The sequence below is a fragment of the Lissotriton helveticus genome, chromosome 4_1 (genome assembly GCF_964261635.1).
Source record: "Lissotriton helveticus chromosome 4_1, aLisHel1.1, whole genome shotgun sequence".
NCBI classification, from domain to species: domain Eukaryota; kingdom Metazoa; phylum Chordata; class Amphibia; order Caudata; family Salamandridae; genus Lissotriton; species Lissotriton helveticus.
This window is the reverse complement of record NC_136063.1, coordinates 2,081,797,382-2,081,869,470: the sequence shown is the minus strand read 5'-3', so window position 1 is coordinate 2,081,869,470 and position 72,089 is coordinate 2,081,797,382.

Genomic DNA, 72,089 nt, shown 5'->3' with positions numbered 1-72,089 from the left:
AAATCTATTGAGTATTTTAAAGCATCCACCTCCCCTAGTCAGTCAACCTCATCCAAGCAGCCAAACATATTTGATGTGGGAACACCTTGCCACCTGGTTCTCTGGATAGGTCCACCATTCCCAAAACCTCTGTGCCTAGGCCTTTGGATTGTCGTCCAAGACCCTCCCAAACCAAGCTGCTGTCGAGGAGGATAGAAAAAAGTAAGAGGTCTAACAATAACTGAGTGGTTGTCTTCACGAGTGGCCCACGAACAAAGATGCTGTGCTGTATGGGGGTCTGCAAATGACACAACCACACAGTCACCAGTAATGGTTTTGTGGGTGGGCCCAACCCATGGTACTCTTCGCACCATTAAAACCTGACTTCTTTGGTGACTGGGTAGTTGTTTGTTCGTGTTTAGCCAATGAATGACCTTATTTTTAAGAGACCAGTGGTCCTCTTTTATTTGTGGGTCGAGAGTAGGCACACCAGCCAATACAATGACATATTGATTAGCCTCCGGTGGTAGGTCGATATAACCACCACGAAAGTTCGGTCGGCTAGATTCTAAGAATGGCAAATTCTTATTAGTCAATTGGTTTGGCTGTTGTACAACAGTTTGAGGCCTGGGTTTAGGGCGTGCTACATTCTGATGTAAACTAGTTTGAACGCTAGCGTTAGGTAGTACTGTATTCTTTACAGGGCATGCTTGATGTCTGGGTTGGGTTGGTGGAGGGTCCTGGGGAGGGAGACAAGTGCTAGGAATGGAATTAATAGCATTGTCCCCAACTTTTGTGCGTGGTTTTGGTACGGGTTTGGGTCTTAAAGGCGGGGGGGTTGGGGGATCTGACTCTAATGGCTGAAAAGTTAAACCCTCGCCCAGTGAAAGCCTAGCTTCCATTTGCTTAAGACTAAAGCTAGCCAGTGTGACTAAAGTCTTATCCATTTCTAGCAGATGGTTTTCCATTCTGGAAAGTCTAAGCTCCAGGGGGGTAAGTAATTTTTTGAGTGTGTCCCATACAGTTTGTAAGAAATCCTCATCCCCCCTCCTATCCCCCTCTACCACACTCAGTCTACCCTCAATTGACCCTTCCTTATTCGTGTCAGGGAGAGTTACCACCGGGGGATCAAGCACAACACCACTTGGAACAGGGCAGATATCACTGCCCGGTAAAGCTGTGTGGGCTTTGTCTTTTACTTCCCCAAACCCAAAAGTGGCCATTGGCCGTTGACGATTAAAAAAAATGAGATCTCGCAATTTTGGCCTTTTTGCGAGCAAGTATAGACTTAGCCAAACGTTTCTTCTGCAGTATGGCTGCCTTTTTAGCATTAGCAGCAATCTTTGGCATAACAATTTTTGCTAGGGTGCTAGTCCCAGCCACAAAAATAGGTGGTGTGGGCCCTTCCAGAGGGGTTGCAATAGATTCCTTAGCTTGCTCAAGAAGAAATGTAGAAGGGGAGTGATGTATATCAGCTACTGCAAGCAAGGAACAGGGACCAGATGTACGCTCGGGGGTTAACGCTAAGGCCAGCTTTCCTAAAGATGATTTCTTGGAAGAAGCTATATTTAAGGACAGTTTACGTGCAGCGTCTAGTTCGAGGGAAACCCTGTGCTGCATTTTGTTGATTTCCGCGTCAATGGCCAAATTGGTCTTCGTAAGGAAGTCATCCAGGGTCCCACTTGGTTTGTTAATGCCCATGGCTGTTTTACTACGACTGCCCCGTGAACACATCATAACAACAGGGAACAAAAGCACAGAGTGATTAACGCAAGTAAAAATAAAGTTGATAAAAATAAAAACCCAGAGGATGTGGCCCAGTCCAGTCCTTTCCGTCCTCGAACGGCCTCAAACGGCCCGCTCTTAGCCCGGTCTTCGCCCCGAGCTGCGTCCCGCGCTGCGGGAGTTTGGAAATGTTATATGGGCGTTACGATAGGCGGGGGGCGGGCCAGCAGTGAGAGCGGACCGGATTCTCTTCCCCGGTCTCGCAGGGACTCCTGGATATCCGAGTCCCCGCATGCTCGCAGCCCCGCCGAGCCTCTCACCCTAAGCCGCCTTGAAGCCCTCACCGTCAGCTGGCGCTTACAACAGCGCGACGCGGCACCCGCGGAGCGGGTGCGGCGAGAGGTGGGTGTGAGGTCTGCTGGGTCCGCTACACACACGCCGCCGGATTCAGAGTGCCTCCGTTGCCAGTAAAATCAAAATCACCTGTCAGAAATCCATTTAAGAATTCCTGGCAATCCTAGAAGAGGTTTTATTGGGAATGAATGTAAATTAATGACCAAAAATGACTTTGTAAATTGTGACCAAAAGGACAGCAAATGGATCTAGAAAAACAAACTATTCTATCTGGTCAGCTATATTTTGAAGTAGTGTTTCCAGATTTTAATGCATATATGGTATATGTAAGTTTTTGGTGAACTGTGGATACCAGTAGAGTCCTAGTGAATGAGCCTCTGACCTGCCACATGGAAATGCTAGCAGCTGATGCAACAGGTTCAACCTGAATCCATCAAGCAAAAATTGATCACGATTGTTAGTTACAACTATGAGATAGGGCTCAGTTGACTGGGCTGTTCTTGACATATTATATATCAATATACTGTGGGTTTCTGTAATACCTCTCTGTTCTCTGTCCATTAATCTATGTCTCATAAAATGCACTCTCACCCATTTGCAATCTGCTTTAACCATTCCCTCCGAGTTGGGGAAAAACTCATCCCTTCCAATATTGTCCATTGATTCCTTGATATATTTAAGCCAAGGGATTTGGAGGACATGATCAAAGAAGAGGAAGTCCTTCAAGAGCACCCTTCGAGCTTGATTTACCCTCTAGTCTAGATGTCATCCTAGCATAAAAGTGGATGAAGGGCTAGAGCATCAGAGAGTTAACTAAACCACTTCCTAGTGCAAATATTACTCCCATATAAAACTTTAGAGACAAACATGGCTGATGCACCAGAGTCAGTGCCCTAATTGGTTTTCTACCCAATCTAGCGGTAAAGCTGTTCCCGCTGCAATGGGTCTTGTGAATTCGTCTTTTTTTCCCTTGTAACAGGCGATTCCAGCTGATGCCTGAATCAAATACGATACCCATTTTTTGCAATGCCCTCACCTTGAATAAAATATGAGTTCCCACATTAAAGCTTTTCGATTTGGTAAAATGGGGGCCGCCAAACATTACAAAGTATTTGTCGACAGTGATTGTTAAGTAAAGTTCATCCATGAATTCTGACAAAAGAGTCCAGAAGGGTTTGCAGGCCCATTGCTGTCTTGGCCATGAAAACGGCACCATCCACATAAAACAGCACTGGAAGGGAGCATTTTCCTATCTGTTAGCAGTCTACGTAGATGTCCCCTAAAACCTGTATCAAGCTTATTTTATATAATGTAAATTAAAAAGGTGCCTTGGCTACATCCTTGTCTAACCCCCTTTCCTTTTATAAAGTGCAGGCATAATTCTTTGAGTATCTAACTGACACAACAGTGTTAGCATGGAGGTACCTAAAAAAATAAACAATATTCAGTTTCATTTCTATTGTCAAACCTATGCACCATAATTTGCCTCCATTTACCCGGTCAAAGGCCGAGATAAGGTCCATAAAAACTATGTGAATAGAACCTAAACGGGCAACTGTGTATTTGCTTGTGACCATGTGTAGGTTCAGGCACTGGTTGATAGTAGATCTGCCAGGTCTGAATCCATACAAATGATTTAATAAAATGTTGTGTTCATCTGCCCAGGAGGTTAGTCTATTTAAAAGAAACCATTCCATGACCTTAACAGCAAAGTCGACCAAGGATATTGGCCTGTAAAATTGGGGGTTATCCTTATCCCCTTTCTTAAAGACTGGAACAAATACAGAGTCAGCACAGGAATGAGAGGGTCCCTCCCTGACTGAGGCATTTAGAGTGTTAGTTAACACTTGGGCCCTTAGCTCATCACTGATCCGAAGATCAGGGGGGATCCTGTCTGGGCCAGAAGCCTTGTTTTTGGTCGATCCCTGGATGCCCTTTCTTACTTTAAGGTCCCTACCAAGATCTGTCTGCTCCCATGATCTGCAGGGGGATTACATTATTTTATAAGCAGTGATATGATGACTTAATGAATTTGCATCAGCTGAAGTGAAGCAGCGCTGATTAATAATACTTTAACATGTAGCCCCTTTTGTTATACAACTAGCATCTAAAAGTTTCTCCCAAGCTGTGCTACTTAGGCCATTCTTGTGCCTGCTGACCTCTCACTTATACATCCTTGGTCAGGTGCTTATACAAGTAGGGTTTCTTGGCTTAGTTTTCAGGGTACTTTTGAGATTTTTAAGTGCCTGAGAGCACCCTCTATCAAACCATTTGGATGTAGGTATGGTCTTTGGTAATGCTGGAAGACCAATATGTTTATGATAACTTATGGGAAATGCTGTTAAAGGCCCCCAACACCGCTCCTTGTCAACGATCACTATTTAGGCAGATAGAAAACTTGTCTCCACATCATGAAATCAAGGTTTGTTTAAAACTCTCGGGCCCTACCTGTGTCCTCCTAAGCCTTCTGTCCTGACTGGTCACGTTCCAGACTAAATTGTCCTCCTGTTTACTCACTCTATCTGGCTGTTACCCACAGAAAGAAAATGAAACTGGATTATGGTCGCTAAAGGGGCTCTTCGGAATTTTTATGTCAGAGATCATAAGGAAGATAAAGGCTGAAACAAAAAACTAAATCTACAATGGAAGCACAGCCCTTCCCATTAAAAGTTGGAATGACGTCAGATAAGCCAGAAAAAAACAAGCTTGTCAAGAGAAAATATAAGAACAAATGAATTCAGAATTGAGTTCAGCAGTAGTATGTTCCATGTGTAGTCCCTCCAGAGACATACATCTATGTATTATATTACTTCCATCTATCTTTTTCTCACATAGATGGACAATTAAATCCCCTCCCCCAATTGTGTTAGGTCCAACATTGTTTGACCCCTCAAGATTTCTCATAAGGGAACACAGGGAATGAGGGTTAGGTATGTTACAAATTGGGGGTTTTGGTAAAAACAAATTCAACAATATTAACTTTAATACTCCTCAGAAAGAAAAAAAGTAATTCGTGTAGGGAAGGGACACCTGTGGAGAGTTCCACAGTTATTCCATTGATTGCTAAAGATACAAACATGATCTGGGGGTAAGTAAAATCAATGATGACTCCTGCATTTAAATTAAACAAATTCTTCCAACCAACGATAACAGGTGCTTTGATGGCATAGATTCAGAACCATTCTTCCTCGAAATCTTTGACAGGGAATTACCCCTTCTCCTGCTTTTAGGTTGGCTGGTATGCTGGTTACACTGATCGAAAGCTAAGTGAGGTTTTATCTGCACCTCCAACTGGCCTATCTTGACTAGCCTCCGGGTAGGGGCATTGGCAGAAATTTCCATGCTTGTGACTACCTGTGCCGCCTCTCTACGGGGCACCAGGATGTCATGTTGAATCTGGTCTTGTATGTTGCCTGTCCTCCACATTACCGCCACTGACTGAACGAGGATACCCAGCCAGCTATCTAGGTTGTCATAAAAACCTTTCACAAGACACTCAGTTTAAACATAGAATGTATCCAGTAGTTCATCAACCTCTTTGATGTTCTCTGACTCCAGTGGTAGGTTTGTGTTACTTTAGGTGCGGACCACTCCTTTTTTGTCTCTTAGGGGCTGGAGGTTGGGTTGAGAGGTTAACTCCTCATGGAACAGGGCTAAGTCAGTGATGGTTGATGAACTATCGCCTGAGTATGTATTGTGTAGAGGTTACAGTGAGACGCCTTGTCATTGTTGTTTGATACACTTGAAAAGTCAACTGGTTGTAGTACAGCCCAGTTAAGATTACCATGTCCCCCATTATGTGCAGGGCTGGTTCCTTCTCAACATTAAGAATCAATGAGGACCTCCACCACTGAAGACAAAAAAAAACAGCATGCTGGACTTACTCTGGCCGGTTTAAGATAATAGGTGGGTCTATTGATGGCAAACACTCAGAAGGGTTAACTGCCTTCTCTTTTCCCGTTATCTCAGTTTTCACAGCAGGGAGAAACTTGAAACATTAGAGGGATGGCTCAGTCAGGTCTCACCGGGGCTCAGATCGGCCCGCTCTTGCCCAGTCTTAGCCGGGGATTGTGCCCAGGGGCATTTATTTATTTATTTTTGCTATTTGTGTGGTATCGTTATTTAGGGCATATCACATTTTATTTCATTCTATTTTAAAAGCGCTGCATTACCTGCCCTGTGTAATTTCGTTTTACTTTACAGCATATTTTATTTATATAGCGCCGGTTTTAGCTGTCCCCTTCTGTGTGTCCGTGCCCCAGTATAACTTTCCCTACCTCCATTTGTTGTGCTCGTGGCCCGTGTCTCCTCCCAGCCTCCCAGCTGCCCCTCCCACGCACTGGCCGAGTCAGAGCGCTCCTCCCCTGGCTCTCTGTGACCAGCTGGACTTACTCCTCGATGGTCGCTCCCTGCCTCACCTCCCCGACCACCTGGAAACACTCCTGCTAATCACTGCCAGACATCGCCTGCAGTTCTAGCGCCTCGACGCCGGACTAGCGCTCATTGCCTGTGTGGTATCGTTATTTAGGGCATATCACATTTTATTTCATTCTATTTTAAAAGCGCTGCATTGCCTGCCCTGTGTAATTTCGTTTTACTTTACAGCATATTTTATTTATATAGCGCCGCATTTACTGGGTTTTAGCTGTCCCCTTCTGTGTGTCCGTGCCCCAGTATCACTTTCCCTACCTCCATTTGTTGTGCTCGTGGCCCGTGTCTCCTCCCAGCCTCCCAGCTGCCCCTCCCATGCTCCGCCCCCTCCACTATCCATTTAAGTCAGATGGTCCTACGCGCAGCGTCCACGCGCTACGGCCGCGCCGAAGGTTCGCCAAAGGTAAGCCCGTCTACGCCCGTCCGCGCCTGGACCGCGCCCAGCGCCAGACCCCCTGGTCCACGCATCGCCCAGCCCTCCCGCATTACTTACGACGCCTCCACCCTCCTAGCCCTTAACCCCGGCCGACTCTCCAACTGCGCCCAAGCCGCTCCTGGACACACTCATGGACCCTTCACATGCTACTCCTGCAAGTTCGACGGCACCAAGAAAAACTCCTCATCCACGATCACACAACAGATATCTGACTCCAACCACCTAAAATGCATCCTGCTCAACACCCGCTCAGTCCACAGACACGCCATCGACCTCTGGAACCTACTAGACACCATTTCTCCCGACGTCGCCTTCCTAACAGAAACATGGATGAACGCCTCATCAGCCCCAGACATCACCATTGCCATTCCGGAGGGATACAAGATCATCCGTAAGGACCGCACCGACCAAACAGGAGGAGTGTTAGAAGCGGCTGTCTCTAGTTGGCAGAGGTATACACTTCTGACAAATAGGGACACACCTTTTCTAGTCAGGGCAAGGAGATCACACACTTAGATAACCCCTGCTCACCCCCTTGGTAGCTTGGCAAAGCAGACAGGCTTATCTCAGAGGCAGTGCGTTAAGCATTTATGACCACATACAGTAATAAAGTGAATACACTACAAATGGACACGACACAGTAGTATTATAAAAATAAGTATTTTTATATAAGGTTTAGCACAAGACCAAATAACGACAAAAATATACCACAGTCTTAATAAATACTCTTGGAAGGAAAAATAATAGTTCAAGCACGGTTTCTTCTTAGCACAAAGTCTTTAGTATCAAAAGCAACTCTTCTTCTCTAAAACACAGTTCTTGGCAACAATGTAACCCACACGGGAGTTACACGACGTCGAGGCAAAGTTAATCCAAAGGTTCGGCGTCGACCGCGAGGAGCGCTACGTCGAGCCCGGAGTCGCACAGACCCCAACAACACAGTACCTTGGAAAAGTGAAGCACTCGATGATCAGCGGCGTCGAGATGTCCGGCGTCGCGTCTTCGGCGTCGATCGGGCCTCGGAGTCGGGGCGATCTGCAGCGGCGTCGACCGAAGTCAGGCGGGAGCAGCGCTCACGGGATGAAGCAGGATACGGCGTCGTCGATGTCGATGTTGCAAGAGTGAGCAGCGCTCACGGCGTCGAGAGGGCTCGAAGTCGATGCGATCAGCGGCGGTGCAGACACGAGGTCACTTGGAGCTGGAGCCGAACTCACTACTCACTGGCGTTGCTGCTGGCGTCGATCGGGCCCGGCGGCCGGCGTCGAGGAAGCGGGACACTGGAGCCGTTACTCACGATGTCGAGCTGGATTCGGCGGCGTCCGTCGGCGTCGAGATTGCTGGATTCTTTCAGAGGTGCTGGATTCACAAATTCCAGCAAATAGCACTTTAAGCAGATGAAGTCCTTTAGCCCTGTGACTTCAACAGGAGACTGGCACTCTTCCAGCCCTTGGAGATTTTCTCAGCAAAGAGTGAGAGTACACACAAAGTTCCTCTCTCCTGGTTCCTTGGCAAAAATAAAGAAGCAATGCAGGATTCCCCCAACAAACAGCACTCTGGCAGAAGGGGTAGGCAGTCCTTAGATCAGCAGGCTTCTTGTCCTTGGTTCAGGTTTCCTTGTCAGAAGTGATCTAAATTCTTGGTTCAGGGGTCCTTCTCTTATACCCCTTTTTGGCTTTGATCCCTTTGTCCATGCAGGGGAATTTCCCCCCATCCTGGGTTTGTTGTGGGTGTTGCCAGGCCAGAGCACCTGGCCTATTCACTGGGCAGGGCAGAGTCCTCAGCCGCTCAGCAGGAGCGGAGCCAGCATTGTCACTGGCAGGGGCAGGGCCATCAGCTGCCCGGCAGGAGGCGGGCCAGGAAAGTCCCAGGCAAGCACAGAGTCATCAGTCGCCTGGCAGGGGGGCGGAGCCAACATTGTATCAGGCAGGGCAGGCTATCAAGAGCTACTCTTCCCCTACTCTCAATGCAAATGCCCCACTCATCCCACACTGACTCATTCAGACTCTCTGGAGCCACCCAGCTCCTGTCACACACACACCAGAACCAGCAGAGACCGGTAGACAGTTAGACAAGAAAATAGCTACTTTCTAAAAGTGCTATTTTCAAACACAGAGTCCAAAAACCATCCACACAAACGGATGCGTTATTAAACCCTGAGTTCAGGGATACCAAACTCGACATTGCACCATGCTCCCCGAGCCCGCTAGGATTATGACATTAATAATCCTGGCAGCCCATTCTAACTGAGGGAGAGCAGGCTACCTTACAATAGTGAAAAACGACTATGGATGTAATTCACTATTAGGACATGCCAACCTTGTCAGGCTTGTCCTACCTTATGCTTACAATGCACCCTGCCCGTGGGCCTACCATAGGGGTGACTAACATGAAGTTAAGGGAAGGTTTAGGGACTGGCAAGTAGGTGTACTTGCGCAGTCCTCGTGACAGTCAGACTGCACGTGGTCTGGCAATGGCAGACCTTCAGACATACTTTTACTAGGCCGCTCTTGTGGGTGGCACAACATGTGCTGCGGGCCCACTAGCAGCATTTGTATTTACAAGCCCTGGCACTCCTGGTGCACTCTACTAGGGACTGATAGTAAACCAAATAAGCCAAATATGGAAGTCAATCAATACAGCAATTTCACATAGGGAGCACTTGCACTGTGGCACTGATCAGCAGTGGCACAGTGCCCAAAGCATATACCAGCAAAAACATCGTAAACAGAGGAGGCAAACAGAAAAAATGGAGGAGAGACTCATGCCAATGATGCCAGGTCTAACAAGGAGGCATCGCTATCGTCCATAAGAACTCCATCCGCATCTCAACCAGCTCAGACGTCAACCTTACCAGCGCCGAACACCTTCACTTCCAGATCCACACCGACCCCAAGACCACACTCAGAGGCACACTCCTCTACCGACCTCCAGGACCCCGTGCACAATTCAGCGACGTTATCACTGACTTTATCACCCCACACGCCCTCCCCTCCGAGGAATACATTCTGCTGGGAGACCTCAACTTTCACCTGGAAAAGAGCAATGACAGCAACGCCACCTCCCTTCTGGACAATCTCGCCAACCTCGGACTTAAACAACTTGTCACTACACCCACCCACATCGCAGGTCATACACTCGACCCTATCTTCACCTCCAGCAAACATGTCTCCTTCAGTCACACCACTACTCTCCATTGGACAGACCACAGCTGCGTACACTTCATCTACAATAAGACCACAACTCACAACCATCCTCAACCTTCTCTGCGAAGAAACTGGAACAAAATCACCATCGACCAGATCTCCTCATCGCTTCTTCTAAACCCCCCTGCCCACTCCTCAAACCCCGACCAAGCAGCCATTAACCTCACCCAATGGCTATCCAACAGCGCCGACATCCTAGCACCGCTGAAAAAACGTCAAATCAAACTAGGCAGCAAAAACGCCTCCTGGTTCAACGATGATCTTAAGAAATCGAAGAAACTCTGTCGCTCCCTCGAGAAGGCCTGGAAAAAAGACCCAAACACCAACACCAGGGACGCCTTCAAAAACGCCACCCGCATACACCACCAACTAATCCGATCTGCCAAGAAAGCCGCATTCAAAGACCGACTAGACAACAACGCCCACAACAGCAAGGAATTATTCAACATCGTCAAAGAATTTACCAACCCCTCAGCCAACTCCAACGACATCACCCCCTCCCAAGCCCTCTGCGACTCCCTAGCTTCGTTCTTCCACAACAAAATCGCAGACATCCACAACAGCTTCGACAACCGACCCGGAGACCAACCCACCCAACCTTCTGCAGGACCTTCACCCCTCTTGAACATCCTTAATGACTGGAACCCAATCTCCACTGAGGACACCATCCGCCTGATGAACTCCATCCACTCAGGATCCCCCACAGACCCCTGCCCGCACCACATCTTCAACAAAGCATACTCCATCATAGCACCACACCTTCGAGACGTCATCAACTGCTCCCTCAACTCCGCCACCTTTCCGGAAAGCTGGAAACACGCAGAACTTAGCGCCCTTCTGAAAAAACCCACAGCGGACCCCACCGAACTCAAAAACTACCGCCCCATCTCGCTCCTACCATTCCCGGCCAAAGTCATCGAGAAAGCCGTCAACAACCAACTCGCCGCCTTCCTCGAAACCAACAAATCCCTCGACTCCTCACAGTCCGGCTTCCGAGCCAAACACAGCACGGAGACCGCCCTCATCGCAGCAACAGACGACATTCGAACTCTTCTGGACAATGGAGACACAGTCGCCCTCATCCTCCTCGACCTCTCCGCAGCCTTCAACACAGTCTGCCATAGCACCCTTCTACAGCGCCTCAGAAACATCGGAATCCAAGGAAAAGCACTGGAATGGATCACCTCGTTCCTCACCGGAAGAACCCAGAAAGTCCGCCTCCCACCATTCAACTCAGAGGCCACTGAAGTCATCTGCGGCGTACCCCAAGGGTCCTCACTCAGTCCCACCCTCTTCAACGTATACATGAGCCCCCTCGCGGCCATCGCACGCCAACACAACCTCAACATCATCTCCTACGCGGATGACACTCAACTGATCCTATCACTCACCAAAGACCCTAACACCGCCAAAACCAACCTACATGAAGGAATGAAAGAAGTAGCCGAGTGGATGAAGCACAGCCGTCTGAAACTGAACTCAGACAAAACAGAAGTCCTTATCTTAGGTACCTCCCCCTCCGCCTGGGATGACTCTTGGTGGCCAGAGGCCCTTGGAAAAGCACCCATCCCGACGGACCATGCACGGAATCTGGGCGTCATCCTGGACTCCTCACTCTCTATGAACAGACAAGTAAACGCCGTTTCATCATCTTGCTTCAACATTCTTCGCATGCTCAAAAAAACATTTCGCTGGATCCCCACCGAAACCAGAAAAACGGTCACCCATGCAATGGTTACAAGCCGCCTGGACTACGGAAACACCCTATACGCCGGTATCACCGCAAAACTCCAGAAAAAACTCCAACGCATCCAGAACGCATCAGCCAGACTCATACTAGACATCCCGCGTAAAGACCACATCTCTAGTCACCTAAAAAAACCTCCACTGGCTCCCCGTCAATAAGAGGATTACTTTCCGACTCCTAACCCACGCACACAAAGCACTTTACGAAATTGGACCCGAATGCCTCAACACACGACTTTCCTTTTACACCCCCTCCCGCCAGCTACGATCCTCCAACCAAGCCCTTGCTACCGTACCTCGCATCAATAAAACCACCATGGGAGGTAGATCCTTCTCCTACCTCGCAGCTAAAACCTGGAACTCACTCCCCACTCACCTTCGTCTCACTCAGAACCATCTAGCATTCAGAAAGCAACTTAAAACTTGGATATTCGACAAGTAACTCCCCACCCTTCTTCAAGCGCCTTGAGACCCTCCGGGTATGTAGCGCGCTATATAAATCTTCTGACTTGACTTGACTTGACTATTTATTAAGCGCGAACGAATACCCGTAGGCGTCTCGGTGCATCCTTGACTGCAGGGGAAAAACGCCAGGGCAGTGCTGTTTTTCTCCCTGTCTTCACTATAATAGGGCCTCTCGGGTTTGCATTCCTGTCCCCCCTAACATCTCTTCTCCTGTGCATCCCGCGCAGTAGGGGAAAAACAGGTTTTTTGTTGCTCCTGACCAGTGCTGATTCTCTTGCCGCATTTACGCAAACGCTGCATCTGGAGCTTGCAGTCCAGCTCATCCCCAGCATCTTCTTTCCTGCGACTCCCTTGTGTGGTGATAATTAACAGCATACCAAGCCTTATTATCTAGATTAGAAAAAAAGAATTGATAATATCCAAATAACCGCCAACTCGTACAATTCCTAGCCCTTTACTGCTGGGAAAGAGTCATCACTTTTCAGTCTTTATCTGTGTCGTCGCTCTCAAATACTACAAATAAGTAATTTCTGTCATTGGCTTTTTGAATATGCTAATGACATTCTAGAAAAACATAAATTCACACAGCGCATATAGGGAAGGCAGGTAAGAAGAGGAGTCATGTAGCCATTGTATTGCTGTGGCAGCTCAGCATGTCTTGTTTCCAATCTCAGAGGATGCCTCCTACAGTCAGATTGAGAACAGCATTTGTCAAAGAAATAGTGTTCAGCGTAAGAGCAGGAATGTGTGCAATGAGGAAGGAGGGAGTGCCAGGCATAAGACATATCAGGTTTCATTTTCACACACAGAATAGGTATTGACTAGGTATCATCAGTCCATCCAACCAGAACAGGCATCACATTCACACACAGAACACAGGCAGAACAGATGCTACATTAGCAACAGCTCAGCAGGATGCCCCTGTTCTCAATGATGTAGCTGCACTTGTGATACTACACACATGGGCATTTCCATTCAGTGGCTGGTATTCAAGGCAGCAGGCATGGTCTTCAGAGAAGAAGAATGTGGAGAAATAGCCACAGTCATCAGGCATTACCACATCAGCACTGCCAGCCCGGGGAGCGCATATGAATCCTAGTGACCCTGTATGTGGTATGTATCAAGGGGGGCAGGCAGATGTTGGACTCGTTGAATTACAATCGAAATACCCCAGACATTTCCAATAGAAAATGTCGAGATGTTGTAGCAATCAAGGACTTATGTGACATTTACAACTAATATGTAGGTGAGGCACACCTCCATGCTCTAAGTGGATCAGAGGACCTTTGTGAGACATCTAACATTGTCTCTAGCTATTCCTAAAAATGTACAGCTCAGTGACACATTCTACATTGGAGCCTCCCCCCTTTCTATCAGTGAGAACTCAATGTCTAATAAACGAATCCCGCTGGAAATAAAAAAAAACATTTATATTTATGTCTTACTATTAGAGCAAGATCATCTCCACCAGGCTATAAACAGTATTCTAACCAATGCATCTGAAATGATTAACTGTGGGAGGAAGATGGCGGCCGTTTAGCTGTGGCTGTAAGCAGCAGAGCAGTGAACCTCTCGTAATTACCCCGACGGCGTTTTCCCCTTTCACCATGGTTCATTGAAACGTAATAACGCGGATTTTGAAAATAACTCTGAAAACCCCTCACGGATGATTTTGCAACTTACCTGCCGAGGCTCGGCATTTCGGCTGATCCAGGAGACGATACTGGTGGCTCTCTCTGTGTGCCTCACAGCCGGAGAACGAGGAGGCGGGGCTTGTGTGAGGCATCGCGGATTCTGCAGAGCGGAGCGGCGTCTGAGTCAGGTCGGCCGAGGCTTGCAAGACACAACAAGGAGCATAGTACAAGGAGGTTTGGGGCAGTGAAGAGACGGGTTGCAATGGCCCCAAAAGTTAATACAGGAAAATCCACCGTGGAGAAGGAGAAGAAAAAGAAGGCAGGAGTGGAGGTGGCAGGTGACACCGACGGCAAACTACAGACTCCCCCGGTAAGGAAGCAGACGGTGGTTAGAACAAGGCAGGCAACAGCTACAGCCTCAGCCCCGATTGCGGATATTTTTACCAAGGCTGGTAGAGAGAAGGGGCAAAAAACTACACCACTAGTAGGGGAGGGAGGTGAGCCTGAATTAGTGTTCGGCGATATTGCTGCCTCAAATCTCCCTGATCCGGTTGATATGACTGATCCCCCTGTGCCTCTGAATACCACAGGTAAAATCATGCTTAAAGGTGCTGATATGGTCGAACTTGAGCCTGAGACCCCAGGCAAATTGGATGGGGAGGCTGTGGAGAACGGGACTATCAGCAATACTACACTGGCCGAGGGTAAGTCAGGGGTCTCTATTGCCGAACCAAATATCTATATTGCTCAAGGGGATCTAATGGACTTGGACAAAGATGTAAACAAAGAGGAAGATCAAGATCAAGATGGATTGAAACCAGGTGTGCTCATAAAGGAGAACGCGGCGACCGAAATCGATAAGGGAAGAGAGAATGAAAAGGTCCCTAGCGAATGTTTCTTCTCAGTTTCGGAGGGAGGTGAGTGGTCAGAGGACGATAATGAAGACCTTGGCTCCAATGCAGCTTCAGACCCTGACGCAGAAAGTGATTTGGAGCCAGGTTCCCCGGTAACAGTAGTTAAACCTCGAAAAAGGCGGGAGCTCCCTCAGAGTGAGCTTAGTTGGGACCACTCTTCAGCAATGCCTCTGCAGGGAAGTCCGGGGGAGGTGCCGCACAGATGTCGCTACTAGAGATCATTCACGGTGAGATGTTGGCCCACAGGGAGGATGCCCGGCAGGACAGTCGGAAGTCCCAAGCTGCTGTAAAGAAAATACAGGGGGCTGTTAGGAAACTGTCTAAGGCCTGTATTAATCTGGGAGACCGGGTAACTAATCTGGATGATAGAGTGGTGTCTACGGAGGCGGAGGCAGCAGCCGCTGTTATTAAGGTCGAAGCCCAAAACGCACAAGTTACAGACATTTAGTGGAAGCTGGAAGACATTGAAAATAGGATGTGACGGAATAACCTCCGAGTTCTTGGGGTACCCGAAGGTGTGGAAGGGTCCGACGCCCGAGCTTACATTACTAAATCATTCGAACAAGCATTTCCGGAGCTCTCAAATTGGGTATGGGCAGCAGAGATCCAGAGAGCGCACCGCACCCCGTTCAAAATCAAAAAGTGCACCAAGGATGGGGACAAACCCAGAGCTATTTTAATCTTTCTGGGCAACTTTCTGCTGAGACAGGCAATTGCGGAGAAGGCTAGACCGGATGCTAAGAGGAACGTGGACGGGATTTCATTCTTCGTCCGCCCGGACTTTTGCCACATAACAGTGGAGAGGCGCTGGAGACTTAGGCAACTGATCAGTCCATTTCAGCAGAAAAAAATGCAGGCCTTTCTGATTAACCCAGCTCAATTGAAAATTATAAATGAGGGGAGAACTATGTACTTTGCCTCTGAGATTAAAGCCAGGGAATATTTGGACTCTTTTGGGAAATAGAATTGTTCATTACTGGATATATTTCGTGATTTTGTAGCACTACGTAAGTATTGGTGAGGGGGCAATTCAATTTGAAGTCTGGGTCATTATAAAAAAAATTTAAAAAATGGCGAGGGATAACAGGATGCTGATTTGGTATATGGTATTAAGGGCTTCACTGCTCTCACTGTGACCATCACACGCACAGACTTGGTCTGAGCGCCTCACTAGCTAGGGTGCAGGGGTGCTGGGAAAGGGTGGGGAGGTGGAGGGCAAGGAGGGGGAAGGGGGTGAAGGGGGTGGAGGGGAAGGGCAGGCGACTAGGGGGGAGTACAAGCAGTTGGGGGAAAAATCAAAAAACGAGAAAATAAGGTGCTCTTAGATAAATATAGTTGACATTAAAGCTCAGCAGGGAAATTCAATACAAAGAAATGTCAAGCATTAAAATTTGTACAGCCAACGTTGGTGGCCTGAATAATGCGAGAAAACTCAAAGGGTGGATCATTTTTCTAAATTTAGTAACATTGACATTTTTTGTTTATAGGAGACCCATCTCCCTTGGGTAAAAAGAAATCTGATGAAATTTAGGGGGTTTGAAATTTTAGCTTGCTCATCTCAAACATTAACAGTTAGAGGTGTGGCCATATTAGCTAAACCCTTTCTAGAGGGAGCGAAGCATCACAAGGCTGATAGCGCAGGGAGATGGGTAATAGTGGAACTCAATTTAGGCCACACACTATGTGTGATATACGGTTCAAATCAGGATGATCTTGAAATCTTTGACTTTTTAGAAGGGGAACTAGCTAACTGGCCTACGTCCATAATAGTTTGTGGGGATTTAAATATTTCAGTAGATTGGAATAAACCAGCTGACTACTCCGGGTGGAAACCTAAAGTGTTCCGAGCTCTTGACTCGCTTATGAAGTCACATGGTCTTAAGGATGTGTGGGCGGTAAAGGAACCCTTAGATCCAGGCTACACCTATTTTTCCAATCCTAATCTGAGATATACCAAATTAGACTACTTTCTGATTTCCTCCACAAAATTGAATAAGGAGCGTATCAAGAAACTCCCAGTCAATTTCCGACCATAATCCACTAGTGTTGTTTTATGATATGCCCAAAATTGAAAGGAAACAAACTAGCTGGTAGTTTGAGAGAAAACTATTGGTAGATACCAGATCGTGGAACATCTCAGAACATGGGCTGTTGAGTTTTATGATGCTAATCGATATAGCACGTCTCAGAATGGCGTGTGGAATGACTTTAAGGCTTCTCTACGGGGAGAGACAATAAGCTGCTCTGCTAGGATTAGGAAAGACGATAAGAGAGAGATTGAGAAGCTTATAGACATGTTAGGGGTAGCTGAAGAACAGCATATTAAAGATATTGGTCAGGGAAGGGATGGACAGGAGAGCTTAAAAAGAATAACTGTTATTAAAGCTGACCTTCGGAAAATCGTTATACAGAAAGAAACCAGTGAGTACCAGGTGACTAAAGCAAAGTGTTATGAAACAGGGGAACAGGCAGGTAGGGCACTGGCTCTGCAGATAAGGCAAGAATTTAATTTCCCTTATTAAGGACGAAGATAAGGAGTATACGGAGCCTAAGGAGAACTTTATTCTCAATGATTATCATTATGCTTTGAGACCTCTTATGGGTGCAGAATCAACTCTGACAGATATCAATCAACATTGATAAAGGCCTTGATGCAGTTGACCAACACATTGTGCTAAAGGGGCTTAAGAATTTGGCAGGAATAGCCCTCGATTAGATTCAATCACACCTCCACAACTGGAGACAGGAGATAAATATAGTCTGTTCTACATCTTCTCCCATATTGTGCAGTGTGGAGTACCAGAGGGATCATGCATCTTCATCCATTCTACTGATGCTTGAAGTACAGCAAATACAAAAGGAATGTTACCACTGCTCGAATGGAGAAGAAACTGAAGGCTTAATCACTGGATATATTGAAATAGGGTCACGCCCTTTTGAATGGCTTACTAGTTTTGGTCCCCTGCTGACTCCCTCACAACAGATCAAAGACATGGAGCTCACATTTGAAATGTTTTCATTTTTCTTTTCACAGTATAACACAAGTGACATCCACATATAGTTAGCATGTGATCCTTTTACATCATATTTATCATAGTATACAGTCCTTATGGTGTGATATAACTGCAATGAGACAGTCCATCGCGACTGGCCTTCACAACCATGTTCACCTGAACTGATTTCACCCCTCTTTGGTTGGACCGGGTATATGGACCATAGCAGGAGGAAACTTTAAGACAGTGCATCTCATTCCTGACATCCTAGACAATAGTGCTTCCTCTGTTTTCTACATACTGTGTCAAGGTTTGCGGTATTGTCTGATGTTGTAGAGCACTTTTTCTGCCTCCATACACATGCCAATGCCTCTCAGCCACAGTAATTTACTTGGCAATTGTGGTCTGTCCACAGCATACCAATGTCCCTCTTCACTAGCATTAATCCTAGATAACTGAAGAGGAAGTGAGCTTGCATGAGCTCAACATAGCACAGTTCTCCCAACTGGATAAATTTGGCATTGATGGGCTGGCCACATTGAGGATTCCTTCCATATCTTCGATGATGGTGGCCCACTACTTGGCAATAACAGGGCATTCCATTGTGGGTTCTGGCTTATTTTGTACAATCAACTTTTATTGTAGTAGGTCCTGTGATGGATTTGCAGCTGGATTAGTCTCAGTTTAGATTTAAGGGCTTCTTCTTTAGATTTGAATCAAGGCCTCCTCCCAGTCCACATCCTCTATGGACAGCATCACGCTTCAAGGTCACCCTAAGGTTCAAATACATTTTATTGAAAAAATAATTTGAAGTGACTTACATATAATGTGCACTATAAATTATACATCTTTACATTTGAAGCTTATTACATACAAAACAAAGGAATCAGACTAATATGGTAAGATTTAGACAGAAAATGCTAAATAAATGAAATACACATGTCAACTAGGTACAAAGTAGAAACTTATGGAACTATTAGGGAATCTAAGGTGGTTTTTGAACCTCCTGTTGAGAGGGTTTCAGTAATGAACCTTGTTTACCACTGGCATCAATAAAAATTGTGACAGGCGACCATAGGTCCGCACATTTGAAGGCCATGTGAGGAGGTTATACTAAAGCAGTGTCTAACCTGTGGTTATGGCAAACAGTGTACCACCAAGCCTTGAAATAATATTTTTATGAATCTTTCCAGTTGACAGTTGTTTGTTGAAAGGCAGCCGCCAATAATAAGTCGATAATCTTGACATTGAAAAGAGTGTCATTCCAAATGGGTGAAAGACTGCCTAAGAAGATGTGAGTAAAAGAAAAAGGAAGCTAACTGTCATAAATTAAGTTAATTTGAGCCCATACTTGTTTCCAAAAACAATGCACCTGTGAGCAAATGAATAAAATGTGAAATAGGTCAGCATTGGGGGAAGAGCATGTACAACATGTATCTGGAACCGATGAGAGCGTTTAGATAGAGTTGCTGGCGTGAGTAACAGCCTATTGTATACAAAAAATAATGTTTGGGTGATGTTTGCTGCTCTAGAGGCCTTGAGTAGTTTGGTCCAAATGTCTTTCCACATTGACAATGGCCAGCATGTATTAAAATCATGTTCCCAGGCTACTTCCATTTTCGTCTTCTGTCTATTATTGTCAGTGCTTTGTGGGTGTTTATAAATAATAGCGGCCTTGGATGCGGTCAATAACAAGGTCTGAAGACTGATGGAGGGTTCCAAATCGTCAGGAGTGTTTAGTGTAGTGGGAAGGTGGGAAAGAGATTTCAGCACATTTGTTTTAAGTAAATTATATTTATTGATAAAGGAAGTAGGTAAATTAAATAATTGCTTGAGCGCATCAAAAGGTATAAATTGTGAATCTGAGAATAATTGAGAGATCCATATTAAGCCTCTTTGTCACTAAGTCTTCCAGTAGTGTGGCTCACTGGTTAGAGGCGGCAGACCCGAGAACAGAGGACGGCCCGGGACCAGGGTTCGATTCCCGGCGCGGCAGGTTTCTGGACCAGGGTCAGCGGACTCGATAATTCTCTCGCCTCGGTGCCCACTCTGATCAGCGTTCACACTCGGCAACTCTGGGCATTAGCTTGCCTCATCTTCACTAACGGCCCCACCAGACCGCCGGGGATGCCTGGTCTCACCCTGGAGATACCCATTAAGGTACCATCTCTCAGGGAAGCCAGGAAGGGTTTCGCAGCGGTCGAAGCGCCTTGGGACCCTACGGGTAAGTAGTGCGCTATATAAATGCCTATACATACATACATACAAAAGGGTTTGTTTTGGGTCAATATATTTTTGTTATGCCAGATTGTTGAGTTTAAGAAGGATTGTTTAGAAACATTAGTAGAGTGTGAAGGTTTCTCAAGTAATTTGGAAGTGTGCTTTATTATGGGAGTTGAAATGGATTGTGGTTTACGGGAAAAAGAAAGGTATTCACAGAATGAGTAGGGAGTTCGAAAGAGGCGGTTCATTGACGTCCAAAGAGGACAGTCGTCTGTAGAGTCAAGCAACCATAAAGAGGCCTGACGCAATAGGAAAGCTTTCTGGTAAGCATGGAAATCTGGAAAAATTACTCCTCCTTCTGAGTTAGGATGAATTAATTTTAGTAAGGACATCGTAGGGTTTTTGTTACCCCACAGAAATGGAGATAAAATGGAAGTGACTTTTTTAAGTAATTTTGTTGTAATTGGAACCGGGATGTTGGAAATGGTATATAAAACTATGGGCGATAGCATCATCTTTATGGTATCCATGCGACCCCACCAAGACTAATAAAGAGGATGCCATTTAGCAGTCAATTCTGAAATCTTTTTAATACACTAATTTATACATAGGGTTACAGTTTCTGAGATTGAAGATGTAAAATATAAACCTAGAAAGTTAATATTATTCGGATTCCATTTAAAGTGGGAGATTTGAAATTCTGAGCTGAAACTATATTTTGTTAAAGACAATATTTCGCATTTGTCATTGTTCAATTTGTATCCAGAAATAGAAGAATACGTTTTCACCTCTGCCAAAAAGGCAGGGATTGATTCTTCTGGTTTGGATACGAAGAGCAGAATGTCATCGGCGTAAGCTGCAAGTTTGATGTGAACATTCGGTGTTTGAAACCCAGAGATATTGGGATTTTGTTGTAATTTGGATAGAAACGGTTCAAGAGCTAATTTAAAAAGAAGAGGCAATAGAGGACAGCCTTGACGCACTCCTATGATTAAGTTAAAAAAGGGGGAAATCAAACCGTTAGCATATATTGCTGCACGAGGATTAGAGTAAAGGGGAGATAATACATTTCTAAAGTTTGGACCAAATCCAAACCATTTTAAAGTATAGAATAAATATGTCCATTCAACCCTATCAAAAGCCTTTTCAGCATCTAGTGCTATTGCCCCCAAAGAATGATCAAGATGGCATGATTTGTATAGAATGTCAAAAAAGAGTTGCGTATCATCGGTAATAACTCGACCCTTGACAAAACCAGATTGTTCTTTCCCTAGCAAATTTGGTAGATAAGAATCTAGTCGTATGGCTAAGGCTTTAGAATTTTTTTTTAATCGATATTAACAAGTGAGATAGGTCTATAATTTTTGCAGTACTTGGCTTGGAATCCTTACCTTCCTTAGGCATAAGAAAAATACGTGCCTCCGAGAAAGAACAGAAGGAAATATTAGAAGAGACAAAAAAACTTATGAGAGAATTAACTTGGGGAGTAAAAGCCTTGTAAATTAGTAAAGAACTCAACAGTAAAGCCATCTGGGCCAGGAGGTATCTGGAGGTATCTGCTGAGGCTTTTGGATATCCGAAAAAATTGCATTAAGGAGTGATCCGAGGGTTGATTTTTCGAGCAATATAAGGATTTATAGAAAAGTGAAAATTCATTTATTTTTCAGCATCTTTAAACTTTAAGATTGATTGTTCGTCAAAGATAGATACAATATATAATTTGTTTTGGCGAATCTTTAAATAGTTGGCTAATATTTTCCATGCTTCATTTTCACCCCGATAGAATTTTGCGCTGGATTTTAATAAGTTGAGCGAAGCGTCTTCCGTTGAATTTTTATTAAATTCCAATTTAGCCTTAATAAGTGCTTTTAAGCAATCCTCCGAATGAGATGAATAGTATGAATGTTCAAGTGCCTTAATATCCTAGAGGAGGTCTGATATAATCTTACGCGCAGATTTCTGTTTCTATGCCACATAATTTATAATGAAGTTCCTTGCTGATGCCTTAAATGCGTCCCAGATAGTGGCAAGTGATAAAGATTCCGTATGATTTCTATCAAAGTAATCAGTAAAAAAGGAAGTTAAGGATGCTGAGAATTTGGGGTCCAGGAGGAGAGCGTTATTAAAACGCCATCTTCTAGGAGCATTGTTCCTGGGCATATATATTAAAGCCAATGGAGATGGGAGCATGGTCTGATAATAGAATGGGACAAATGTCTGCAAATGTGAGGGATTGTGAGATATTATGGGAAACAAAAACATAATCAATTCCGGACTGGGTATGGTGTGTTGAGGAATAAAAGGAGTATTCCCTGATGGTTGGATTACAAAGGCGCCAGGCATCAAGTAATTTGTGATGAAATATAGTGTGAGTGAATGATTTGTGTATCTTATTAGGGATGAAAGGCACTTTTGAGTTCCAGTCTACAAAGGGATCTAATACTTGATTACAATCTCCAGCCATAATAAAGATTTCCTCAATGCAATTGGATATGCATGTAGTTAAAGTAGGCCAAAAGGAAGTATCCCCGCCAGTAGATGCATAGACATTAAGCAGGGATATTGGAAGACCCTTTAGTGAAAGTTTAACGATACGCCATCTCCCTTCAGCATCTATTTCTTGCGACAATAATGTGACTGGAAGAGATTTGCGGCATAATATTACAACTCCATTTTGTTGACCATCCCCAGGAGAAAAATAAGCCACACCCACCCAACCCCTTTTTAGTTTTATTGATTCAGTTTCTGTAAGATGCGTTTCTTGTAAAAAAACAATGTCAGCGTTTAACTTAGCTAAATGTGTTAAAACTCTCTGCCTCTTAATAGGAGAATGTAATCGCCTAATGTTCCAAGAATCCAACATAAGTGACATAACACATGAAATCAAAGTGCAGATAGCAAACAAAAACTATAGTCCAATTCAATCTAGTGGAATAAACAACAATAAAAGAGTACAAGATTTTGATACTGAAATCAAAATGGATTAAAAACATTGTAAAATAAGAAAAGGATGATAAAAAAATGAGCTTAGGATAGGGCAAGTCGCAGAATATGTATAAGCGTAGCCAAAGAAATAGAGAAAGAAAAGTCACAAGAGAAAAAGTTTGTGCATAAATTAGATAGTTAAAGACAGAGATAAAGGAATGCATTGTGAAACATGAAACTAAGAACACAACAAAAAACGTACCAACAAATAACATACCTACAAAAAGGGAGACTCAGGAAAAATACGTGAGGGGAAATGGAACCACATGGAGTAGGCGACACGTCTAGGATCAGCTGAACGGGGGGGGTCCAGAAGGAACCACACTACAGGAGTAGTAAAGCTGTGGGGGCGATGAATAATAAGGGTTAGAGTAAGTATTGAAATATACAATTCGAATATGTGGTGAGATCAACAAGAACAACAACAACAACAACAGTAAACTGATAAACTAGGCTGAGTGAATCATCAACTATGAGAACGAAGGGCAATAATTAAAGGCAGAAATAATAGATTTTAATATAAAATAAACTAGAGGGCAAGAAAACAAAGAGAACACATCAAACCAATAGATCGAGCACAATTCAGAACAAGGAGAGAAAAAAAAATGGGAAACAAAGCCTAGGCATACTAACGTAGCAACCTTTGTGTGCAACCCCATTTAGAAAAAATAAGAACCTGAATAATTGAGGGTAATATGTACAAAACCAACAGTGAGTGAATATAACAATACAGTAGAAATGTAACATTTAACCTGTAAGGGGTTAGGGACTGTATAACTTCAAGAGGGTTATAAATTCAAGCATTGTCAGATGAAGAGGGCCTTTGAGTGTCCATAGCAGTCGGATTGCATGAATTAATAAAACTTTGTAGCCTTACTGGGTCTTCATAAGTTATTGTTCTATTATTATACGTAACCTTAAACAGGCAAGGGTGAAAGAGACCATAGCGAGCACCCAGTTACCGGAGAGCTGGTCTCAGGTTGAGAAAAGCTTTTCGCCTGTTAGCAGTACCCTTGGCATAGTCCTGTGCGAAAAATAAAGTTGAACCACACCAAGTAATGAGTTGAGACGATTTGACCGCAGGAGCACCAACAACAGGTCTGTATATTCTAGAATGGCATCCTCACAGAGACCCTCTTGGTCTCTGTGAGGATGCCATATTAGAGGAGGGTCGACCTAGTCTATTTGCTCTTTGGATATTGAGTGATGTGCCTTCTGCCAGATGAAGCACCTTGGGAAGAAAGGAAGTAAAGAAGGTGATGGGGTCTGACCCCTCAACTCCCTCCGCCAGAACATAAATACGTAGATTATTACTCCTACTGCGATTTTCAAGGTGTTCGATATGCTTCTGAAGCGTCGATACTTGAGATTGAAGCTGGGAGACACTCGCAGATGTAGCACTAAAGGTGGAAATACTCTGTTCAACAGCAGTGACTCTGGTGTCGAGTTGAGACCAGTTGTCCATAAGGATTTGTAACTTGGAGTTGGTTTCCTCCATAAAGGGTCGAAGAGCTCTTATCTCGTCCAGCAGCATCTCCATAGAGACCGGAGAGGCTGATTTAGGAGGAGAGGGAGGTTCTGCTTTAGGCGCTTGGTGAGCATCTTTCCTGATGGTGTAGGTAGGGAATCCATGTCAGCTTCCAGGGAGCTCGGTGCAGACTGCTGAGGATCCTCCAGCTTAGAGTATGCTGTAAAAACCGTAGCATTTTTAATTAAAACATGTTTTTGTTGTATTTTTGTAGATAAAACACCTTTTGTTTTTCCCATATAGACACCAGCGCAGCCGTCTAAAACCAGTAGGTGCAAAAAATTTATTGCTGCACACATAAGTTAAGCTAAGGAGGGAAGCTGCGTGGGGGGTCACCAAAGATGCAATTATGTCATTCAGAGTAAGTTTAAACGTCCAATGAGCTGCAGGTAAAGTAACCATGAACCTAAAAATTTTTTTTTCCCAAGCAGGAATAAAATTAAATTAATATATTGCACACATTGAAGATTGGTTCAGCACTTGGATGATATGAATTTCATGAGAGGTTCCTTGAATTGAGGTAAGTGTGTCACGAAGAGATACGGGGAAATTCTCAAAATGGCTTCCAAAAAGAGTATTCAGTCAAAAAGACTTAGTAAAGATCGAGTTATTCCAACCATGTTTCATTACAGTTGTTAGAGAATGCCTGAGTAGGAATTATGCCCAGAAAAGCGTTAAGAAAGTCGTATTCAGCTTATAAGCATCAGCGCGGCAAAATTAATAACATTTGTTGGTTGCGAGCGTCGCAAAATGGCAGCGGCAGCGCGGCAATAACGCTTGAGCGGTTCATCTGCCAAATCAAAGTATTCCCGTCGCATTTACAAACATGCCGAAAGGCTCATTTCATTCCGCCTATCTTCCGGTGACCTGTTCAGCTGCTGGTTACGCCCGGCGTTGCTTCTAGGTGCGGTAACCTTCAGACCCACCGGAGCGCCTCACCCCGACGCCGCCATGCACCGCGGGCGCCAAGCCACCCCCCCACCCTAAGTTTTTTAAGCATGTTGGGTTTGCTATTTACTACTTTACTGATCATCTCTTCAAGTAACCTGCTCTATCAATGTTGGACGGATCTGTCAAGCACTCTGATCTTCCAGCACTGCCAGATTAGCTGGCTTGAAATGGTCAGTGTGTAGTACATTTTTGTTTGGTCCTATTGACTGTGACAGAATAAAAAATCAATGGCCTACACACTGGCTCCTTCAAGCTGGATCAGGGTGAGAGCGTGCCTGGCAGACAAGTCCAACACTGGCCGCTATCAAGCACCGCTTCCTAGTCTATTTGCTCTTTTTGCAGAACATGATGCAGTTGAAGTTAATATTTAATTTTTACAGTAACATCACTCCTCCATTTATTTTCTCTCCTACCCAAAATCCTCCCACTCGAAAGGCTGGTCACTGAGTACAGCCAGCCTCAGTAATGTATTATATAAAGACATCAGTAAAACGCTCATTGCTAGGCTACTAAAAGGGCAAACCCCTGTCAGCCAGAATGTGTATACAACAAATAATAATATCATGTCAATCTAGAAAGCACTCTGCTGGCTCCCAGTTGAACCCAGAATACAATTTAAACTAGAAGAAAAACATCATGCCCAAACCATACTACTGCAGTGTTTTATGGATACTGCTAAAGGTTGGCTCAGCCAGGAGCCAATGGTTGTCTTTGTCTTAGCTTATCCATCAATGCTACTTTAAGAGACTAAAGAATGGTAAACATGTCCGGAAATGTTTGAAAACTTCTTTTTCTGTGTGGTATTTAACTAGACCCATCTGCACCATAGAGGCGGGGGCACCTAGGTATTGGTGAATAGCTCAAATGTCACTCTTTCACCTGCATTGAGTCCATTGATCATAAGCAATTCCCACATGATAATACTGCGGGAAAAAGATGGAGGTAACTCTAGTCTACGGGGACACATATAAGAGGTGCAGACTGAGACAGAGCGGGCATAAATAAAATCAGGAACATTTCATATATGATGATGGGAGTGCATCATAAAGGCTGTTTGGACTAAAGCAGAATCTGTCACATTTTGTATATAATTGCATATCCTGGATCTAGCTTTGTGCTCTCTTACCTAACCACCCATATCCGTAATTGAAAAAGTAAAACATTCTAGGTACCCTCCATAAGCGTGTACACACTTCAGTTGTATAAGAAACTTGTTTAAAGTCAGTTATAACACATTGATCTTCTAACACATTATTTGTAGCCCTCCTTTTACATTTTTTTATTGAACTCATTTTATTGTATTAATTATCAACAAGGATAAAACAATGTGTGCAATATATGCGTTAGAATTACAGAATCCATGAAATTATAATTGAGTACCATTTGTAAAGACTTGAGAAATGTACGCTTGTTTATGTGTCAGAAGTGCTTGTCGGTGGAGTTGTAGGATGAAAGAAGAACACGATTACAGCTAAAACAATGAGTAACCAGTATTACTGGTAATATTTACATTATGCGCCTGGCTGTTAAAGTAAATTATGCACAATAAGTCACTGTCAATAGCCTTGCCTCCATGCTTTAATTGTGCATCTTGCCTATGCCCGTTTTGGGCTGCTATGCCTGTTTGATAGTATTATATTTAAGAGCAACAACATCCAACTCTAATAATAAACATAAGTCTTATTTTAGTGTGTCATGACATTTAGCATGTCATTTTAGCGCCAAGACACCTACGGGTATAAGTCGCGCTTTATAAATCGTAAAAATAAATAAATAAATAAATGATGTGGCATCTTTTTGAAATGCCATTGACCAATGTCATAATGTTTTCATAGTCTTATGAAACTGTTCCTTTAAATTCATTCTGCAACATTCTTGATTCAAAGACTGAGGAGAAATTATTCTGAAGCCTGCTCAAAAAGCCACTATTTTCCTTAAATATGTATGTAGTTCACAGATAGCTCTCTGTCATGTAAACCTCAGAGAGGCTATTAGCACCACACATGCGAGTGAAATGAGAAACTCAGACAGAATGTTTATGCCTGTACATGAGTTACCCACAGACATTTTAATTCAATGTGGTGGAACCTTAGGAACACACCAGCGGCCAGGCAATGGCTTAGGATATTCTCAGATGGTTTGCACAATTTAGAGACCCTTCCCTTTGTCACTGAACCCAACACACCTCTTGGACCACAGGTGAGAAAGATACATGGGATGCGCAACCATAAATAACAAAGAAACGTAGGCATATTGGTGTTGAGAACTAAATCACATCGTTCCTCAGAATGTAACCACTACATTAGGTCTCATTTATAGTAGTTTCAAACATGAAATTGAACTCTGTGATGCATAGAGTGCATGTCCCAGCCAGTGCTTTGTCAAATGAGGTTCATAGCTGCAAGGAATAGCATCATTTGATAGGTCAGTTAACAACCCTGGCTCAGAAGATAATGGCAATCCTCTGAGAAATCCTCTGAGCACAGAAAGGACAGAGTGGTGTCAAAGACTCACCACTAAGCAGGGTTAGCTATCTAGGAGTGGAGAGGATCAGCTGGCAGACCAAATCCAGCTTTTACACATCTTTATATAGTTAACAAGGCCAAAGAGGCCTTCTCCTATTCATTCCCAGGAAGCCCTTAAAGAGATGCACGCCTATTACCATGGGAGAGAGCAACAGTTTGGACCCTGTGACAGGAAAGAGGAACTCACCTAAAAAGAAGATTGGCTTAGAAGCAGAAGACCGGCCTGCCAGGTGATATAAGGGTCCTGCCATTTTGACCTAGGGGATCCTGGGTAATTTTGAATTAAGGTGAAGTGCTACAAAACGAGGGGCACATAGGGTAACAAGTAGCCAGGATTTGGTATGGGAAATTCTCCAGTTGTTGCATAGTGCACAGGATAAGGCTAGCATCTGACCACCACCTTCTCAAAATATTCTGGTGCCGGGAAGTATACCTGACTTCTGCTGGCATCCAGAGACTGGAAGCCCTCTCTAAGGATCAAGTGGTTAGACTCCTACGTGCATGATTCAGAGACACCAATAGGGGAAGGATTCCTGACTGAAGCAGACCCAGAGAATTTCACCCTGCGGGAGACCTGTCTTGAGAGAGATCTTCCATGAAGAGCTAGGGCGTGAAGGAATGACCATCATGATTTTTCCCAGCAGCTGGCGTAAAGGGGGACTTAGTACATCATTTTCACCTTAAAAGGACAGGGACAAAGTGGACAAAGGTGGTCACGACAAAAGCGGGATAGAAAACCTGGGAGCAGAATTACGAGAAAGTGCAGTAGCGTGGCACCTCAAGCCCTTTGGCTATGCCACGCTGAGGCACCCTCAGATCACAGAAATGGACATATTTACAATGATATGTCGCATTCCAGTGCTCTCCCATGCGCTGGCGCACAAACAGCTGCCATGCACCAGTGCAGGCACCCTTGCACCATGATGCAAGGATGCCTGGGTCATGGGGAGATTGTTTTTGTGCAGGAAGAGTCGCCTGCCTGTGCTACAGCGCGGCTCCAAAAAAATCATTTCTAATCATTACTCTCCATTTCCCTGAAACCTTAAAACACACAAATCATTCATCACTGGGGTCCATAACACTGCGCATTTATTCTGTTCACTTACATTTGGCTTCAAAGCTTTTGGTGAATCGCAATGGAGAAATGCTGTAACATTTGGTGGAGCGTCTAAACCTATTTAACTATTTATTATTTACACCTACTATTTAAAGCATTTTACCATGGTTTTATTCAAACATTTAATTATTCAGACACACCACCATAGTGGCAATGGATCTGCCAGAATGAAAATTAGGCATAGGAAACTCACAAGACCAGCTTTTAAAATTCCATTTTCCCAATTTTATTAACAGCAAAACTTTATTATGTCTGACATTTATGCATTAGTAAATTCTTTATTCAGTAAAATCTTAAACTTTATTTCAAAATGATCATTTTATTTAGAGTTCAGGAAAATCACTTTATTTTAGAAGACAGTTAAAGTTTAGCCCATCAATCAACCCATGCTAATCTAGGAGTTGACGTAATGCCTTAAATACCTTGGGTTTCCTGCCTTGATATCTAGTAAACTTTAAATTCCAAGTATTCAATTCCCCATGAATATTGAAATCCCCCAATAAAAATAATGGGGTGCTCCAGAGAGCTAGTTCTACATTTAGATATTCTATCACTGAAGCGTCGTCGATATTAGAACCATATACTGTACTGATTGTAGTGACAGCATTGCCTATGACACATTCCGCAATTGCCCAGCGTCCTAAGCTGTCTACTTTGGTTTTACCAGTTGCAGTTACAGATCGTCGACCCAATATAGCCACACCTCGATTCATGGTAGATTGTTGAGAGGCAGCCAACACTATAAACCCCAAATCATTCAGAGCTTGTCTTTTTGCCCATGGTATATGCGTCTCTTGAATGCATATTATATCAGGTTGTATTAAAGGAATTTCCTGCATCACACGCTTGCATTTATGCACATTATTAAGGCCACATACATTAAATGTGCACATTCGAAAATTACAGCTCGCCATTGCAGCTACATAGATTCGTTGCAAAAATTACATTAAAACATTGTACCATTACATCGGTGAAGAGAAGACAGTTTATTTCAACACAATATTCTATGACCTTAACTGAATGTTTCCCTTTTTTCCCCCAGCACACCCCCCGTGACCTTCCCACCCAAACCCCAATGCACCCCCCCCCCCCCAGTGACCCTCCCTCAACAATAAGGCAAAGGGGTCTATTGCCCCGGTGATGTATGTGAGAGCGCCACAGATGTTTGGGCGGATCCATAATTCTAAACCATAGAAAAGCGTGAGTTATATTGAACAAAACGCTAATATCTAGAACTCATATAGTGCTCCTCACGCTAGTGTATTCAAGTACGCTTTCGCTAGAGCTTCAGCGGTAAAGAATCTATTTTGACCCTTATATACAATCTTTAATGTGCATGGTTGAAGCAGGAAAGCTTGAGCACCCTTTTTTTGGAAAGGATCAATCAGTTGACGCATTCTCCAACGGTTTTCAACAGTAGTATGGCAATAATCGGGACGCACAAAAAACTCTATACCCTTTCCAGAGCGTTTTTTATCAGGCCTCGCAAGATCGTATAATTTTTGTCTTGCCAGAAAGTTATTCAAAGATATCAGAATAGCTCGAGGATATTTCCGAGTTTGGGTGTTCCGAGTTGTTTGTTTATGAAAAGGAAAGCGATGTGCCCTCTGAATCTCCTGAGACCATTGCCAGTCTTTAACATCAGGAAGAGCTTCTTCAAAAAGTTCCACCACAAACTGTCGTACATCTTGTCCCTCGCTTCCTTCTGGAACACCCAAAATTTGCAGGTTATTACGGCGAAGTCTATTTTCCAGATCAGTCAGTTTAGAGTTCACATCTTCTTTCTGCCCCTTGAAATCGTCGAGGCTGGTTTTAATGTGTGTCACTTGGTCCTCTAGTGAGGATATACATCCTTCTGCTTCCACCATCCTGTCTGGAAAATCATTACATGATTTTACTAAGCGTCGCACAGTGTTCTGTAATTTTTTACAAGCATTATGAGTTTTCAAGTGCTCAGATTTTGCCTCCAATCGTTGCTCTGAGATGGCTCTCAATATAATATCTATTGGTGTTTGATTGGAGCAGCCAGGACTAGAACTGGTTAGTTGATCAGAGTCTGCTAGATCCTGATCTAGATTTTGATCTATTATAGTTGGGTCTCCATCGGAGGTTTCCTCACTCCAGAGTCTAGCTGCCTGCACATCGGCTGTAGAAATGACAGATGTTTCCTTGCTTGTATTTTCCTGTTCCTCCTCTAAATCTTCTTCTAGATCAGACCCCTCAGAATGCTCTGAAAGAGAATAAAATTCACTATCTTTGCTGCTGATGGGGTCACCATCACATTCTGCCCCCTCGACGCGGGATGGGTCCGATTCAACAACACCCTCGACCTCCCTCTCGCCATCGTTGATATTGAAGACAACTGTATTTTGTGCTTTAGGCAATGTAAGAGGTTCAAGTGGAGAGTCAAATATGGGAGGCATAGTTGAGGTTGCGGCCGGAGAAGTTACTAACTGTTCAAGTGCCTCCACCAAAGTCTTATCTTGATCATTGTCGAGGTGTGAGCCGCCCAAGTCATCAAAAGCAATATTATTTTCACTCCCAACTCCGTCGTTCTGCGTTTTAGAAGTTACTGTTGTTGCTTTTACTATAGAGTTGAACATTTGTGGAATTTTTTGGAGTGCCCATTTGATTAGTATCAGGATCGTAGTTGCTAGTATCCTGCTTTGACTTTGCCGCTAGAGCAGCGTGAGTCCCAATCTGATTTTCGCCAACGGTTCTGGTTTTGCCACTGCGTGCTGTTTTAGGAGCCATGTTGCCAACGGTTCCTTGTATTGTACCAATGTTTATAAGTAGTTGCCTAAAAAAAAAAAGTTACTAGTAATTTCGTCTCTCAACTAGTAGATACTATCTGTTATTGAGTCTCTTTATAGTCTCTTTATAGCTTTAAATCCTTTAAATTCTTTTATGCCCTTCAGAAAAAAAAGTCCCCCTTTTCTTTCTTAAAAAGGAAATGGAAGAAAATAGAGAGGAAGAAATACCCTCACTCCCCTAGCTTTAACAGTATTAAAGGTTAGAGGTCAGTCTTACTTGGCTTTTTAATGGCGTTTTTTGCCCAGAGCAATGTTTTTCTCTTCAGCTCCTCGGCTCCTTAAACATTCCTTAAGTGTTAATTACACCGTTCCATTCCAGCCGGGTCCGCGCTAAGATAAGAAGATAGTCAAAGCTCATTTTCGACACGTAGATTCCTGAAGCACAGTTCGAAATATCAAGCCGTCCCTCTATGCACCAGAGCCGGTGTTCAGTCATTCAAATGCAGCGTCGAGCAGCTCCAAACACCCTACGGGGCACCTGAGCACAAGCGGACTGGAAGCGGGCGTCTCTCACAATGGCACCAACGCAGGTTCGCAATACACGGACTGGAGTGGGACTCGGCTGTCGCCGCCGCTCCACCCCGCACCTGCAACGCATCCGCTCGGCACAGCGGAGTCTCTCGTCACCAGAACCACAGTGCACGGACCGGGGAGCTCCAAGAACTTGACTCCACGCGGCTCCGAACACCGCCAAGCCTCAGCAGAACACCAGGGAACCGGAGAAGCCGGAAGAGTTCAGCGGCAGCAAAAACAAAATCGCCGCCGAAGCTCAGGTACTGCTTCTAGCCTGGAAGCTCAAACAGAGCTCTCACAAACACGCCTGACGTGCAGACGCCATCTTGCCCACGGTGGCCCGTGGTAAACCTGAGGGATCCTGGCTTTACTTTTTTTTCCTCGCCGCACAAGAAATTTGTGCGAATAGACTATATTTTCATACCTGGACATATGGCACAAGGATCCTGTATGTCAGTTAAACCACGCATCACCTCAGATCACGCTCCAATCGTTATAGATGTACCCATATCTAACACCCAACGAATACAAAGATCCTTTACTTTCAATAAAAAACTCTTATTAGATGAAATATATGCGAAGCAAGTAATAGACTGGGCTCAGCAATATTTCGATCTTAATAGAGGCTCTACATCTTATGCAATGGTATGGGACTGCTTCAAGGCAGGACTACGAGGCGAAACTTGTAGTTATAGCTGGAGCCTACAACAGAAAAAGAAAAAAATATTGACACAATTAATACAAGATCTAATAAATGCAGAACATGATTTAATGGATGATATTAGATTACATCGAGATAGCGAAACTTCACAAAATGAAGTTGCGAAGCATAAAGCCAAAATAAATGGGGTGTGGAGTCAGGATATAGCACAGCAATATAAGACTTTTCGTGCAGAAAGATATGAATATGGGGGAAATGTGGGCAGATGTTTAGCTCTAAGAATGCGTGGGAGACAGACTATACAGCATATAACCTCTATAGAAAATAACCAGGGCACCCTAATTGAGTCATCTGAGGGGATTTGTCAGGGCACAACTTATCTGGTTCACCAAGATCTTGCACGGGAACAGAGATGCTAGAACCCAAATCCCTTGGGGCAATGTCGGTGGGTCAGGTCTCTGAACCCTCCCTCCATTACTCCCAGGGAAGGGGGTGTGGATAAAATAACAAACAGAGAAGAGAATGGTCCTGCGTTGGTTCCCTCTGGTCTCTGCCTTCTGGTGGCTTGGTAGATGTGTGGAACCTAAAAACAATAATACAACATTACACTCCTACCATCTATTTATCACTGTTCTATTCTGGAATGCATGTCTTTTTTCTGCTCACCCACCCTAGTACTGCTGGACCTTGCCTCTCTTCTTAGGTAATAATTAGGCTTCTGCTCAGCTACCAGTTGTCACTAATATAACAATAAACAGCAATGAATTAGTTTGGTTTCTTGTAACTGTGGCAGGTTTTGACCTAATTATTTTGGATAGGGAAAGTGCACTTACTTCACTGGCATCTGAGTTTCTTGTTAAAATGGATTCTGTTTTAATTGTCTTTTCTCTTTTCACTTATTTGTAGTTTGGCTGATAAGTAACTCAGTCTCTCTTTCCTTCCTTGCAGGTTTACAGAGTTCTAGAGTTGTCACTCAGCAAATATGGTAAGTATTCTCTTTCCTTTTTTGTCTTTCTTAGTTTTGTTGCACACGTGTTTTAATTTATCAGTATACTGTTTTTGGTTAAACCTCAGTAGCTTTTGAAATTGGCTAAATATATATATATATATATATATATCTTATAATAGAAATGACATTTAGAATGTAATTGCAGTCTTTCACTTAGCTTGCTTCTTCTCAGCTACTTGCGCTGCAGGCGCCTCTCGCCCGGTCTTGTCTTCGGGGGAACTTGAAACCTCTGACAGGATACCGGCGAACTCTCCTCAGCTGTTTTTGACAGCGGAAAGATGTTTTCTTCCGTCCGGCCGCTCCTCTTCTGCTTGACGGCGGTGACAGCGTCTCTTTCCACGAAGAGAGCTCCTCAGACAGATAGCGTCTGTCAAAGGGGCTCCGTCTTGAGAGGCGGACGCTCGCAATGTTCTAAAAGGCTCGCGCTTGACTAGTTGCCCCGAGCCGACTTCCGACGTCTTCCACTTACTCTCCGAATAATTTAAACTATGACTACTTTGACTAGAATTCTCACAACTTGACACGACGAACCTCCTCAGCTAGGGTCTTCAGTGAAGTGCGCGTTTTTCATGACGCTCGCGCTCCACATAGCAATCTCAGCAGCTAGGGTCTGAAAGACTAGAACGTCCATTGTCTTCCACGCTGGCCACGACGGCGGCCATCTTGCATCTCCAGGATCGTACTCTATCTGCCCAAGTGTTTGGAGAACGTCTTGCTTTTCTCCATAACGCAGTTGGACTGGTAATGACCGAACCCACAGCTTGAGTCCTGACAGTACCCCCCAACAAGGTAGGTCCCTCCCTTCTTGGCTTGGTAGGGAATCTCTGATGAAAAGATTTCACTAACCTTGGTGCATGAACATCCTCTTCCTGCTCCCAAGACCGCTCCGCTGGACCATAGCCTTTCCAGTCTATCAAATAATACAGTTTGCCTTTGGAGCACTTGGAATCCAAAATTTCTTTGACTTCAAACTCCGTTCCAGTTTCCAACTGGATTGGTTTTGGCGGTAGATGGCTCCTCAGACTTGTGGAAACCTTTTTTAACAGTGAAACATGGAAGACTGGATGTATTTTCAACTTAGGTGGCAGTTCCAATCGGTAAGTGACCTGATTAATTTGTTCTTTTATAGGGTAAGGACCAATAAATCGTGGTTGAAACTTTCTGTTTCCTTTGAGTCTCAAATTTTTGGTACTTAACCAAACCTGGTCACCTTTATCCAAAAGAGGGCCTGCTTTTCTCTTCCGATCAGCATATTCCTTGTACTTTTCTTTAGCCGATCGCAGATTGTTCATTACTTCTTGCTGAATTCGAGACAATTGTGATATGACTTCTTTCACTGCTGGGACTGCCGTTTCCATTTGTCGAATGGTTGCATTTGGATGTCTGCCATAATTTACAAAAAATTGAGAAAACCCTGTCGAGATGTTCTTGGCATTATTATGAGCAAATTCTGCTGTCCACAAATATTCCGACCAATTTCCTTCTTCTTTTAAGAGGAAGAGTCGTAAATATTGTTCCAATTCTTGATTTACCCTCTCTGTCTGCCCATCTGTCTCGGGGTGGTAACTAGTGGAGAACCTAACTTCCGTTCCCAAACCTTCCATAAAAGCCTTCCAAAAACGGGACACAAATTGAGGACCTCTGTCTGAAATGATTATTTTAGGAATTCCATGTATTTTAACAATCTGGGCACTAAAGTGTTCTGCTAACTGTCTGGCTGTAGGTACCCCTTTTAAGGCTGTGAAATGGGCCATCTTTGAGAAAGCATCCACTACCACTAGTATGGTGTCGAACCCCTGGCTTACCGGCAAATCTGTTATAAGATCTAATGTAACTGTGTGCCATGGATGGGGGGGTGTGGGTAGTGGTTGTAGTAAACCCTTTGGTGCCTGCCGTTCTGACTTCCCCTGCGCGCAAATCTCACAAGACTTCACATACGTCTCAATATCTGACGCCATTTTTGGCCACCAATAGTGTCTCTTGACCAGTTCCTCTGTTTTAGCTTCTCCCTTGTGACCAGCCAGTTTGTCGTCATGACACTCCTGCATTACTTGTTGACGTAGCTCGATGGTTGGCAGGTACAAGGCGTCCTGATGATAGGGCAATTGTTGAATTATTTTCCTGTCACTGTCTTCTTCCACCCATTGCTGCATGGCCTCTTCGCTCATGACATCCGCAATTGACTCTTGTAGTTGAATGGTGGTTATGGCTCCAATAATCTTTTCACTGGGAATGATCGGCTGAACATCGTTGGAAGTTCTCTGAAACTCAGTGCCAATTCTGGATAACGTATCTGCTTTCCCATTTTGGGCTCCAGGACGAAAAGTGATGATAAAATCGTAGTCTGCAAAATACAACGACCACCTCAGCTGTCGTGGCGTAAGTGTTCGGGCCGTTTTCAAGAATTTTAAATTACGATGATCCGTAAACACTGTTACTTGATGTTGAGCCCCCATCAAATAATGCCGCCACTCCTTAAAAGCGTCTTTGATTGCCAACAGCTCTTTCTCTGTGATGGTATAATTCACTTCTGCAGGAGATAGTTTTCTGGATCTGTAGGCAACCGGATGCAACTGGCCCGTGGTTTTGTGTCTTTGTGACAGCACTCCCCCTACTGCTTGATCGGACGCATCAGTTTCTACATAAAAAGGCTTGGAGGGGTCAGCATGCAATAAAATTGGCGCTGTGGTAAAATTCTTCTTCAACGATTGAAAAGCCCCTTCTGCTTCTTCTGACCACTCAAACTGGGTTCCTTTTTTCAGTAACTTGGTGAGAGGGAGGATCTTCCTGGAGAACTCGCTAATAAATCTCCGATAAAAGTTAGCGAATCCTATGAAGCCTTGAACTTCCTTCACACTTCTCGGAGATTTCCAATTTGTTACCGCTTCCACCTTGCGTTGGTCCATTACTATTCCGGAAGGTGACAGTACGAAGCCCAAGAATTCCACTTTGGTTACGTCAAAGGCGCATTTTCCGGCACTTCACTCTGTCAGGGCACAACTTATCTGGTTCACCAAGATCTTGCACGGGAACAGAGATGCTAGAACCCAAATCCCTTGGGGCAATGTCGGTGGGTCAGGTCTCTGAACCCTCCCTCCATTACTCCCAGGGAAGGGGGTGTGGATAAAATAACAAACAGAGAAGAGAATGGTCCTGCGTTGGTTCCCTCTGGTCTCTGCCTTCTGGTGGCTTGGTAGATGTGTGGAACCTAAAAACAATAATACAACATTACACTCCTACCATCTATTTATCACTGTTCTATTCTGGAATGCATGTCTTTTCTCTGCTCACCCACCCTAGTACTGCTGGACCTTGCCTCTCTTCTTAGGTAATAATTAGGCTTCTGCTCAGCTACCAGTTGTCACTAATATAACAATAAACAGCAATGAATTAGTTTGGTTTCTTGTAACTGTGGCAGGTTTTGACCTAATTATTTTGGATAGGGAAAGTGCACTTACTTCACTGGCATCTGAGTTTCTTGTTAAAATGGATTCTGTTTTAATTGTCTTTTCTCTTTTCACTTATTTGTAGTTTGGCTGATAAGTAACTCAGTCTCTCTTTCCTTCCTTGCAGGTTTACAGAGTTCTAGAGTTGTCACTCAGCAAATATGGTAAGTATTCTCTTTCCTTTCTTGTCTTTCTTAGTTTTGTTGCACACGTGTTTTAATTTATCAGTATACTGTTTTTGGTTAAACCTCAGTAGCTTTTGAAATTGGCTAAATATATATATATATATATCTTATAATAGAAATGACATTTAGAATGTAATTGCAGTCTTTCACTTAGCTTGCTTCTTCTCAGCTACTTGCGCTGCAGGCGCCTCTCGCCCGGTCTTGTCTTCGGGGGAACTTGAAACCTCTGACAGGATACCGGCGAACTCTCCTCAGCTGTTTTTGACAGCGGAAAGATGTTTTCTTCCGTCCGGCCGCTCCTCTTCTGCTTGACGGCGGTGACAGCGTCTCTTTCCACGAAGAGAGCTCCTCAGACAGATAGCGTCTGTCAAAGGGGCTCCGTCTTGAGAGGCGGACGCTCGCAATGTTCTAAAAGGCTCGCGCTTGACTAGTTGCGCCGAGCCTACTTCCGACGTCTTCCACTTACTCTCCGAATAATTTAAACTATGACTACTTTGACTAGAATTCTCACAACTTGACACGACGAACCTCCTCAGCTAGGGTCTTCAGTGAAGTGCGCGTTTTTCATGACGCTCGCGCTCCACATAGCAATCTCAGCAGCTAGGGTCTGAAAGACTAGAACGTCCATTGTATTCCACGCTGGCCACGACGGCGGCCATCTTGCATCTCCAGGATCGTACTCTATCTGCCCAAGTGTTTGGAGAACGTCTTGCTTTTCTCCATAACGCAGTTGGACTGGTAATGACCGAACCCACAGCTTGAGTCCTGACAGTATTCTGCAGGTCTTTTATGAGTATTACACAAATCTCTATACCCAAGAAGACTTTTCATCTGATCAACTTGATCAGTATATAGATAAACTGGAACTGTCTCAATTAGATTTGGCACAGCAGGAACAACTAGAGCTCCCAATTACAATTGAAGAACTCGAGACCTCTTTGAAAGAACTTGCCCCGGGGAAAGCTATTGGTCCTGATAAACTTCCGCTAGAAATCTATCAAATGCTATTCCCCATAATTAAGAATGATATGTTTGCAACGTTTTTAGAAGCCCAAAATGGCTGTCCGCCGCCATCATGGGAAGAAGCAAGCATAGTTATATTTCGCAAAAAAGATAAACTTTCACATTTACCAGGGTCATATCGGCCCATTTCACTTATAAATGCTGACGCGAAATTATATTCTAAAATATTTGCCAACCGATTGAGTCAAATCGTTTCAACTTTAGTTTCTGAACAACAGCATGGCTTTCTCCCAGGTCGCAGTACGATTAATCATATACACCGGGTTATTGCAACTTTAGATTATGCTACTACAAATCATTTGGATGTTGGATTGGTATTTTTAGACGCAGAGAAAGCGTTTGATCGTGTTTCATGGGTATTTTTATGGTCAATTTTGAAGAAAATGGGATTTGGACTACGCTTTATATCTGCTCTACAAATCATGTATAGACACCCGAGGGCTAAGATATGTATTTCAGGGCAAGAATCAATGGCAGTCAAAATCACGCGGGGCACATGACAGGGGTGTCCCTGCTCACCTCTTTTATTTGCTATGTATATAGAATAATTGCTAAAGGCATTAATGTCATCCCAACATATACAACCCATGGTCTTGCCTGGAGGCAACATACGTGTGTTAGCTTATGCTGTTGACATTGCAGTAATAACATCTGACCCTGAATCTGCATTAATTGAAATAGAAAATCTGACTCGTGAATTTGGGAAAGTGTCAGGGTACAAACTTAATGTTCAGAAAACACAGGTTATATGCTCAGCAGGATTATGTACTAATGATAGCAGAGTCACTCTAGAGGCCAAATATTTAGGCATTAAAATTAGATTGTCACCTCAACAGCTAGTTATGGTAAACTGGTCAGATATATTAGCATCAGTTAAAAATCAAATAGAGAAGATTGAATGTTTACATCTATCATTGGTTGGGAGACGCAATGTTTTAAAAATGACTATTTTACCGAAAGTTCTATATTATTTTCGAGCAATACCATTGGAGATATCCACACTACAATTGAAGAAATTGCAATCTATAACTGATCGATTTCTATGGGGCTGGAAATCTTCGCGGAAAGCTTCTAAATATATGACACTACCAATTCTAAGTGGGGGCTGGGGAGTTCCGAATTTTGCATTATATTATCTGGCATGTTTAATGCAAAACATTAAATATTTTTCAGTAGGTGGAACTCCACCCTCATTTGAAAACCCATATATCTTTTCTCTTTTACTTGGCCCACAATCTCGGCAAATGCTGCTTCGCTTTTTAGAACCAAGCTATTATAAAAGAACTAGATTTAAACTCATAATGTCCGCCTTTAAAGGATGGCGATCTATACGGAAGCTTATTTCATTGAGACGTATTAATTTTTATACTCCTTGTAACTCTATAGAATTGCTTCCGTTGATATTCAGGGACCGTATTATGGGTATATGGCGGGGAAAAGGCATAACAACCATCGGTGACATGTTTAAAAATGGCACATTTGCTTCATTTCAGGAGCTAAAAGATGAATATAGCCTTTCCCAACTTGATTTTTTTAAGTATTTGCAAATACGGGACTTTATCTTTACACATCCAAATATTGTACCACTATGTTATAATGAATTTATTGAAATACTCAAAAAAACAACACGTATAGGGATTATATACAACTATCTGTTAAATTTACAACAGGACGATTTGGAACAGCAGGAACTAAAATGGTGTACGAGACTAGGTACATCCATAGTACCTTTTCAAGAATCAATATGTATGGCCGATAAAATTATTTTATCTGCCAATCTATATTCACAGCATTATAAAACTTTATTTAATCTTTATTATACACCACTTAAAATGTTAAAATGGAGTAATCGTAACAACGGGAAATGCTATAGATGCCAATGTGATCTAGCAGATATTATACATATCTTTTCAGACTGTCCTATATTAAAACCTTTTTTTGTATCCATAGAAATTTTCTTAGGACATATTACAAAATGCGATGTTGAAATCTCAAGAGAGATGATAATTTTTGGTTTATCAAATGATAATGAATTGTTCTTAGGTTATCAAGAAAATAGATATATTATATTCATGGCTATGGCTGTAGCTCGCCTTTGTATATCATCAATGTGGCTAAAGCCTGAAGCACCTACATATGAAATGTGGCGAGCAAAGTTTTATAGTATTTTTCATTTAGAATTTAATCTATATCGCATTAAATCAACTGTGAAAAAGCGCAGAGGATACAAAATATGGCAGACTTTGATAGATTATTTAGATCACTAGCGATTACTATTCCTGTTATCAAATGAGATTATCTGCTTAGACGTTATTCACTTTATGTTAAACCATTTTCTACTGCTTATAAGCTTATCTATTTATGTTGAATATGTAAACCATAAAGTTAATATATGGATATGCTGTTCGCGATATGATATAATCTCTTTATACGTTTATTTTCTTGTATATATGGCCTTGAACTGAATCAATAAAAAAAATTAAAAAAATAAAGTTTAGCAAAGAACAGATAGTTCCAAATTCATTCTCTCTTAACATCCCTAACTAACACCCTCATCTTATCCTTCAATCCTGCAAAGCAAACAAGTAAAAAATCATTATAGTCTTACATCCAGTAATCGGTCATCAGTCGGGCAGCACTTCCAGATGAAATCGAAAAAGCGACTCCTTCTTGACAAAACTAGGGTTTTTTATACCTTTATTCCTTAACTTAATCTATCTAAAAAGTAACTATCATTTATTATTCAAAATTTCATTGGACAATTTCGGGGTGGGTGAGCATCATCTCACCATTACAACATCATTTTCTCGATGGTTCAGCAGAAAAATAAAGGGTCTTTGTTTTAGGACAGTCTTTGGCCTAGCCATTTCCTAGAGTGGCAACATCACAATATTTTCTCAGGATCAGTACATTCAATCGTCCATGTTTGGCACCCATCCTAGGTTCCGGGCCAAGGCAGCCTTGAACCTCCTCGAGCGCAGGCAGTTCACTCTGACTTGCAGGTTTTGGCGCGCCTGCGCTGTTCAGCTCTTGCTCACTGTTTACCCGAGCGTCTATTTTCTAATTAGCCCTCAGAAGCCACTTTTGGAACTATCATCGAAACAAACACAAATTCATGTTAATTATTGAATTTAAACCCATTCTGTTTACCTCCCCCCATACTAATGTTTCCCAGTAGTTGTTACCTAGCAAATAAGCCACACAAATGCGTTTTATACTTACATAATCCACCTCTTCTGAGGACAAAACGTATACAAAAAGCACATTTAGTTTGTGTTTGTTTATATTAAAGCTGCGCATTAATTTATAACATAATAACAACACATGTTAATTAATTATATGTCAACATGCAAGCAAAATTAGTACTCCCTTGTATAATAAAACGTGTGCATCTTATTCTATGGTTGTTTAGTTTCACAAAACACTTTTAGTAAATGTTATCGTTATTGGACATTGACTTCAAGAGGGGTGCACAAAATCTTGCATGTGCCACCTCGCTCCATCACCTGCACAAAAACAATCACTACAGGCATTTTCCTCTTTCAATGCGTGCTGTAGAATGCAGCACGCATTAAAGGAGGAAATAAACGAGGAGAAATTAAAACATTTCTCCTTGTTGCGCCTTGCTACACCACCCCTAGTGTGGCGTAACGTACTGACACATTTCCAGGTTTATGAATCCTTGTAAATCTGGATATGTGTCGGGTTCCATGGGTTTTGAGTTAGAACTCCCACACGTAGGGTGGCTTTTCATGTCCTTGTAAATATGGGGTAGAGTAATGCGCTGCCAGTGCGTCACAAAAAGTGAGGTACTGGCAGCGCAAGGGGGCTTGTAAATCTGCCCCCTGGTTTCTCCAATTCGGAGCTTTTTGTTGCATTGAAAACAGGTTCAGTGGGAACTTGAGGTGAAGCTTTCTATCCTGGTGGAGCCCAGTTTAACTATATCTTCCAGGCTTCCATTATTGGAGGACTTTGAGAACCATAAAATTTGCTGAGCCCTAAGGTAAATACATGGATGATGGCAAGGCTGCAAATCTATTCAATCCACAAAGTCACCTCAAAATTGAACGTGACCCACTGAAGGATTTTGATTACCACCTCATAGCTTAACTAGAAGATAAAAGCCTTGACTTGATAGACCCACTTGGTGTGTCCGATCTCCTCTCCACCATGGCCAGCCTGAAATCTTGACGATGTTCCAATCAACTGAAAATTGTTGTTTTTTAATGCCACTATATTTTCTAATGGTCACTTTTTGCATTAAAACGCCACCATTTCATATCCCTTAATTTTTCTTCTCCATTTTTGATGATCCTGAATGCTTTAAGCTCATTAAATGTTTCTGTATTTTTGCTAACAGGGAATAATATACTGCCATGTTCTTTGATTTACAATTGTTGATACTGCTTTTAATTAGCATGCTTTTTCCTGGGGAATTGACTGCTGCTTGTGCCTCTAGCTACCAGTGACCGAGCAGAGACTACCTAGGAATGGAATGTTGGTCTTACCAGTTTATGTATTTCTGTTGGTAGCCCCCTTTCCCTAGTTTGTAACCCAATTTCTGTCAATAGATAAATCAATTTTCTTCCTCAGATGCTGATGCTCAGGAATCGTTCTTAATACCTCCCTTTCCAGAGTTAGCAATGTATTCTTATAAATGTAAGGGGCCTTTTTATGAACTGCATTTCGTAGTGCATAAAGCAGTACCACAATAATAATAATCATGGGCTACAAATGCTATTCAAAAACCTGCTGGAAAATGTGGAATACTTATGACTAAATTGGAAATGTTTAAGGATGTTTAAGCAGGGGTTTAGAAAGAGATATATAATAGAAACACACATCCACAAACTACAAGTTTTGAGTTAATCCATCCCTAAAAGTGGAAACCTTGGCCTAATTGTTCTCCAGCCCAGCCATCGAGTAAGTCGACCGCACATGGCCACTCACAAGTACTTCACATCATTCCTATTATCAAACAACAGCTTATTTGGAAAAAAGGGGTGCGGATGGACTACAACTATGTTTATTTTATTGTGATCACACAGCAAAGCTGGTGCTCTCTGACTCTAATCTCACATCGTTTTTGAAACAGTAAGTTGTAGGTTCCATATAATTGTTTTGCAATACTAGTGCCCTTCAAATTAAAAAAGCTGTCATATCCTTAAAAAATATAAATATATCAACTCACAGTGGAGAATCGATCCTCATGAAAAAACGACCTGTATCTTTTACCATAATTGCCTGACAGATTTTTATTCAGCAAGACAATGTTTCCTAAACCTATCAATTGAGTAAAATATGGGTCAAATAAATTTATCAAAAAGTCACACAACACAACTCTATGCAACTTGCTGTGCTGCATTGTATCACAGGTATATAGCAGAAATGTGCCATATTTACCAAGATGATGAATTCCTGCTTTTGTCCTGTGCTGGTGCAATGCAAGCACGCTTACGCCAGGGTATCTGTGTTCCAGACAGGATTTTATTAGCAGGGAGGGAGGCCTTCCTGCATAAAAACAATTCTTAGAGGCATTTTCATGCATAATGCAACTCACGTTGATCACTTCCATTTTTTGTAAATGAGTACCATTTTCACTGGTTTATAATCCTTAGGGAATCTTGGATTGTGTAAAAATTCATCAGTGGATGCATGGAAAAGCCCATGCTCCACACATGGAACGCCTTCTCAATGCAGAGTAATGCATGGCAGCATTTTGCACTACGCTGCATCACTCTGGATTTGCTACGCCAGCCAAAGACACACAAGGTGGCTTCGGGTGGTTTAGTAAATCTCACTTAAGCCCTTGCATTGCCTTGCTTGATATTCGGGCAACACAAGGGCTTCATAAAATAAACTAGCAAATAGTGCCCATCTGTGCAAATGAGAATAAAAAATCAGTACATCCTATCAATAATTAATAAAGTAGAAGCTGTCCAGAACAATTTCAAAGACAATAGATGACTATTTGGTAAATTCACATGGACACATTTTACAGAACAAATATAAATAAACATGCTCCTGTTGGACCTGGCCCTTCGCGCATGGTAATCCCCAGACATCTTGCCTGTTCCTTCCACTTTTTTGCAGAAATTAGTTGTCTTTGCCCTTAGGCTTCTGCACTCTTTACCACAACTAACCAGTGATAAAGTGATTGTGTTCTCAGCTCAAAACATGGGCATATTTAATTTACTTATAAGTCCCTAGTAAAGTGCACTATATGGGTATGGGCCTTTATATTAAAGGCTACTAGTGAGCTTGCAGCAGTGATAGGTCTGCCTATGTAATTGACCTTTAAACTTGTCTCAGGCCTGCCAGTGCAGAGCCTCTGTGGCAGTTTAACCTGCCATTTAGACCTGCCAGAATTTTGCCAGACCTAAAACTTCCTTTTTAATACATATAAGTCACCCCTAAAGTAGGCCTTGCCACACCCCAAAGACAGGTTGCAGTGTATTTAGTAAGTTTGGGCATGTACTTTTAAGTTGTATAAGTCCTGGTAGTGAAAAATTCATACATTCCTTTTTTTCTCTATTGTAAGGCCTATCTCTCCAATATGATAGCATTGGAGTTGCCTTATTACATTTTATAAGATACATTTCCAAATAGGAAGGGATAACCGGTTCATGTTTAGTGTCTCTGGAATCCCAATTTAAAATCCTAACTTAGAGTGAAGTAGGATTTTAAAATACAATTTTGAAAATTAAATTTTTAGAAAGTTGGTATTTTCTTGACTTATCCATTTGGTGCCTGTCTCTGGTCACAGCACTGGGTGTAGTTGACAGTTGGGCTTTGTGTATTTCTCCTAGACAGTCACACGCAATGGGAGCTTAGGAGTGACTAGATGGGCCATCACTGGCAGGGAGGAGCTGGATTCAGCCTCATTTACACCTGAATAGGCTGTGTCCTGTTTCTACACAATGGTCTGCATAGCCCCTGTAGGTAGTCAGGTGCCAGGGCAGGGAAGGCAGGGCATCTGTCCACTTCAAAGGCATGCCTCTAGAAGCATCTCTTCACTTCAAGGGGACAACTGTGTATAAAAAAATGACCTCATAAACCACCGCTACATTACCGCTACATTTCCATATGGGGAGCAGCATGTTAGCTGCTCCCCATATGGAAAAGCAATGCAGGCTCCCGCAAGAGGCGGGAAGCTGGCAGGACCGTGGGGGGATTGGGGACCCCCCACGGACCCCAACAGAGTGGGCCAGCCCCAGGGAATGGGGTCCCCTGGGCTACAAATGGCCCGGGAGGGGGGAAAGGTAGCTCCCTTCAAAATAATAATTTTTAAAAAAGTGGCCCATGCCCTGGAGGATGGGGTCCCCGGGGCAAATTATGTCCTTGGGAGGGGGGCCACGCGGACCCCTTGCCAATTTTTTTTTTATAAATAAAAAATTGGGGGCAAGCCCTGGGTGAAGGGTTCCCCAGGGCTAAAAAAATTAGAAAAAGAAGGGGTTCTACACAGCACCTACTTAAAAAAAAAACAAGATCACGGCCGGAGGCCACGCCCCCTCATTGCACCACTCTGCAAACAAGCCCCCTGGCGCGTTTGCAGAGGGGGATTAAATTCCCCTGAAATACTGGGGGTTCGTGGGGGCCAACTAGCCCACCAGGTACCTCCAGTATGCCCCAGGGAGCTCCATTGCAGAGAGGTGTTCTGAGGACACGCACCTTTTACATCTCACTGAAACACGGCTCTGTGGTGCTTACTGGAGATAGCTGGTGGGATAGTTGCACCCCAGGGACCCTCAGTATTCAAGGGGACTTAATCCCCCAACTTAAAACGTACCACGGGGTGCGTTTGCACAGTGGTGAAGGGGGGGGGTTCACATGTGTGCAAACACGCCCGGTGGCGTGGTTTAAGTTGGGGAATTAATTCCTTGTCAATACTGAAGGTCCCTGGGGGCCAACAAGCCCACCCGGTACCTCTAGTAAGCGCCATGGAGCTGCGTTGCAGAGTGTTGTAAAAAGGGACGTGGCCTATGAACACCTCTCTGCAACGCAGCCCCCTGACGCATACTAGAGGTACCTTGTGGGCTAGTTGGCACCCAGGAGACCTCAGGATTCAAGGGCACTTAATCCAGCGACTTAAAACGCGCCACAGGGCGTGTTTGCACACATGTCACCTCAGGCCCCGCCCCCTTCCTTCACAATTGTGCAAATATTCCTCTAAAATCAGTCGAACGACAATTTCCGATTTGCTCACCTGTTATCAGGAGAGAACCCAGTGCGGCATATTTTAGCCTAGCACTGACCCTGAAAAGTAATTCTAAGCATACTTAGAGTAACTTGTATTTCCTTCCATAGTAATCCATTGTGTGATTTTCAGCAGAAAAGTATATGTGTTGATTTTTGAAATGTACAAATATTCCTCTAATATCAGCTGAACTACGAATTCCTATGTACGCACCTGTTATCAGGAGTGACCTCAGTGCTGCTTTTTTTAGCCCAGCACTGACCCTGAAAAATAATTCTAACCATACTTACCAGTAACTTGTATTTCCTTCCATAGGAATCCATTGTCTGGTTTTCACCAGAAAAGTTTCTAAGTGTCTATTTTCACAAACTAGAAATATTCCTTAAAAATTGCCTGTATGACTTAAACGCAATCTTTTAACTGTTTACAGGAGATGCACCAGTGCTGGATCCAGGATCCACCACTGAGTAAGAAAAAGTAACGATAACACTACTTACCTGCTAAGTGAATTTCCTTCCATAGGGTAACATTGAGTGGTTTCAATTGGAAATTCTTCTAAGTGTGGAGTTTTGGAACTTTAAAATATTCACCTAAAATCAGCCAAACAACGAATTCCGATTTACTCACCTGTTATCAGGAGTGACTTCAGTGCTGCTTCTTTGAGACCAGTACTGATCCTGGAAAGTAAATCTAACCGTAATTACCAGTAACTTGAATTTCCTTCCATAGGAATCCATTCTCTGGTTTTCACCAGAAAAGTTTCCAAGTGTCTATTTTCTCAAATTAAAAATATTCTTTAAAAATCTCCTGTATGACTTAAAAGCATCCTTTCAACTGTTTACAGGAGAGGCACCAGTGCTGGTTCCAGGAGCCACCACTGAGTAAGGAAAAGTAACGTTAACACTACTTACCTGCTAAGCGAATTTCCTCCCATAGGATAACATTGGTGATTCTATGTGAAAAAGTGACACTGATGACATCATCCATTTGTGGGATGTAAGGGGGGAGGGTCCTGTCGGGGAGGTGGGTGGGGGCGTGGGGGGGAAAAAAGCAATATAAAATGAGCAGGTTAAAGGATACAACCAATTCAGTAAACAGCATAATTATAGTGGTTCAATGTATGAAATCAAACAATATTACACATATTACACATAGTCTAACTTATGGAAGGATACTATGGGGAAGTTAAAATTGGGGTGTTGGAATGTAGCAGGACTTAACGACAGGGGGAAGAGGGCACAATTGTATCAAATAATATATCAAAGTTCATGGGATATCATATGTTTACAGGAGACCCACATTCCAATAGGCGAAATAGATCAGTTCAAAATCCCTGGATTTAACATCTTGGTTTCAACCACACAGACCTCTAAGATCAGGGGCGTGACCATCTTAGCAAGGGCAAATTTGGGTAGACCAACGCGTAAAAAGGCAGACCCTCACGGCAGGTGGACTATTACTCAGCTCGATATAGGCATTACCATCTGTTCGATCTACGGGTCAAACCATGATGAGCCCATTTTATTTAATGAGTTAGAACTTGAGTTGGCATCGTGGGCCGGCACGCTCATAATATGCGGGGACTTTAACATAACGATGGGCCACTCACAGAATAGACAATCCCTGCATGCATATGCAGGGCGTAAGCCCAAAGTATTTAGGGCAGTACAGCAATTGATGGCCAGCCACAATCTAAGAGACATTTGGACTCTGAAGAATAAAGGCGACCCTGGATACACGTATTTCTCATATCCTAATAATAAATACGTACGTATTGATTATATATTGTCGACTGCTGATATTGCCCTAAATGCCATCATAACTAAAGCCCCTAAGACGATATCAGACCATAATGCACTCTCTTTAGTATTTGAAGTCGCCAGGTATAAGAAAGTATATTCCCAATGGTCATTCGATCGTAAGCTTCTTGCCAACCAGGAATATATAACACACATAAGGCAATGGACTAAAGAGTTCTTTGACTTTAATCAATATAGTGCTTCTAGGGTGATCGTTTTGGATTGCTACAAAGCAGCTCTAAGGGGGGAAACTGTCTCTTTTGTAGCTACGCGAAAAAAAGATTGTGATAGGCTAGCTGCGAAATTAGAAAACAAATTAATAAACTTAGAACACCTTCATGCCACCCAGATCCATCTTGGGGGACAAGCGGAAGATACTCTCTGTAAGATTCTAGTTCTAAAAGCCGAGATTAATAGCGATCTCTCACAAAAAGCCGCAGAAATTCTCCAAGTAAATCGGAATAAAACATATGAAACTGGAGAAAACGTGGGGAAACATCTGGCTCTTAGAACTCGCCAGAAGCAATCACATAATTCTATTCAAACCATTGAATATGGGGGACAGAAACACACCTCCCCTGAAGGTATAGCAGCATCATTTCAAGACTACTATCGGAAGCTATATCAAAATGAAGACCGACAGTCAACATCTGATACTAAAGAGTTCCTGAATAATTGGCTTATAGAGACAAATCTTGGTAAAATCATAGATGAAACAACAAGAGAAGACCTCGAAAAAGAAGTTTCAAGAAGAGAGGTAGAACTAGCTCTAACAGAATTAGCTACAGGAAAAGCAGCCGGGCCAGACAGAATACCTTTAGATCTATATCAAATACTTGGTAATCTAATCATCCCATTCCTTTATGATCTTTTCCTCGGGGTACAATGGCATGGCAAACCCCCTGAATCCTGGAAACACACCAACATAGCCATTTTCCCAAAAAAAGATAAACCACCGGAACAAACCTCTTCATACCGTCCAATATCACTCATCAATTCAGACTCAAAGATTTATGCCAAGATCTTTGCCAACCGCCTCAGTAGGATCATCGAACATCTGGTCTCCCCATGGCAGCACGGCTTCATACCTGGCAAGAGTACGACAGATCATACCCGTAGAGCCATCTCCCTTTTTGACATCATGGGAGTAGAAGGAGGCCAGATGTCGATGATCCTATTGGACGCGGAGAAGGCCTTTGACCGGGTCTCATGGCAGTTCCTTTGGGAGGTATTAGCAGTAAACAATCTTGGCCCGGTCTTTATAAAATCTATCAAGGCCCTCTATGTTGACCCCAAGGCAAAAATGATGGTAGGCGGTAGTTCATCAATATCCAGAGGGGCACGCGGCAAGGATGCCCGTGCTCCCCGCTACTTTTCGCCCTCTATATCAACCCACTTATCCTTAAACTCATAACTTCACCAATAATTGAGCCAGTTAAAGTAGGCTCGTATAGCACTAAAGTACTGGCCTACGCCGATGACGTGGCGGTATTAACACCAAACGCCACAGAGGCAATTGTTGAGATTGAGGAAATCACACAATCCTTTGGTTCACATTCAGGATACTCCCTGAATAGGGATAAAACGATGGTCATTTGCACTGAGAACACGTCTTTTAATAGCCAATACAGAGTCAACAACGCAAAATATCTGGGGGTGAATATCTCGCCAAAAATTAGTGAAATCAACCAACTAAACTACGACCCGCTTATTAAGAAAGTTAAAAAAGACCTACTTAGAGTTAATAATCTCCATCTCTCTATAATAGGTAGAGGGAATTACATTAAAATGAGCGTATTCCCAAAGATATTATATCTATTCCGGGCAATTCCCCTCTTAGTTAATAATGACACAATCAAAACATTAGACTCGGCTATCTCGAGATGTGTCTGGAATTATGGCAAAGTTAGGAGAGCGCTCCCTAAGCTAACACTACCATACTCTAGAGGCGGCTTAGCAATACCAAATTTAACATATTATCAATGGGCGACCCTCCTGAAACAAATGACCATCCTTTTTACAGCTCGAGTTCCTGTAGATACCAGTCGGGATCAGGCTATACCCTCAATATATGAATTAACATTAGGAAGTAAGGGCAGGGGCCTGTTATTAAAACAAGTCGAGCCATCCTACTTTAAAAAGATTAAATTCAAGATCTTTATAGATGCTTTAAAAATCTGGAAACGAACCACCAAATTACTGACAATACCAAGGTATACCAAATATACACCCTTATGGCAGAGTTCAATAATCCCGCTCCATCTTAACGACAGTACCTCTGGGAGGTGGGAGAGATTAGGCCTAGTAACAGTTGGAGATTTCCTAGGCAGAGAACGTAAACTTACTTTCGAAGAGCTTTGTGTAAAGTATCAAATCCCCTGCACGGATTACTTGATATTTATACATATCTCTACCTCTCTCAGACAGTCGGTATCAACTATAGACTTAAAAACCATACTGCTACTAAATCTCATAGGTAAACAGACAACTAGGATAGGCAACATTTACGACTTATTTATAAGGAATCATTCTGATGATCTCGAACATACGGAAAGAAACTGGGCCAACAAGCTGAATAATGTAAACATCGATATAGATATGTCCTTACTCTTATCATCTAAAGTACTGCTGGCCTCAAACCTAAAGGCTCAAACCTATAAAACAATATACGATCTATACTTTACCCCCACTAAATTATTTACCTGGGGTAAAAGAGCACATGATCAATGCCCAAGGTGCTCGCTAGGGCCAGCTAATCTTATTCACATGCTCGCTGAATGCCCAAAACTAGATGCGATTAAAAAAGGCATTGCTAAGTACTGGGCCGAAATCTTCGGCTACGAATTAAGAACGTCAACAACTCTCTTTGTCCTAGGCTATGACGACTCCCTAGGGCATAGCAATCAAGAAGCCATGGCTATTTTTGTAGGTACGGCTGTCTATCGAATTATTCTGGCAGCGCGGTGGAAGGACCCAGACATTCCCACTTTTCAGGGGTGGTTGAGTAGATTATTAGGTATATACAAGCAAGAGGCAGCAATCTATAGAACCAGAGTCAAAAAGTCGAGAACACTAGGTGAACAGATATGGGCTCCAGTTGACACCTGGTTTGAGAACCACAGAAACACATAGCTCTTTTAATTAGAAATCATTGTATAAAAGCATTTTCGGTGGTTGTCCCCCCCTTAAATCCATTGTACTGCTACTTCCCTCCAATACTTGGAACATACTGGAGAATCGACATGAAGTGATTGTGAAATGAACCACGTATTTTGGTACTTCCTATCCAGCTTAATATTTCTGCTTAGAACGAATAATGTATTGAATATTCTTTTTTCTGTTTCTTCTATTTTTTATTTTACAGTATTTTGATGAACTTTTGTACACCTCATGTTATGCATATGATACTTTACCTAATTTTTTTTCTGTATGTACCTTTTGAACCTGCTCAAATAAATATAAAAAACAAAAAAAACACTACTTACCTGCTAAGCGAATTTCCTCCCAAAGGATAACATTGGTGATTCTATGTGAAAAAGTTTCTGTCAACTTTTAAAATACAATAATATTCCTTAAAAATCACTACTGTAACCAAAACCCTTTTACTCAACTGTTTACAGGAGATGTTCCAGGACTGAATCTAGGATCCAGTCCTGTGGTTAGAAAAGTAATCCAAAAGTAACTAATTGCATTTACCTAGAAATTCACTTTGACCTCAATGTTGCATTGTGTCTGAAATTGTGTTGCGCATTACAACAACGGTAACTACTGTACCTAGAAGACTATTGCCTATTTGCAAAGTATTTGAACTAAAGTAATTCATTCTGAGAAAGTATATATTGTATTGTAATGTACAATGTAATTATAATGTAATTAAAAAAATAGAATATCTAAAAATAAATTGTAGAAAAAAATGTAGAAAATCAGTATAAAAACAAATAAAAATAACAATTAATACATTCAAAAATTGTCATTTACAAAACCTTTGAAATTCACTGAAAAAAACATAGGTCTCAGACATGTTATAGTTAGGATATAGCATTTAAAAAAACTTTGAAATTCACTGAAAAAAACCATAGGTTTCAGACAAGTTATAGTTAGGAATTAGCAGTTAAAAAACCTTAGAAATTAACTGAAAAACCATAGGTTTTAGGGGTGATATAGTTAGCTAGACATTTCACTCATATAAAACCATTGAAATTCCCCCGATATACTTAGTTGTACTAACTATAACTCGCGCGCCCGCAATCCCCTGCTGATGATGTCACATATTACATCATTCATGACATGGTCAGTGACATCACTGATGACATTACTGATGACTTCTCAAATGACATCACTGATGACATCACTGATGACATCATCCAGTGAATGTGGTTTGTTTCGATATTTAAATAAGTATTATATATATATATATATATATATATATATATATATATTCGTTTCACAACAAAACTCCTTCCGGGTCCCTTGACCCATGAAAGGTGGCGTGGACGTCGGCGGAGTGAATCCGACAAAGATATGCTCAATAAACAAAGTCCATTAACCCACGCTCTCAGGAAGCAACACGGAGACACCAAAATGAAGCCAGTGCTGTTTAATCCACAACGCGTTTCGCCGACAAACGGCTTGATCACGTGAATTAGCGTTACCGTATCAGTGCCATATATCACAAAATAATGGAAATGAAAAGAGGACTGGTATAGTAAAACATTGTATAAGTAAAGTTTCTCCATGATGTACTATCATAAAGACTAGCTCGTACATTCTCTAAACAGTGTAAAAGAAATGTTGAATAATCACATACTTTACACAAATAATTAGCGTTATAATGAAACAAAGTAATAAACAGTGCAAACATACATAATAATGCATACATATGTCAGCAACTGAAACGCGGCATTTACCACAGTGAATAAGGCATATTTAAACCTGTGGATCACCTTCCTCGTGCACCCAAGCTTCGCCCTTATTCTACAAGATAAAAGATTTCATCACACAATACGGCATGAAATCTTTTCACATGTAGAAAGAATGATTCGAAATAGCATTGCATTACTTGTATATACATGTAATTTGAATACGATGTACAATATAGTGTGTATATATCCATTGCACTCTATGACTAGCCTAAAATGTCCTCCACGTTTACATAGCTTATCACATGACCTGCACGTTGGGTGTGGTTTAGGGAATTTTAAAAATGGTCGTTTGTTGTCGACCAGACGAGCGTGAACAAGCCGTAAAGGTGAAACGCGTCGACTTTTTTCCTGTCTAAGAATAAAGGATTTACTGCATACGCTGGGTGTCCAGGTTGACTTCTTAATTTGAGAGGTGTTTGGAGATAATATATATATATATATATATAGCAATCTGCCGCCCCGGAAAAGCGTGATGCCATTGATAGAGTCACCACCGCATCACCAGAGAAGCGTGTCACAGGGCCTGTCGCAGCTCCAAAGTACAGATTCGTCGTAAGGCTGCCAGGGCCTCTATGCATCATCATCGCATCGCCGCATCAAGGGCACCATCTTCTCGCATCGCAACTGGATCATCGCATCACATCAAGGCGCCATCTTGCGCACCGGAACGGGCATGCAGGCCGAGCATCTATGCATCACCTCCTCACCGGTAAGGATCACAACGCATCCCCTACTTTGCACAAGCATTGAGGCACGACGCATCATCTCCCCCGGATCACGGAACCAACGCATATCCCCTTTTGCAAGCTTTTTGTTTACTTTGCTTTACGCATCCAGGTACTTTGTTGAGAACTTTGTCGCATTGATCATCAACTTGAACTAAGCAATATTTTATCATCTTTAAGTCATCTTTATTTGTAGTATTGTGGATGTTTGCCATTTGCGGTCTTGTGTTAAGTCTATATAAAGAATACTTATTTTTATAAAACCTGTGTTGTGTCCATCTGTAGTGTTTTTACTGTATTACTGTGTATATTCAGAAATGCTTAACACACTGCCTCTGCGATAAGCCTGTCTGCTCGTGCCAAGATACCAAGGGGGTGAGCAGGGGTTATTAAGGAGTGTAATCCCCTTATCCTGACTTAGAAGTAAGTCTCCCTATTTGGACAAAGGTGATTGCCATTGACAACTAGAGACACCCAGATCTAACAGTAACCTATTACTACGAAAATTGTTCCAACACTGGCCCTAATATTCACATACTGGTATTCATCCTACTGTCAATCTGACCTTGGTGACAGACATATAACAATCAAAATTTATTTTATAATTTTTTTATTTTCAATGTATTCATTATTTTATGTTATTCATTATTCTTTAATTCATAGAAAGACATTTCATCACATATTCAATATAGTAAACATTTTCAAAATTCACAGTAAATACAAAAGGTAATAAATATGTACAAAGCAATAAGACAAAAAACTTCAAAAAAGACACCACCTGATCTCATACACGCAATCTCAGAATACTACCACATTCACACCCATACCTCATTCAAACTACACCATCAAGGGAAAAAAGGAAAACTGAGTCTTAGTTGGCAGAATCTTCACGCCAACTTGAAGGTCTCAAAAACCAGCATGAGACCCCGCACCAGGTCGACGCGCGTTTCGGCGGCTCAAGGCCACCTTCCTCAGGACCTCTTTTGTACAATCTAATCCAAGATCAGGGGACGGTTAAAAGCAGTTTACTATTCCTAATCCATAATTCATGTTCTCATGAGAGACAATCAACTTGAATAATAAATCGTGAAGACACCAAATCTAGAAACAGTGAGGGGCCAGATCTTAGCGTTGATTAAATCCTTTATAATAATGTATGTCTGATCTTCCGCAGAGCAATGAAGCTTTTAAACATGCGATAACTTTCTTTCTTTGTTCCAGGTTCAAAAAAATGCTCCAAAGTGTATTCACTCGGTGGAGGTGGAAATAGTTTGCTCCCCCTGTCGGAAATCATGAAATCGTCCGTCGTCCAGATACATGCTCTCATCTGCCTGATGTCATCATTGCAAAAAACCAAATGACCTATGACTGACTCACAAAATAGGGTTTGTGACTCGCTATGAGTAAGGGGCGTACCACGCTGTCCCTTCCTAATAGCGACTTTCACTAAAATGTAATATTGTTTTGTGACCACCAAACACTCACAGTTTACCACCCATTTCAAATGGGTAATAAGTCACTCACAAATGGCAAGGGGTCCCTAGGGGACCTCTTCTCCTTTATGACTGGCATTTCAAAAAATGGTCTGCATGCAAAAAAAACAACTGCTTTATTTAAAATGCAGTACAAAAGGGGGTGGTGATGGACGGAGCATCTGAATCAATCAAACACTCACACCCAATCAAACGATCTGGGTTTGATCCATCACCGTTCTTTAGCCCACTCTGCCACCCCGTCCATCACCACCCCCTTTTGTACTGCTTATTTAAAATGCAGTCACAGATGGTGGTCTGCTGACCCCAACAGGCCACCATCCCAGTGAGTGCTGGCCATTTGAAATCGGGTCACAAATAGCACCTGACTCATGTGTACTAATGACGCAGGAAATATGCAACCCCATTATGAATCGCAAACAGTGGCTGAGACACTGTTGTACATTTCACATTGCGAGTCGCAAAAACAACACAATTTGTGACTTGCAAATTTGTAGGGTCGTATATCTGGCCATTCATGTCTAAATTGATCGGCGACACTGGAGCAATTTGAAAATGGAAAATCCGGTCATAAAGAGGTTTACCACCACATATATCTTTTTTATGCCTATGAAGAATTCTTGAAGGGATTCCTCATAGGCAATCATGCTTTTACAAGTGTGGATTTCTCCTTCATGAGTGCAGAGAAACCTGCACTAGTAAAGCTAGCTCAACTGGTGGGAAATGGGTGTTTCAAGGTTTGGATTAACTTAGGGGTTGAGGCACCCACATACATGTATGTTTATGGGAGTTCCCTAACCCTTCTCCATACCTTTTCCACCCTGGGAATAGTAAGAAAGCAAAGGACTGAAGTAATTTCTGCTCCAGGGTTGGAAGGGGAATGGAGCAGCCCACATTTGGTGATGGGGAACAGAGTAAGTGGTTTCAACTTGTGGAAAACTGTTCACCATGCAAATAATAAGGTTTATGTCTGTACTGGAACCTCCTTTTCCAATGAGTAGACGTACAAGGGAAATATTAGTCCTTTGGATTGGCACATGGTATTCCCAAACATACCCCTACTAAGCTGTTTGGGCAAGTATTTTAAAATGTGTTTTTTATTTCAGAAAAGTTGTTATTTGTTTACCATAACAAAAATGATCTAGAGAAGCAAAGATAGCATTTGTACAACTGTTATCTGAGAACATAGATGAGGAATACAATTTAAAAGTATATAATTATCTTAACTTCTTCAGTGAACATGGTAGATATAGGAGATTTTAAAATTAACTTTGAACAGATGCAATTAAAATGTTTGCACTGTATTTTAACATGACAACGATTTAACTGTGACAGGAGTTGGAGTTATTGTGTCTATGAAACCTTACACATCACACAACTTTTAAAATGGAAGTTGTACTCCTTCTCTGTCTGTACACCAAAAACGTCAACTTCAGTAAATTAATTATTTTGAATGAAATTCGGTTTGCTTTGTGTCCTGCTTGCACTGTATCAACAAAATGTTTCTCTTCCAAGGATATTCTTGAAGGAAGGAAAGTTTATCTGCATACAATTAAAGGCCATTTCATTTGACCGAATGGAGGTGCTGTTTATATATTTTGAATGTGCTACTATTTTTTGTTTTTGAGTATGATGCAGGTCCTTTTAGTAGAGGTGGATCATCTTACCATGTGATATGTTTTCTCTTTTACTATTGGGTTTGTGTAAATAGTTGGGTGAACTACACCGACCATATGATTTTCTCTATCTAAAACATCTAAAACAGTGTAATTTGACATGCGAGCCAGGTGAAGTTCCTTCTCCTTAGAGAGAAGACTCCATGTTAGTCTGTTTATTTAACAATGCTTAGACTATTTCTCATGGTCTTTTCTCCTGCCTTATGCTGAGCTGTCCTTATGCCCTGGCTCGGGTTTTTTTGTGCTAGATCATTGGAAGTTTGAATAGATTAAAGCTCAACTCCTACTGCCATTATATTTATTTTGTATTTACATATTTTGCAAATACCTTCTGTAATAACGTTTTTATCTTCTGTAATGATTCTTACATTTTAAATAAGACCTAATAGGTTATAATCTGATTATTGCTTTGTGTGAATGTTCCTATGTGGGATGAAATATTGTATTTGTGCCTAGGCATCTTATCTTTAAATACTCACACATGTCCTTATTCATTAATCAGCCCTTTTAATGCTGAAAAGTGGCAAGAGTGCATGAGATGCAGCATTGCAGGTATACTTCTTGGAATGTTTGTGAACTTTATAAAAGTAATACATCTGCATCTGAATGTAGATATACATCTATGGGTGCAGATGTAATGCTTTCCTCATAAATCTGGACCACCACTTCTTTAAACATTTCTGCACTCCAAAAGCACATATTGGTTACCAGGGCACATAGGATAACATTTCAAGAGCCACAATGCAATAAACCAGAAATGCTATTGTCCTTTTCCAGAACTGCATGATACCAGATCCTGTCCTAGAGAAATCCCAAACAATGAAATCCATTCAAGCCCTTGAAGGAAACTCCTTACAGTTGTCCCGGATGTTTCCTTCATGTCACAGTAGACGGGAAAGGAAATGCAAAGTCTGATCCTACCTTTGAAATTATTATTTTCTTCTCTTTGAGATGCCAACAAGAAGGAGGCTTTACTACAGGAAATCATAATATAAGGACATTTTTTTTCTCCATTGGATTAGAACAACCTGAATAGCCATCGTAGTGCTCCTAACATCGCTATTTAAATTCCAATGCCTTCAAGTTTTCCTAATTACATTTCTTTCTAATTTCTCTGGATGTCTTCCTTCCTCCTTTTCCTACTATGGGATGCAACATGGACGAAACCGTTGCCCGTTTCAATCCCTTACAATGCACAACACCATGGTACCTGCAGGGCTTGTTGCTCGAGTCGTGGGTATGAGAAGGAGGGGGGTCCCAGCAATGAGAAAGGGCAGGTACATCTGCACATTTTCACAAAGTTTGAGGTTGAGCTCATCACCTGCCACTTTCTCTTCCTTCTGCTTCCTGCTCCCAATAGAAGATGCAGGAGCATATGGCACGTTGATTGCTCTTTTTGGTTTTTTAGTACATTTATGCCTTGTCAAGGTGGGGAAGGACATTGTTCCATCCGCTATCTTCACAATTGAGGAAGGCAGGTTTAGAAATTATACACCTATCTCCATGCCCTTGGTCGAGGTGTGGTGGGGCAAAGTCCGGTAATACTTCCCTCCTCGTGAAAGGAAGTTATGGTAACTCTAAACAACCTGGCAGTATTTTTTAATGTTTGCAAACATCATGAGTGTGCCTTAAAGTCCCCTCCAATGTCTGAGTTCATATTGTTTTGTGTAAAATCTTTACTGATATTTGTGAACATTGGAAGGGATTTTTTTTCTTAGATGTCAAATTCAACAGATTTGGTTTGCATTCTATTTTAAAAATCAAGTCTATATGTTGGGACAATGTAAAAGGCTTTGGGGCACACATATGGTCTGTAGGAGAATTGACGGGCAAACACAGTGGATGCTTGGGGGTTAGGGCATCACACTGAAGGGATGCAGGTTGGACCAATATGCATACAATGAGGGAGAATGGGCAGGGCAGAGTGGCACATGGGAATTACAGGGGAGAAAATGGGCTCACAAGAATGCTGCCCAGGAATGGATTGCCACCACTCCGGGGTGGCAGGAGCACCAATACGCGCTTCAGTTAACTGGGGATGCACAGAGAGGATGTAGGTAACACAAGAGGTCAGCATTGAGTGGTAGGCACATAGAGGAGCTGCTGCTGCAAAGTTTCAGTGTTGTGCTTTTTAAACATAAATTAGAATGGAAGTGTTTAGAAACTACTGCATTTAACATTAGAGAGGCTGCATTCTACTGATATCGGACTGGCATCTCTAGTGGCAAAGTATTCCCAATCTAGTTACTTTGAGTATCTATCTATCTATCTATCTATCTATCTATCTATCTATCTATCTATCTATCTATCTATCTATCTATCTATCTATCTATCTATCTATCTATCTATCTATCTATCTATCTATCTATCTATCTATCTATCTATCTATCTATCTATCTATCTATCTATCTATCTATCTATCTGTCTGTCTGTCTGTCTGTCTGTCTGTCTGTCTGTCTGTCTGTCTGTCTGTCTGTCTATCTACATCAGAATCGTATCCATGCATCTGCACACACATATATATGTACACATATAAATAATATATCTATATATATATATATATACATACATACATATGTGTAACAAATATATATGTTGCTCTCAAATCTAAATCTCAATAATGCATCCGTAGTTTGCAGTGTTTTACTTCTAAAATGACTAAGAAATGTCTCAAATAAAATGCGTATTCCCACTTAGTCTAGTGGAAAATCTTTTATTAATGGTTTAATTTCTTTTCTTCCCTCAACCGGATTTAAAGGTCCAATTACATTAAAAAACATGCTTGGACCACTGCTTTGTTGCCTTTCAGCGCTTAATCTTTAGCGAAAGCCCCATCACTTATCTAAAACGGAAGAAGAGCAAGGTAACGAGAAAGAGTAATGAGTTGCAGCAGAACACATCAGTCAAAGTTCCCGAAAAGCATCTCTTCCTTGGGAAAAAAAAATATCGGAATCAGTGATATTTTATACAATCATTTATTGCACATTAACTGCGTTTCGGTGATGCATCTCTATTCTATGGTGCTTGCTTCAGAAGCCAATGCATGCGATTACTTCTACAGCAATAATTTGAGTACCCAGACTGAATGAATGTGAAACCTGGAATTTAAGTGACCGAGTTTCACTATATTTAAGGTAAAACATTGTAATGGTTTTCTAAATATATTCAGAAAATGTGATTACGCAACCAGTGCTTCCTGGAACCAATCACCACTTGTCACAAATCTTTCTATTTTTGCACGTGTTGTTACTGCTTCCCTACACGTTCATGGTTAAGTGTTTTCCATATTTAACATGCTTACCCAAACTTCCCTTTACTTACCTGCATCTCCCCCCTAATCGGTAGGAGAAAAGTCTAGTAGCGGCTGTTACAGATCGGTAGTGATGGGGCGGGGTGGTTCTGGAAATGGAAATAAATTACCTGGACTGGCAGACAATTCTCCTCCATAGTCTTCTTCCTGTCTCCGCCAGCAGCAGGAAGCACCCAGGCTCCCTATAGCCAATCACAACGCTGCATTGCAGCGTTGTAATTGGTCTGAGCGCCTGGTTCTGCTCTCTGATGGGGACTGGGAGGCTTTGCTTGTTGCTCACCAGACCGTGTAAAGCAAGCCTGCTGGGAAAGATGCAAAGTGTGCCTGACTGTTTGGCCGGCCCGAAAGGGCAGGCCAAGCAGTCATGCAAATTTAAGGAGTGCAAACCACTCCTCTTCCTGCTCTGGCCAGCCTTGCCACTCCCCGAGAGCCGCTGATTTCAATAGGAAAAATAAACTGATAATAACATTACTTTATTATCACTTTTGTTTCCCTTTTGAGCAGTAGGGTGATGCTCCTCCACCTTAGTAGGAGGAGGAGCTGCCACTGCACTCCTGGTGTTCCCAAATATGCTATGTGCTGAAATACAAAATTATGAATATAAGTAGGAAAAAAGGAAAACATTGAAATGTTTTCATTTGTAAATGTTTGTTCCCTAAGGGCCAATTCACAAAAGTAATATACTGTTACGTCCATCGGAATTGTTCAGTTATTAAGGTGTATTAATTGTTAAATGTTAAAAACATGTGATACCCTGAGCCATCTACTGAGCTTTATTTAGCTTTTAGTAATTTTTCTTCAGTTTTAGCAATATGGCAGTGTTATAACCGGGGTCTCTAGTTGGCAGGGGTATGTACCCTAGTCCAAGTAGAGACCACCACTTCCGACCTGGTAGCTTGGCGCAGAGCAGCAAAGGCGTAACTTCAGAGGCAATGTGTAAAGTATTTGTGCAACACGCAGCAGCAGTGACGCAATAAAAACACTCACAAAAGGAACACCACACCAGTTTTATATAAAAATAAAACTCTCTTTAACTAAAAATCATGCAGGAACAAAAAATAGTGAGGATGCAGCATATGCAATCAATAGCTGTCAGGCCAAATAACTTTTGGGTATTGATGATGCACAGTTCTGAGTTGGGACTGACTTTTAATGAGCACACATTAGGGCAAAGCAGTTCCTCAGCTACTTAGGGCAGAGTTAGCCAGTCCCTGTTCCTTTAGGGGAAACAGTTCCTGAGGCAGTAGTGGATTAAGCATGGCTCCCAGGTGCTATGAGCATGAGGCACTTTGTAGTCAGCGTAGATCAGCTCCCCAAGGGACGGTGATTAAGCCCTGATTGCAGTTTGGGTAAACACGTGACCCTTTCACCCTGGTAAACGGTGCCCCGGGGCCTCTCCGCTTCCCTCGCAGTCCCTGTCTCTTCCGAGGGGGAGTCCCAAGAGAAATATGCCCAGTGACCCTTGTACGGCCGGAGAGTGCGGGACGTGTTGACTAGCAGAGTTGCCAACTAAATGGTTGCTGTTCCACCGAGCCTGAAACCGGCCTCGAGCAGGGCCAACCCCAGTGATTGCGCCTCGGTAACTGCTCCCGCCACAGTAAGCTCGGTCTGAGCTGGCCCCAGCACTCCCGGGGCGGATCTACGCAGTCCCCGGTGTGCAGTCCATCAGTCTCGGTCCCCCGGTCCTCACGCCAATACCCGGCTAACCTGCCACCCGCCGGAGGCGCCCACACACACACAGCGGCTTAGAGCACCCCACAATGTGTTACCTGGGGTGGGACGAGGCAGGCACCGGCGGGGAGCTCCTCTGTCCTCTGAGCACTCGGTTCCCAGTGCGGCGGCTCAGTGGAGGAGCGGGAAAGCCCTTCCGGTGTTCGGCACTGTCTTGCTGGGGACGCCCCTTGTTGCCAGGCAACGCCCGCAAAGCCGCCTTTAGACACAGACAATGCAGAGTCCGCCCTATCCAAATTTAACACTGCCCTTTTGGAGGCGGTTGATCTGTTGGCTCCTATGAAACTTCAGAAACAGTACCCCCCTTCCAAACAGGAAATTTGGTACACAGAACAACTTAGACTGGAATAACAGGGTTGCAGAAAACTGGAAAAAGCAAGGAGGAAAAACCACTCCGAGGAAAGTTGGAAAGAATATCACAAAGCCTTGTCCTCCTACCATAAAAACATCAGGCTGGCCAGGAAAAATTGCCTCGCTTCACAGCTGTCTGAAGCAGGCAATTCCTCTAAGGAATTTTATAAGATCCTACAAACCTTCCTGAAACCTACTGCCTGTGAAAGCCCAGATGACTTTTCCCAGTCCCTCTATAATTACATTTCCCTATTTATCGAAACTAAAATAAAGGCTATTTATAATAAAATTACCAAAACCACTAATCTGAAACACAACAGTGCTAACCCCCACCCAAGCACATCTATCGGCAATAATGGTACATTAATCGATTTTCCAGAGGCCAGCCAGGGAGACATCATCACCCTAATGAACCACATCAAAACAGGGTCCCCTCTGGACTTCCTTCCGGACAAAATGGCTGCCCCTCTAAGCAGCCTACTCTGCCCTATGGTACAAACAATCGTGAACCTCTCCCTTAAGGAGGGTCAGGTACCCAAAGACTGGAAAAGAGCGATAGTAAATCCAATCCGGAAAAACTCGGCCATGCCATGGACAGACTTACCCAACCTCCGCCCCATCTCTCTTCTGCCATATTTGAGTAAACTGACCGAGAAACATGTGAACACCCACCTGTCTAAATACATCAAGGCATCGGGAGGTCTTGACCACACCCAATCTGGGTTTAGACCTAACTGCAGCACCGAATCAGCGCTCATTTCCGTGTCAAAAAACATCAGGATGGCACAGGACAGAGGGAGCTCTATGATTCTGGTGCTGTTGGACCTATCCACTGCCTTCGACACGGTGTCACATGGTATCCTACGGGATCGCCTGCAGAAGGTGGGGATAGGAGGTTTGGCGCTGTCCTGGCTTGAGAGCTTTCTCTCCGGCCGCTCACAAAGCATCAGTTTAGGCTCCTATCACTCGACATCGAGGGAGCTCACCAAGGGGGCTCCACAGAGCTCATGTCTAAGCCCAACATTAATTAATGTGTATGTGGCCCCCCTTGCTGACATTGTGAGAACATATGGATTTACGCCAGTCTCGTACGCTGATGACACTCAGCTCTTATTTCCATTCCACACCCTCACCCCAGCAATTAAACACTCCTTTGTTGAGGGTATGAGAGCGGTGTCCAGCTGGATGGCCTCGAATTGCCTACAATGCAATGTGGGCAAGACCGATGTCATGCTTTTTGGGGAGGCCCCCCTCCTGTGGTCACCGGACTGGTGGCCTTTGGACTTAGGACCAGTTCCCATCCCCAAACAGACAGTAAAAAACCTGGGCGTACGAATGGACCAGGGACTGCTACTGAAGGAGCATGTGAACCAGGTGACTGGCTCATGCTTCCGGACAATCGGACTTCTGAAGCGTGTGTTTCCATTCCTGCCAGATGTCCATAGAAAAACCCTTGTCCAGGCCCTCGTAGTCAGTAGGCTGGATTATTGCAAGGGCCTACTGATTTCTGCCAATGAAGACGTGCTTAACAGACTACAAGTGGCTCAAAATACCGCAGCACGACTGGTCCTAAACGTCCCACCTAGAACACCCTCCCGTCCGCTTCTGGAAAAACTTCACTGACTGCCTATCCGTCAGCGGACGAGGTTCAAAATTTGCTGTACTATACACAAACGTCTTTATGGCTTAGGGCCACAATACCTGGCTGAAAAATTTAGGTTTTACAAACCTGCGCGCTCCTTGCGCTCTAGCAACCAATCCTTGTTAAAAATTCCATCTATCAAAAGAGCAAGACAAGGTGGCTGAGCACTCCCGTACATAGGCCCCACCCTATGGAACAAACTTCCCCTCAATTTGAGACAAAACCCGAATCATTCAACCTTTAGGAAGACATTAAAAACACATCTGTTTCTGACAGCATAAACCTTTCCCGCACCCTCAAAGCGCTGCTCTAGACATTTACTGGCGAACCAAGCGCGGCGATACCCCTACGGGGGTCGAGTCTTGCGCCATACAAGCATATAAAGAAATAAAAAAGAAATAAATCCCAGCGCGGCTTAACAGCTGATGTCAGCGAGGGCGCGGTCAGGGTTCCCAAGGTTCCCGGGCTGATTTCAGGAGCGTCCCCCACAGGTTGACCCTCGCGCCTGCTGTGGGGGATTACGGGGGTTGTGTGGAACTGCGGTCCGACTCGGGCCCGCAGCGGTGAGCGCTGGCAGCAGTCCCAAGGTGTCCTAGTCACGGGCAGCGGCGGAGATGGCAGGAGGCAGTTCTAGCTAGTGCCTGACTCCCGCCCACAGCTGCGGCAGTCCCGTCGGTAATGCACCCACGCAGAGGGCTCCGGGGGAGTTGATTTGAGAAGCAGTTTCAAAGGGTTCTCTCAGTTCAGGCCTGCAGCGGCGAGTTGGCATAAACAGCGCAGCTTCCAACAACGTGCAGATGACGGGCACACATCGCTGCTGTAGTTCCTCAAGAGCCCCGGGCGGCAATGATAATTACAGGGGCATAACGCTTCAGTTCCCCCACAGCGCTATGCACCGCAGTCAGAGTCTTCCAACAGCTGCAATGATTTAGGGGTGTAAGAAGTTGTCTCCCACACCCAGTGCTGCAGAGACATGGTTCAGGGTGCAGAGGTTGTTCAGAAGCGCAGAGGGAGTCCTTCTGGATGTTGTGGAGACACTCCTGGGATGTTTCTTCAGTCTCCTCTTGGCAGGGCCAGATCAGCAGGCAGTAGGGCAGCTCAAGCACCACAGGGCACCAGTTCCTAGGAACAGTCAGCTCCAGCCGAGTGGCAATCCTCCTAGCGCAGCAGTCTGTACTCCAGCAGAGTTTCTTCTTAGTCCAGGGTGTAACAAGAATGTGAGGCCAGGACCCTCCCTTATATATTCTACAGTCCAGGGGCTAGAAAGTGGCGAAAGTCTCTGGAAGGGTCTGGGGGCAGGGGCTTCTGGAAGAGTCCAGGGAGTTCTGGTATGTTCCCTGCCTTCCCTGACCTATCTATCACAGTGACGAGAGACAGGCCATTAAGACTACAGTGGGCAGCCCATCACAGCTCATCCCAGGGAAGAAGGTGTGAATCACCACTCCCATTCCCAACTCAGGCAGGCTATCATTATGCAGAGGGGAGGGGCGAGTCTGCAGAGCCTAATCTAAGTGTAGGTAGGTAAAGGTCCCATTTATAAAAGTGAGATCCCTAACGTAGTAATGCCCAAACCCTATATATCATTGGAAAGGGTTCCCCGCCCCGAGTCTAACAAGACCAAATATGACAGACTTATTAGGTCCCTGTCAGAAGTTATCCCATATGGGGAGGTTCCCAATGTTAGCCTATGGTGGATTAAGCCTTACTGCGGTAGCAGTGGCTTGTGGCAGATATGCCAGCCTCACAAGGTTTTAGGGGAGAGCACCTGCACCTTAGCAGTGGTGAGGCGCCCAGAGTCCTAAGTCCAACAAAATGTAAGGTAAAAATGGGAGGCAAAAGGGCAAAAAGGTAGGGGAAGACCACCCTAAGGCTGACAGGTCCAACAGGCAGGTAAAATCGAATGTATGAAAAACTGTATGAAGGACAGATAAATCTCAGTTTAGGAAAGTTCAACTCTGAATTTGGGGTTACCCATATGCATGTGATCCTGAATGTAATGGAAAACAAAAGTTATAGTATTCAGAATTCTCATACATCTGTTAATTAAAGCAGTACTTTACATGTGTGAGTTTGACGATCACACTTGACAGGAAAGGCCCTCTCAACACATGGTAACGTCAAGATTTTTTAAATGAATTAGAATGAATCCTAGGATGGAGTAGGTCCAGTATTTTGACCTTGTGTTGGTAGGCGTGTACTGTACCAACCCCAGACATTTTTGAAAACTAGACACTAAGGTAGTCTCCCATGGTTTGCCTTGTGTGCATCCCACTACTTTATATAACAGAATGTCCAGAAAATATCGAACTTTGGATGAAATCACAGAATTTCCACAAACATCTGTTTGAGGAATATACTGGAATTTGCTGTGATGCAAAATAAAATGTCCTACTACTCAGTGTTTCCACACATCGTCCAATCAAAAAGGTTCCTGACATGTGTGAGTGGTCTAGTCACCCAGGAAAGCTTCCTAAAAGCAACTTAGAAACATCAGGATTGTTCCTTTCAATTACAGTCATTCTGGTAATGGGTGGCTGCAGTATTTGATTCTGGGGTTTATAGGTTCCCAGGATAGCCTACCAATCCTATGCCTCTATGATAAATAGAAACCCCGGTGAGTCCAAGGTGGTGGGGCTTATGTAGATTCTAATATGGTTTCATACATTCAAGATTTCAGAAATAGTTTGGGTACGTTGAGTTTAATTGATGCCAGAAGACTCTAGGTCCAAATGTTGCAGCCATCTGAAATTGAAAAGAGAGAAACAATTAAGTGATTATCAGCACAGTTTTCACTATTGCAAGGCATGTCAGGTAGAACAGCAAGCTGAGAACCATCTGAGATGCCCCACACTTGATTTCCCTGGCTATCTAGGTTTCTAAATGCCCAGAGTTGGTAGGGAACACTAGGAACCAGCTGACTTTGTACCTGAATACCACAGTTATTACCAAGTCAAATGGGAGTACAATTATGTATTTATTTATAGTTGTGTTCTGTTCTTGCAATTTTTGGTTATACAATATGCTTGGATACATGCAAGATGAGCCATCCTGGATTCTTTTAGGTATCTAACTTTTTAGAAATGCCCAGGGTTGTTGGGATTCCCATTGTAGGAACCGGTCTAGTGCTTGAGTACTGAAGCCAATCTTCTCATGACAACAGAGAAGAAATTATGATTTTTTTCAGGCACTGGGTCTGAGATATGGGCCGGCAGAGTTGGGTAAACCCCTGTTTCCCCATGGAGCAAATAGAAAAAACAATCTGGGGCTTGGGACTGCAGGGCAGACCAATTCCAGGACAATCCAGTCCTAACCCCATATTGTTTTCTTTTACACATGTTTTAGCATGGTGTGCTACTGGGCTTCTTAAAGGAAGTAAGACTCTAATCTGCATTGTGGGATGTCAAAAAGGCTGGTTTAGATCTAGGGTGCAGCCTCTGACAACCTCAGTGGGCCCGCCAACCATAACATAAAAATAAAAACTAATTGCACCCCAGGGGCAGATTTGTGGTGGAACTCCAATCTTCCCCCCAACCCTGATTGCCGAAAGACTAGTGTCCGGGATTAAAGGGGGCAGCCAAATGTATGCTGAGGAGGCTACCACTCCATACATAAGAAAAAATATAATCAAGTAATCCCTGGTGTCTGATGGTGCTTTCTGTCTACTTCTTATTTTGGGTGGGAAGAGGTATTTCCTAAAAGATAGATAGATAGATAGATAGATAGATAGATAGATAGATAGATAGATAGATAGATAGATAGATAGATAGATAGGTAGGTAGGTAGATAGATAGATAGATAGATAGATAGATAGATAGATAGATAGATAGATAGATAGACAGACAGACAGACAGACAGACAGACAGACAGACAGACAGACAGACAGACAGACAGACAGACAGACAGACAGACAGACAGACAGACAGATAGATAGATAGATAGATAGATAGATAGATAGATAGATAGATAGATAGATAGATAGATAGATAGATAGATAGATAGATAGATAGATAGATAGATAGATAGATAGAAGGTAGGTGGGTAAGTAGGTAGATAGAAAGAAAGACAGGCAGGCTGGCTGGCAGGCAGACATGCAGACCTACAGACGGATATACAATGATGATTGGAAAAATCACAAAACATCCCAATGATATATCATTAGTTTCAACACATCTCAGGCTTCACATCGATCCATCTAAAAGGAGAAAATATAAAGAAGGTTAAACATGTTTTCTATTCACTCCAGCAAGAAACGTTGCTTTCTATGACAGAAATAAATCTTTCAATTGGCGAACAGGTTGAAAACCCCAGCTCTAAGATAGGTTTGCCACAATAGGTTCAATTCTAATATGGCCACCATTACAGGACGTTAGCCTTGGTTCCTGTGCCCTAAAGACAATGATGAAACACAGAGCCCAAAGTATTGGGTTCTAAGACTTAGCTTGTGACTAGACTACCGGCGAATGTGGTCAGAAAAAGCCCAAAAGAAAGAATCATTTCTTTCTTGAGTCCCCTCACTCACCAGGGTTACCCCATGGTGACATGCTTCAGCATTGGGGCCATCCCAGTTCTCTACGAACTGGGGCGTGCTACGTCTTGCAAAGTTACGTAGGAGCACTATGTTGTGAAGGACTATGTGTGGTGCAATGTGAGGTGGAGTGAGTATTGGTGATTTAAAAATACCGTGCTAGTGGGCCTAAACAATTTTATTCTTGCTCCTAGGTTGGTATGGTTAAAAATGGGGTAAAAACTGTGTACCAATCTGTAATGAGAAGGGAGTCAGTGTTTGGTCGACATGTTTCGAGCTTCCCCTAGCTCTTCCTCAGGGCCACACAGGGACCAGCCCTGTGTTTGCCACTCCTGTTTGAACCCTAATAGGAAAGCAAAGTTTAAAGAATAAAGAAAAGGTGAACGCCGCTACTAATAAAAGCATGCGTATGAATACATACAATTCCCAGTTCTCGCAGTATATCTGAAATATAATAAGAAAAAACATTAGAAATAAAACCCCTCTCACATCTGAGTGGGGGTACACAAATCTTCCTTCATGCTGCACGCAAAATATGGGTGGTTGTTTGCTCCATATTGGTGAGTGCAAACTCTCAAAAGTTCCAGTGATTGTGCCTAGAAGAATAATAAACACAAGTGGTGGTCTGTGGTGTGAATTCACAAAAAAAAAACACAGGACTTAATATGACAGTAACACACATACATTAATTCACACACATGACATTAAAAATTGTATTTCATAAATCATTACTTGTCAATGTGCTTAATAGCACCTCATTGTCTCTGGGGGGGCGGTGTCTCCCTTCGAAATAATCCTATCGTGGAAGGATGAAAGGAAAAGGAGAGAAGCAATGGCGGCTATAATTATTTGTCGTTTTTGAAAAGCTCCGTAAAAGGTATTTGTAAGCTTTTCGGGAGTTGCTTAAACCCTTGCTAGTCGCGGGACCTGAAAGGAAAAAATGTCACTTACTTCAGACCTGGGGACACCGCGCCGGAACACCTATTCTGCTTCCCCGCGGGACCGCATCCTAGCGGGTCTACAGCGAGGGATGCTTTCAAAACACTTCCGCGTTTTGCCCTGCCGCGTGTTACTGATGCAAAAACAACAATTGATGGACAGAATGCAGAACAAAGTCATACATTCACCCCAGTACAGAGATCTGGGCCTAAATCCATCGTTTTTTTGCACTCCACACCACCCCAGGTCAGACATGGCTATATGCAAATCAGTCTTGACCCTGTGCCTCATGGGAACAGTCCAGCCCGAACTGCCACGCCAAGTCTTTCCTGGACCGGAATCAAGCATCCAAGAACCGGTTTCTGGCTATCAGCCTTCATCAGCCTGGATAGCTTGACTCCAGTGGTGTGGAGAGCATGGGACTCACGTCTGAGCATACCCATCCCACTCGGGGTGATAAATGCAAAAACAACAATTGATGGACAGAATGCAGAACAATGTCATACATTCACCCCAGTACAGCGATCTGGCCTAAATCCATCGTTTTTTTGCACTCCACACCACCCCAGGTCAGACATGGCTATATGCAAATCAGTCTTGACCCTGTGCCTCATGGGAACAGTCCAGCCCGAACTGCCAAGCCATGTCTTTCCTGGACCGGAATCAAGCATCCAAGGACCGGTTTCTGGCTATCAGCCTTCATCAGCCTGGATAGCTTGACTCCAGTGGTGTGGAGAGCATGGGACTCACGTCTGAGCTGCCCATCCCACTCGGGGTGACAAATGCAAAAACAACAATTGATGGACAGAATGCAGAACAATGTCATACATTCACACCAGTACAGAGATCTGGGCCTAAATCCATCGTGCAGAGTGCAATGGATTTAAATATGATACTCTGTATTTTACAAACAGTGATGAAAAATTGTAATAGTGTATGAAATGGTGTATGTGATTGTCACGTGGATGATGTCATCAGTGATGTCATTTGAGATGTCATCAGTGATGTCACTGACCATGTCATGAATGATCTAATATGTGACATCATCAGCAGTGGATTGCGGGTGCGCGAAATATCGTTAGTACAACTAACTATATAGGAGCAATTTCATTGGTTTTGTATGAGTAAAATGTCCAGCTAACTATAACACCACTAAAACTTATAGTTTTTTGAGTGAATTTCAAAGGTTTTTTAAAAACGAATTCCTAACTATATAACTCCTGAAACCTATGGTTTTTTCAGTGAATTTCAAAGATTTTTTTAAATGATAATTCCTAACTATATAAGGCCTGAAACCTATGGTTTTTTCAGTGAATTTCAAGGGTTTTTTAAATGCTGATTCCTAACTGTTTTTTTCAGTGAATATATATATATATATATATATATATATATATATATATATATATATATATATATATATAATATATATATATATATATAAAAAAAATATACCTCGCATCCAAACAATACGCGGTGCACTCCTCGCAATAGTTCGCCAGTCTCAAAGTAGCTTAGGAAGACTTTATTATCACATACAGCCAAACATCAAAAGAAACCCAACGCGTTTCCAGCAGGCTGATATTGCTATTCACCTTACAAGGAACTATATTCAAGCTTGAGGCAAGGACGGAGTCCACTTGGGTAAAAGAACTGCGAGTCTTGGCAACATAATGGACTACAGATACCAGTATACCTTTGTACTAATTTGCATTAAACAGGATGTTCTTACTAACCCGTCTTGTGCCTCAGCATTGCCAGTGAACAAGAGCTACAGACAGCTCGAAACGCGTATGGCATATTGAAGCGCTTACAGTTTGCTGAGACTACTGCTGCCTGCGGTATCGTGTGTGTACACCCCGATGTGTGTGGCTTTTCCAAGAGGGCAACCTTTGGTTTGGATTTACGAGCGGCTAGCCTGGC